This window comes from Chenopodium album, chromosome 4, assembly GCF_948465745.1.
Source record: "Chenopodium album chromosome 4, dcCheAlbu1.1, whole genome shotgun sequence".
Lineage (NCBI taxonomy): Eukaryota > Viridiplantae > Streptophyta > Magnoliopsida > Caryophyllales > Amaranthaceae > Chenopodium > Chenopodium album.
In genome coordinates this window covers 12,568,571-12,639,916 of record NC_137837.1, presented here as the reverse complement: position 1 = coordinate 12,639,916, position 71,346 = coordinate 12,568,571, and the positions used below count along the sequence as shown (strand labels likewise).

Sequence of the window (71,346 nt, the reverse complement as noted above, 5' to 3'; positions counted from 1 at the left end):
TTTAAATTCACAAGGTTCTCGCTTACCTTATTATTTCAGAATATTACAACAGAAGTGCATCAACATATAATTTACAAGCAATGAAAAAAGTTTGAAGTTAAAAGCTAAGCAAACAAAATCCCACAAAAATCCACTCTACTTCACAGTATAACACTTTAAATACAAGCCTTTTATCATTATACGAGCTGCACAACATCAGGAGAATAAACCTGAAAACCAGTGTCACTTCTAGTAGTCCCAAAGTCTGTTTAGTCCATAATCCTTTAATTATATCATACTTGAAATGGATTTTATTACCCGCTACAATTCATCATTCATGATACTGGCAAGAGTCAATTATCAACTCTCAAATTTATACAGTAACTCCTGAATGTTACAGTTAAATAATGATGAACAAGCAAAACATGTAAATCCCTTCTTTCAGCAATCCAATGCTAAGGCTAAACTGTAATGAGATGAAATATCTACATAATATTCCTAGACAACTTATTGGATTCATTTCACTACTACACTCATCTATGCGCTAAGGCTTATTTTCTGCCATCAAAAAAAGAAGAAAATCAAAGTAAAAAAGAAGTTTTTTTATTTTAATTTTATTATTAGAACTCTACAAGTCCACCAAAATGAAGGAAAATTAAATGACTTCAAATTCAATCATTTGAAAAGCCTTTGATAACCATATTACCTGTAAGCCATCACGTATGGTGTCAAGTTCTTCATCTGTCATTCTCTCAAAGAAGAGGATGCCCTGAAAATTTGTGAGAAAGAATGTAAGATGTAAGCTATAGAGGAGACACTAGCATTTCAAAACAAAATGAAAACTCATACATCCTCTTATTCTAGAATAATTGCAAAAGTAAAGACATCTTCAATAGTCATATACCAACTTTAAGGTATACAGCCAAACAAATTTTTGATTAAAAAATGTGATAAAAGAAGTAGTAGGGATAATCTTGAGAGTTTTGTCTATATTCAATGACAAAATTAAAAAGTTCGTAGAGATAAATAGAAGATAGTGGATCATATCAACCAAGACAAACAAAATACTCAAAAGGCATTAGTGTGAAAGCATGATGTTGATGTTGATGTTGAAAATATATATCAGAGGAAAAAAAAAGGGTTATCAAGCTGCTCACAAGGTTAGCAGCACAAACAGAGAAGCCAGTGGTGGTGAGCGCTCAAGGTATGAAGTGAATGGAATGGGGTGAGATTAAGATCAGGGAATGAATTTCCAGAAAATAACATTATGGTCCATAGCTTTTATATGCTTGTCAGGATTTGCATGGTAAAAAGCATATAAGTATATAACAGAGGATAATATGAAAAGTGAACATTAATAGAAGTATTAAAAAGAACAGGATTCAATTATGTGATGTTGTTCGAAGTATGATGAATTTAGAAACTTGGACGTCAATACAACAACAACAAAGCCGTAGTCCCAAAATTTTTTGGGGCCGGCTAACATGAATCGTCATAAGGAATCGTACGATATAGAGAGACTTGAACGTCAATATTGACAAAAAATAAATTACTATCAAAGAACAAACAATTTAAAGATTAAACATTAGGTTATCAGAATAGTAAATTTCAGATGCTTATTGCTTCAGATGAGTGACACAACTTTGAGACTCTGTGACAAGTGTTACATCAAAAATAAAAAATAAGCTACAAATTGGAAAATTACAAGATTTCCATCATGATAAACAATACTCCCTCTGTCCTTTTATTAGAGACCCATTTCTCTTTATTATGTGAGTAATAAATGTTAAAATAGGCCACTAATTTAGGGACGGAGGGAGTACATGACAAATTAACAACAGGGCATGGGAGTATGGGACTCTTGTTCTACAAAATCATACTTGACATAATATGCTCATTCACTTAAATTGACGCCATGATAATTAATCCAAATTCCTAAAGGAGTTTTATTTTGATTTTTAATAACATTACATAGCTTCATAAGTTAGAATATTTACATTGGTCAATCCAGCAGTAACACCCACCCACCCCCCACCCCTCAAAAAAGAAAATAGTTATAAAAAAAAATTAAAAAAAAAAAAGAGCAGTAATATATATTGTGGCCTACCTGCAAATGGTCAAACTCATGTTGGAATACACGAGCAGGAAGGCTGGATAAAGTAACTGTGAATTTTGAACCACTAATATCCTGGGCATTAATCTTGACAGATTCTGGTCTCTGCAACAAAGATCATAGACATAGACCGTTGATAACAGAAAAAACAACCAAAATACTACAGCTGAAAACATGTAAAGACAGATGTATTTCATTCAGTGGTCAATCTGGTTGCTTCACCAAGGAGTCTAGCATTGATGACTTTGCAGTTTGCTCAACCCAACCAGAAAATAAAGAAGAATCAGGATAATGTCATTACTGGATAGGCTAAATAAATACGTGGTACATTACACTTACACTATTACTATAAGAACATACGTTAGTGTAAAAAGAACAAGTAATCGTGCTAGTTTAAGCTCAGGTTAATGGTTATCCTATATTCCTATGGAGATACAAATAGTGCATCAGTAATGTTATATCATTGTTGTGTTCAATGACAGTCAAAAGAACCTCAGTAATAGGGAATTAATCTTAGTTTACAAAATTTCTCTCTTGGTTGAATTGAATTTAATTTCTACTGATCTGCTATATATATATATATACTCCAGAAGGACAAGGGACAAAAACTGTGAACCATGTCTTAAGTGTCTCCCTCATGCAACTTGATCAATAAATAAAAAGAGGAAACAGAATGCATATTGGAGACAAACGAAAATATTCATTGATGGTGAAAACTAAGAAAAAACATGTTTGGCATCAGTTTTAAAATTTATCAAAAGACCAGATGGCTGAAGAGTGAGAACTAGAAGATTCAAGCTAGATGTTCGACAGCCCATCCCTTCCATTTACAATGCCCAACCACCACAATCTTAACCCAGCATAGAAAATGTGTTTTTGAGCAATGGATATGTAATTCCAAGACAATTTATAATGTTAATTCTACAGAACTTGTAGATAACAGCTATCCAGAACTTGTTCAATTTATAATGTTAATTCTACAGAACTAGAGTAGTATGTGGTATGCCAAAGAAGAAACAATATTTACTATCGTAAAACTTTTCACACCACAATAGTTCAAGCCAGCCTAGCATTCCAGCCACAAATAATTAAACTTCATAATACTTCCTTTAATTATTCAACATATATTAAAGGAGCTTGAAAGCGATTAACAACTCTCAACATGACCTCACAGGCAAGTGTAATCAGTTAATTGAACAACATTTGCTACATCTTTCACTGAAAATAATGTAAGTTCCAAATGCATCAACTATCATGTTGCACGAGAGCTTTCATCATCTGGGTAGAAAAAAAGTACCTGTACATCAGCATATAATCCAGGAAAAGATAGACAGCCTTCATTAAAAAGCGTTTTCTTTAGCGAGTACTGGCTCACACTTGGATTTACAAGAACAATTTCTTCTCCCTCACCACGCTCACCAACAGGGTTGAACACCATAAGCTGGACGTTAATGCCTACTTGAGGAGCCGAGAGTCCAATCCCATCAGTTCTGCGGAAAAGGAAGCCAACAAGTATTGTTCACAACCCTGTAAATAAAAGTCATAATCTAGAAAAATCAAACCTAACAGAAATATTTTGTAAGTAATATCACAAGTAAAAATACAGCAAATAGCATTTCTCTATTAGCCATAAAACTATAATTCCAATATTCCATCTATAAAAATATAAATAAAAAAATTTCACCACTTCCCACCCCCACCCCTCAAATGATCCTCCCTTTGATTTAGTATTTTAGTTTAAGATAAGACGTTACAAGGTAAAAAGCCTGTAACAGCTTATACCATCACAAAACGAATCCCCATCTTTCATGTTTTGAGCTTGCAAAAACCTACAGAGGGATATGTGCCCCTAGTCATTGTGAGGCTCCCTATTGAGATTCTACACATTTTTATTGAGTATATTTGCACAAGTCTAACTCTGTAATTATAGATTATAACCCATTATCCTTGAGGTCATCATCCCACCCAACATAACCTTGTGGACTTGTGGTATAGTGGTCTATGGTCATAAGACATAAGTTCGTCATGTCATTTGTTAAGTCGCTCAAAAGAGCAACAGACAACCCAAATATAAGCCATCTCTTCTTGAAATGCACCGATATCCAAAATATAATCCCTAAATCCAAGCAGCAAAAAAAATTAAATTCTTTCCTCCTCACCAAGGTAGCACCAAACCCCAATGCATCAGTTTTGTTTTTCTAAAACAATTCCAAATGAAGCTCCGAGACAAAAGGTATAACCTGCAAATCCTCCAATACTAGGAATACTAATCCTTTATTGCACCAAAAATTCATGAAGACGAAGCAATTATCCATATTGAACACATTTCATATTTGAAAACTCATTCGAAAACTTAGAGGATACCCTTCTTAAGATTGTAGAAAGACCTTTACCTCTACATTATAGATACACATTTCACCTTTGATTTTCACCAATCACACCTGCAATTACAATTATCTTAATTCTAAACTTCTAAATTATACCATCTAAATAGAAATTTACTATAGACTACTTAATATTCATCAAGAGAGTAATTGATATCAAAATTAAACAGGAAGAACAATTAATTCAAACAATTAAGCAAAATAATCAAATTAATATGCCAATTCATCCTGCAATCATATAGACAATATCATAATTTGAGTATTTAACTACCATATAAATACATAACAATTTGTCCCAAAAAAAAAAAAAAAAAAAAAAAAAAAAAAAAAAAAAAACCTTACTTGTACATAACATCAAACATTTCATCAACCAATTTCTTCAAATTATCATCAAACTTATCAATTGGCTTGTTCTTGGCTCTAAGCTTTGGGTCTGGATATTCAACAATTTTCAGTGGTGACTCAAACTGCAAATCAACACCTATATTCAAAACCCACAAAAATTTACAAATAAATAAATTACCCAAAGAAAGGAAGAAACCCCACAAAAATTAACAAATAAATCACCCAAAAAAAGGAAGAAACCCCACAAAAATTAAGAAATAGAAGAATGAATTAAAGTGGGAAAATGAGGCATACTTGAAGCGAAGTCGTTTTGTTTGGTGGGGAAGCTTCTTTTTCCCATGGCAAGAACTTTGGTAGTGTTAGTGCAGTGAAGTGTAAGAGGTGAGTTAGAAGGAAGAAGAAGAGTGAAGGAGGAAGTGGGGAAAGAGAGAAGAGATGAACGAGAGGAGAGATGATGTTGTGTCCATGGAAGTGGATGATGCTGTGGGAGTTTGCTTGAGCAATGCATTTTTTTTATTTTTTTTTTCTGTGCTAACTTTTAAATTTTTAAGTTCACTAGTATGATTTGGCATGGTATTTAAATATGTGATTAGTAAACCACCTATAGAAGGTGGTAGACTGGTAGCAAATCTGGCAATTTCAAAAGTTGAAAGATGTCTCTATCATGTTAAAATGTTACTCCGTACATTGGTAAATGTGAATAACAAAATACTGCCAACTAAGGGTGTGTTTGGTTCAAATAATGGTATGGGTTTGGAATGAAGAATAAAACCAGGATGGTATGGATTTGGAACTTGATACTTGATTCCATTTGTTTGGTTTTGAGTTGGGAATAATATGTTTTTCTTCTAATTTGAAGCAGAAGGTATGGGTATGGCTCATACCCACCTCCGCCCTTGGGTTTCAAAACCCCATACCTCGGTGATTTGAGGTACGGGTTTCAAAATTGAAATTTATAAAAACAAACCATAGGTATGAGTTTCATTCATTTTAAACTCATACCTCATACCTTAGATACTTGAATCAAACACCTAAATTTATTGAACTAGAGCACTATCACCAAAGAAAAAATGAATTCCCTCCTCACACTCTCTTTACCTTTCCCTCTTCTCCACGCCAGATTTTTTAAGAAAGAATTTTTTTCGTCCCACAAAAAATAAACCCAAAATTTCCAACACCAGTCTCTTGTTTACTTTTTACCATACAAAATAATCAAAAACACAAAAACAATAAGAAACCATCAACTTAACATGTGTAAGGAAATTGGAGAAAAAAATTCTCCAAAGAGATTTTGTCTAAAAAAAATTTGGGGAATTTCGTTGGCGGGGTATTATTTCACCAAAAAAAAAAACATCTTGAAGAGATTTTTTTTCTTTGTTGTAAGTGCTCTAACAAAACCAGTAAGGGATAGCAATACCTTACTAATCCCACTTCATCCCAATTTAGCCCTTCCTAAGTCATGTAAGTGATGTAACCATCAGTCCACTACCTTAGCAACCTAGAAGGTCGTCGGTGACCACCATCACCATAATAGCAAGTTAGCAACCAAGAACTACCTCGACAACCATTGTACCGTCTGGCGTGGGAGTTGAAAAATGGATTGGTAATGCAACTAGCACGTTGGGGACACAACTGTAAACTTCACCATTGGTATTCCAAGAGCTACAAGCTAAGAATGTTTTTTCTCGTTCAACTTAACCACCACTAATACAACCCATGCTATGAAACCCACCGATGACCACAAATGAACATAGGCCCAAAATGGTAGGCTTTTGCATGCCCTCCTCTATGGATTTCCTCGACCTCCATTGTTGAAGAATTCAAGCTCCCTTTGGCGATCCACTAATGAGAGAGGTAACGCACAGTTAACGCCTTCCAAGCAAAAAATATGTAAATGACGCTTATCACAAGTAAAGTTTGCAAAAAGACTTGAATGTCCCCTAGAGAAACAAAATTTGTTTCTCAAGTTGTGAAACTTGTATTATCTTGAAACTTGGTTGTTTGGTTCCCCATGTTGAGAAATATTTTGTTTCTCTAGTGGCAATAATTACCTTCAAATGGTAAGTGTTTGTCATTTGCTTGTGCGTTTTCTTTCTCCATTGATTTTCTTGACTCCCATTATTGCAAAATTGAGAACTTCATCAATTTCCTAATATTTTGTGAATTTAGTATAGCTGACAAAGTCAATTTGCCATCTCAAACTGAATTGATGCAATTAAATGACATAAATAGCTCATCTTTTGTAGGTGAAAAGACCAGCTTGCTCCTTTGAGATGCTTCCAATGTTGCTCAAAGTTAAGAAACAATATAAGTTTAAAGAAAAAAAGTGTAAACACCAAAAACCTAGTTGTTATTTCGGATGATATACTACAAGAGGGGGGGTGAATTGTAGTATGTTCCTAGTGCCTACTTTTTGCAGAATATAAAACTGATTGCTGTTAGGAACTTAGACAATGCAAAGCGGATTTTACAAGGAAACCATCCAGGGCCCAACTGGAAGTAAAACCTCGACCCTACCTTAGGGATTTCAAACACAAACCACTTCACTATAATAGGGCAAACACCAAGTTACAACCTATTAGACACAGACCTTTATTTCACAAGTTCCTCACTGGACTTGCTCCTTGATAGGACCCTATCCTACCCAATCTAAGTACCACACTTAGATTCACTCGTACCACCAAAGTACTACACGTACTGCCAAAGTACAAACTACTTGTACCACCTAAGTACAAAACTACTCATACTACCAAAGTACTACCCACTCGGCCTCACACTAGAAGCTCAATCGGCCTCACCTAGAAGCTCACACATTGCACTCTTACAATATAATTATAACGAGAATCCTTACGAAATCTCACACCCCAATACATAAAACACTCAAAACCCTTTTTCCCAATTACAAGCTCTCAAATAATAACTCTAAATACATATCAATGAATAAAGAGATAAAACTAATATGCTGGACACTTCAAGATCTGTCTGGAACTTACTGGACGAACTGTAACTGGAACTTCGACCTGGAGGTTTGACTTAGTTTCGTGGTGAAGGATGAAACCATTAAGCACGACCACTAAGCTTCATCAGCCTCGCCTTTGAATGAATACATATGAGCATATTTATAGTACACCCAAATTATTCTTTTCGTAAAAGATAAGTTTTATTAAAAGATAGAAATAAAATATATTTTCCAAAAATAAGTTTTCCAAAAATATATCTTTTGTTAAGAATATATTCTATCAATAATAATAAGATATATTTACCATAAAATCAGATTTTATTTAGATCATATATTTTCCAAATATACTAATATATCTTTTAACAAAAGATATACTTACCATATCTTTTTACAAAAGATATACTTGCCATATCTTTTTATAAAAGATATACTTACCATATATTTTTACAAAAGATATATTTACCATATCATTCAATAAAAGATATACTTGTCATAAAATTAGATTTTATTTAAAACTTATTTTACTGAAAATATTTTCCAAAAATAACTTATCTTTTTCCAAAAGGGATTTATTAGAAAATAAATATTTTTATTCTGTAAAACCAAATCCCTAAAAGATATGCACGTATTAGGTAAATATTTATATCATTAAATTCGACCCGTGACCTTTAACGACGAGCAGACCTAAGTTCCGATTAGGTTTTGGAACTCTGACAGTCTCTGAGTTCCTGACAAGTCAGTAACTCTAATTTCATTGACTATCATGAGTTCACCTTGGTTCTTTAGACTTGTTCCAGACTGACTTTTATGTCCAACATACTTACATGAATCCTAGAGCGATATACTACGATTTCTTTGTCTTCATGTTGTTTCTTTGAAACTCTTGTTCTGGAATCTTGTAGTATTGATGTATTCTAGTTCTCGGGGTAACGTTAAGTTCCTGTTAGGGAACGTTCTTGTTAGGGAACTCTTCATGTACCTGTTGGGGAACATGGAACTCTTCATGTACCTGTTAGGGAACATGCTCCGGCTCTCGTGGAAAAGCCTGCCAAAGGTTCCTTCTGCAACTCGTTAGAGAATATCTTTTGGTTCCTTCGTGGTTTGGTTCTTGTGGGAGAACCTGCTTTAGGTTCATTCATTCCCTCTTGTTCCTCTTGAAGTCTTCTATGTTCCAACCCATTGACTTCACCTAAGTCAATTCCTGTCTTCACATGAACACTTAAGAGAAACATTAGATTGAAGTTTGTTTGTCATAAACAAACTTCAAGTGAGAGAACTAATTAAACTTAAAGCTTATGTAAATACTCCTACACATATACGACTCACGTATGTATAGAGTACTGACCTCATGAAGCTAACATATGCAGACACCTATTTACATAGTTACCTTCATAGTTCCTTAGCCATCATCATGCTTATCAACCATAACACTCATCATTGTTCTTGTTCTTCTATTGCTTATCATATATTGCTTAAGTTCCTTATATACATACTTGTCATTGCTCAAGTTCCTTGTATCTTGTTCCAAGTATAACTTGTTCTTTCTATGCACAACTTAACAAACACATTAGATAGATAATCATCATTAGTTTACAATCATCAAAACCTAATTACTCAACAATTTCCCCCTTTTTGATGATGACGAACTAATGATGCTTATCACACATTAAAGGATAAATCGTTGTACATTTATTCCCCCTTAGTTCTTCAAGGAAATAACATTTAGAACAAGTTAGGAACATACACAGGAACTTCACATAGTTAGAAACTTAGCAATACACATCCTTATCAATATATATATACTTTCAAAGATCATGTTGTAAGAACTTTAGACTTAACTACTACATACCATAAGCATCATACATATTCTTCCCCCTTTTGTCTTTATCAAAAAGGGTATTGTTCCACAAGTTTGTTTTCCGTAAATTACACACACATAAAGTCATATGTCACACCTACCACCATATAATAAGTAAATATATAATGGTTAAACACTTGTTGTTCCTAAAAGCCTCAAGGTACTCACTTTTCAAATCGGATACTATTTCCACACTAATTTCCAACTCACAATCCAAAGGCCCAACTTCAAAACCCTTAATTGAACTTGACAAATAAGAAGTTAAAAACCAAGTAAAGAACAGAGCTAAAAAGTTAGAAATGGATTGCATAAATAGGCAAATGAAAGCGCAAGCTCAAAGGATATATAAAGAAGCATACGGAACAAAATAAGTAGAAGGAACATGAAGTGGAATTTGTGCTCTTCGTTTAGACCTTTTGAGGTGATAAGATTCACCACATTTGTTCTTCATTTCATACTTTTGAACCTCCTGCTAAACACAACACATATTCATCTTGCTAATTGATAACCAAGTTCCCTTACTTCAACTACCAACTTCTTTGAGAAACATTCTGCTTACTGGAACTTAAACAGATTTCAGCTTCATAGTCAAGTTCCTTCAACGTTTAATGTTGCTCCTTCACTAGCTAGCTTACCAAGTATACGAGTACACGACATCAACATAGTCAATATTCTTCATATTTAGATATCTAGGAAATTAAATATTGGATCACCCTTATTCTTCTTCTTCTTCTTCTTCTTCTTTTTTTTTTTTTAAACATAGGGTGTCATTACAAAGATTTTGCATGCTTTCTTAGAATAACACATTTTAAATCAATGAAGATAATACTTACTCATACACTTGAGTTCCACAACCAGCTTTGAACCATTTTGATTTCTTGGTTCCTACCTTATTCAATTCCCCCTGAGTTCCTTACCATTCTTCTTCCTTTTCAAGTGCTTACATCTTTTCTTTTTCTTCAACTTCCTCCTCAACATGTAATCACCATTCTTCACGTTTCATTGATCCATAAAAATATTATGAACAAACTTAGAGCACATGGGAATTAAGAATAAGAAGTATGGCTACATGAAAAGATAAGGAAATAGGGTCGATAGAATCTTCAAATATATGAAAATATGAAATAAGTATAGCGCAACACGGACACACAACTAAAAGTAGTAGAATAATGTTGCATTCGAAGAAATATGGTGTGGATGCTTGAAAGTTGGCTAAAAGATAGGTTAGTTCCCTCTGAAATTTAAACAAGTGAGGTACAAACGGTCTAGGAACTTACCTGTCTTGTTCCATCAAAGTTTCTTCCATTTTTCCTTTGGCAACTTAGGAACTTCGTGTTTGACAGCACCCATAGTTCTATTATGAGACCTCTAATACTCTTAGGCAAGTGAGTATGTCTTTTACAATATAAGAACTAAGTGTGACACATAAACAATAAGCGCACATTCTTTACTTCAAGTTTAACATGCATAGGAACCCCAACTTGACATAACTTAAGGGAAAAATACTTTATACTCATGTTATGTTTCATCAAGTCTTGTTCCATTAAGCAATATACAAGAATATGACAAGTCAAGACAAAACCATAAGAGAATCCATTCACGAATTCACATATTGCATTCATACCAAAAATATATCAATTCAATTCATCTAATGCCGACATGTGAAAAGGAACTTATATCTTATGTAGTTTATAACCGGTAAAAATATAACTTTTAAAACATTGGTTGACATGATGGCTTACCTTGGAGTTCTTGAAGTGGTTGTTTTGTTCCTTGATGATCTCAAATCTAATATGAACTTCCACTTCTAACTCAAGTTCCATTGTTAATGGTTAATGCTTACAAATATATTTTCTCATCATATAATCATAAAAAACCAATGCACAATGGCTCGTTAGTTGTACCAAAAATATAATCAATGTAAATAAGTACAACTAAAACCTTAGTCCATCTTGAAAACAAAAATTGACAATTTTAAAGCTCAATTTTCAAGAAGGAACTTGGATAGCAATCTATCCTAGAGTATGTTCCACATAGACATCTATAACAGAAAGTTATACAAAAGACATCCATGACATCCATGTGGTACAACTCTAATCCCATATAAACAGCAAGATATAATAATATTCAATTACCTTCAAGTCTAGCTATACGAGCAACAAGTTCCTGAAAAACAATACATACCTCTGTATTGGTTGTTTCCTATAAGAACCAACATGGCCTTGTTCCAATCGCGTGCCTTACTCAATAAGCTTTTTCCAGAACACCCTTTTTAATCTCCGACCCCTTTTAGGTGTTCTTGAATAGGTTCAGCATGTAACAAACACCTTCTCCCTTTTAAGCTCATTGAGTTCTTGTTACACATCTAACCTTCAAGCTCCATCCTCAAATGCTTCAATGTCTTGAGGCTCAACCTTAGTTACATATGCATATAAGACACTGTAGCTCCATAGTTTGTTGAGATTTTGCTGGTCGGAACAAATATTATCTCAACTCTGGAACTTCGTCGGAACTTGCTTTCTTGTATTGAGTTCATTGAACTTTGCTGCATGAGTTGGAACTTAACATCTAAAAGTTCCTCAACATGTGTAGCTAGCCCTTGATGTTATCCTTAGTGACATATTTCTTTACTAGGAACTCAGGTAGTTCTACAAGAACATGTGATTTCATCTTTTATAACCTGCTTGATGGGAACAAACCTGTTAGTCTCAAAATATGTTCACTTATTGCACATTAAACATGATAGTGTAAACTCTTTATGTTTTACTGTTCTAGGCATTTATGGATAAATCGCCTTGGCACTTGTATCATTAAACATCCCTAAGTGGAACATAGGGTACGGTGTCTTGTTAACCAAAGATCTATTGCTTCAGTGTTGATGATGTAGTAAGCGACATTGAAAACTATTCCAAAGAACCTGCAAAGACCATTAGTATATAACTTTGTTCTCTTCATGTCTTTCATGATTCAAAGTTGGAAACTTGTTGTCAATCCTGTGTTCCTACTACAAACATCAAACATGACTGGAACTAGGTTCCATTGTTAGATCCATAACTTCATAAATAATGAACACTTAGCCACATACCCTGTGATAGAAAAGACTTTCAACAAATAGTTCATCATCTCTTCTATTAAGAAAAGTAACCAAGTGTCCATTTGCGTTCATTACTTATAAACAAGACATCTCTTTCAATTAGTCTCTAAATATCACATGATAAACAGATCCATATCACTAAGATCCAATGGATTAGTGTTGCTTACCATCTACCCGATGTTGAAAGAGAATATAACATGTTTTAATTCTCATGCTTCTCAATCTTCACCTGTTTGGAACTTACGTATACATATACCTATTATCGAGTTCCTACTAGGTTTATCAATCATAAAAAGATTAACATGTTTACAGTTTGAAGCATAGAATTATTTCGTAAAACATCTAGAGTTACAAGCATTTAAACACCAAAAAGTGCATCAAAAACTCGACAAGAAAAATGTTCACAATGGTATAGGAACTTGACTTACTAATCACCTGTTATGTAACAATTTTACCTTCTGTGTTAGTCTTATAAGTCAAAGTTCTTCCATTGTAGATTTATAGAAGAAAATATCTTGATTTAACAATCATCATCCCTTTGGAACCTCGCTGTCGAGATACTACGAGTTCCTTCCTACTATGCACCTTCAACTGTTCATGTTCCTATTGATATCAGGTTGGAACATGCCCTTCTAGTCCTTTTGACCATTGTATCTTGGGTAGAGGAACGTGTTGGTTTAATCTCAAATTCTTCAACACCTTGTCAAAGTTCCTCAAATATTCATTCTGAAGATATAACCTGAAAAATCAAAACCCAAGTGAATTCTTTTGTGCTTTCAAAAGGTTAGTAGGTTAGTCAAGAGAGATAGATAAAATCTAAAGCATAAAAGTATTGAAACATAAAGTTCCAGTAAGAATACTCCCTTTTGGATGTCGTTCCATAAACGAAATTATGGATCTCCAACACGTAGTCAAAGATAGTCATCTTAACTCATCATCCTTCATAAGAGTCTGCTACAGGAATTTATGCTTGGTTCCAAAGAACTTTGAACAATAGGAACTAGACCGGAACTTGCATAAGAAGCTCAACAGGAACTTGTACACTAACTCTTATAGCACCTTGATATAGAAGCTTTTTTATTCCTGTATCCTAAATCTATTTTATCAATTCAAGTTCATCAAGTTCCAACTAGTTAAGCACCAAGTTCCTAACGGAACAAACTTTTATGCACCGATTTATCTCAATGGACAAACCTACAAAACAATCATTAACAACCAGCACCAAACTAGAAGAGAAGTTAGTTTGTCATGATATATGCTATAAGCTTTAAAACAACTTCTCTTTTACATCCATTCACAAATACCACCTTGGAAATATGTAATTGAATTTCAACAGGAATCAGTGAAGGATTAAGATATATACCAAAAGAAAATGACCAATATTTACATAGAGAAGTATAGGCGACTTACACACTTTTCCATATTGTCTCTTCACCTACTACAAACCTCTTATAAAGGCTCTCTAGTGAGAGGAACTTGCACATAATTCCTTATATAAAAACAACCAAAGTATCATCATTATTAATAGGTTGTCTCCACTCACATAGCCTGCAAAATCATTCACCTTTTGGCTTTGGTTACCCAATATATATTGGGTACCTTCTTGTTAGTAATAGTCGTCAATAATCCATAATTAAAACAACTACGATTAAGCCAACTATCTTTACTAACAATAAACATCACGTGTCTACATAATAAGTAATCAGAATAATAAGGACACATGATAAGGTCATTCTTTGGCAAATATTCAAAATATACGTTCATTACCTTTCCCAAAGAATTAAGTTTCCATTCAGGGTTAGTCCAGGTTCCGAAACACCAAATATGCACAATTCTATAAAATAAGTTCCTTGAACTATTTCTAGTAAACTGAAAATTAATCAATTTGTAAATCTGAAAAAATATTTTCACACTAGAAATCAGATTTGAGGTTACACAAAATTGATTTTAAAAACATTAATAATAAAATCAACAATTTAACTAAAAATACCGCAAGGAACTCGCACACATAATAACATGCATATAACAAAGAATTCAAAGACGAAACACTTACCTCAAAGATGTTAATCTTTGAATTACTTCTACTTTACAAGCAGATTTTGGTCTTAATGTGGAGTTGGGAACATTCTCGGGCTGAGTTCCAATTGCTGCATTTCTCGTAGATATACATCCTAGCATGGAACTTTCTCCTCGGGGTTACCCGGTTTTATCTAGAGCATTGGCTCTGATACCAATTGTTATTTCGGATGATATACTACAAGAGGGGGGGTGAATTGTAGTATGTTCCTACTTCCTAGTGCCTACTTTTTGCGGAATATAAAACTGATTGCTGTTAGGAACTTAGACAATGCAAAGCGGATTTTACAAGGAAACCATCCAGGGCCCAACTGGAAGTAAAACCTCGACCCTACCTTAGGGATTTCAAACACAAACCAGTTCACTATAATAGGGCAAACACCAAGTTACAACCTATTAGACACAGACCTTTATTTCATAAGTTCCTCACTGGACTTGCTACTTGATAGGACCCTATCCTACCTAATCTAAGTACCACACTTAGATTCACTCGTACCACCAAAGTACTACACGTACTGCCAAAGTACAAACTACTTGTACCACCTAAGTACAAAACTACTCATACTACCAAAGTACTACCCACTCGGCCTCACACTAGAAGCTCAATCGGCCTCACCTAGAAGCTCACACATTGCACTCTTACAATATAATTATAACGAGAATCCTTATGAACTCTCACACCCCAATACATAAAACACTCAAAACCCTTTTTCCCAATTACAAGCTCTCAAATAATAACTCTAAATACATATCAATGAATAAAGAGATAAAACTAATATGCTGGACACTTCAAGATCTGTCTGGAACTTACTGGACGAACTGTAACTGGAACTTCGACCTGGAGGTTTGACTTAGCTTCGTGGTGAAGGATGAAACCATTAAGCACGACCACTAAGCTTCATCAGCCTCACCTTTGAATGAATACATATGAGCATATTTATAGTACATCCAAATTATTCTTTTCGTAAAAGATAAGTTTTATTAAAAGATAGAAATAAAATATATATTCCAAAATAAGTTTTTGAAAAATATATCTTTTGTTAAGAATATATTCTATCAATAATAATAAGATATATTTACCATAAAATCAGATTTTATTTAGATCATATATTTTCCAAATATACTAATATATCTTTTAACAAAAGATATACTTACCATATCTTTTTACAAAAGATATACTTGCCATATCTTTTTATAAAAGATATACTTACCATATCTTTTTACAAAAGATATATTTACCATATTTTTCAATAAAAGATATACTTGCCATAAAATTAGATTTTATTTAAAACTTATTTTACTGAAAATATTTTCCAAAAATAACTTATCTTTTTCCAAAAGGGATTTATTAGAAAATAAATATTTTTATTCTGTAAAACCAAATCCCTAAAAGATATGCACGTATTAGGTAAATATTTATATCATTAAATTCGACCCGCGACCTTTAACGACGAGCAGACCTAAGTTCCGATTAGGTTTTGGAACTCTGACAGTCTCTGAGTTCCTGACAAGTCAGTAACTCTAATTTCATTGACTATCATGAGTTCACCTTGGTTCTTTAGACTTGTTCCAGACTGACTTTTATGTCCAACATACTTACATGAATCCTAGAGCGATATACTACGATTTCTTCGTCTTCATGTTGTTTCTTTGAAACTCTTGTTCTGGAATCTTGTAGTATTGATGTATTCTAGTTCTCGGGGCAACGTTAAGTTCCTGTTAGGGAACTAAGTTCATGTTAGGGAATTCTTCATGTACCTGTTGGGGAACATGGAACTCTTCATGTACCTGTTAGGGATCATGCTCCGGCTCTCGTGGAAAAGCCTGCCAAAGGTTCCTTCTGCATCTCGTTAGAGAATATCTTCTGGTTCCTTCGTGGTTTGGTTCTTGTGGGAGAACCTGCTTTAGGTTCATTCATTCCCTCTTGTTCCTCTTGAAGTCTTCTATGTTCCAACCCATTGACTTCACCTAAGTCAGTTCCTGTCTTCACATGAACACTTAAGAGAAACATTAGATTGAAGTTTGTTTGTCATAAACAAACTTCAAGTGAGAGAACTAATTAAACTTAAAGCTTATGTAAATACTCCTACACATATACGACTCACGTATGTATAGAGTACTGACCTCATGAATCTAACATATGCAGACACCTATTTACATAGTTACCTTCATAGTTCCTTAGCCATCATCATGCTTATCAACCATAACACTCATCATTGTTCTTGTTCTTCTATTGTTTATCATATATTGCTTAAGTTCCTTATATACATACTTGTCATTGCTCAAGTTCCTTGTATCTTGTTCCAAGTATAACTTGTTCTTTCTATGCACAACTTAACAAACACATTAGATAGATAATCATCATTAGTTTACAATCATCAAAACCTAATTACTCAACACTAGTAATTATCTACGTTTGATGTAATCTTGTTATTTTTTTTACGGTATCTCCAACATAACCAACTCATGTTGCTTCCTTGCCACCAATCTCTTCTTGGGTCTAATAGTATATCATGAACACATGAAGTGGGGTGAATAAGACAAGTGTCTCTAGATGTGTCAAAAATCTAGCTACTCAGCTAACCGAACTTGAAAAAAAATTAAATTCAGTTATAAACTTGTTTGGACACAATAATTTAGTATGACTCAAATTAAAAAATTGATTGACTTAAATCAACCTTACCAAGCTTGACCCGAACACTCGAATTGACACATCTGTGTGTCTATACCATTATCCCGATTCGATTACCAATAAGAGTTGGTTAAAGTAGTAAACAACTTGATGTCACTTAAGGGAGGTCTCGAGTTCAAGCTTCACCAAAATGTAGAAACTCTTGTTGGAAGACTCACCTACCATAAGGCAGGTTTGCGACTCGGGTCAAATCCGAATAACGTTAGAGCTAAACTTCACTGTGGGCATACTTTAAAAAAAAAAAAAAATCCTTGTCGGATCATAAGACATAACTATGACATCAACATTGCCTCTCTCCTTAACTCAATCAATCAAAACCTTAATCCCATAAATAGAGTCGGCTACATGAACCAAATTTGATCATTGACAGAATAGGTATCACCTAATAAAATTACCTAAATGCCCCTGAAATGTGGAGTAATGGGTTTACCATTATCAGCTTACAAAGAAAAAAAACCGGATGAATGTAGCCCCCACCTTCTCCTCCTGCTACTCTCTCTCAGTTCTCCATTGAAGTGCACTCAACGTTCTCCATTGAAGCGCCTTCTGATACTTTTAACTCCCATTGAAGCAGCTTCTGAGGTAATTTCTTGTTTCTTTCCTCCCTTAAATTATTTATGAACCGTATTTGATTATTAAATCAAATTTAGTTGCTACTGTATTGCAGAACCCATTAACTAGACCCCTTCTCCCTGGAATCAGGGACGGGACTGATTATTAGTGAAAATTTGTAATGCTTTACTGATTTTTCATGGTATATATACTAATTTCATTATATACTGATTTTTCTGGGTAATTATATGCTGAATGTTGATTGATTGTTGCTGCGAATTGGTAATTTTTGTGTATAAATTATGCCCTAACATAAATTGATAAATGGGTAATTATATGCAAATTGATTGTTGTTGCAAATTGTGTAATAGAACTTGATACTTGTTAATTTAGTGTTTAAATTATTCAATTGTTGCTTGACATTTATTATTTGGGTTCTTGATATGTATAACTAAGTCCTTTTATTTGTGTGTGCGACAATGCTCATAACACTTCGTTAGTTTGTTTCGATGTTTTACACAAAATGGTTCTTTTTTATGTCAATTATGTAGTGGTACATTGAATGAGTCGTCGAATTCTCTTTCTTATTGATACATTATATGCTTTGTAATTTGTTGTACCCATGTCCCCTATTTTAGGATTGCCATTTTGTCGTGTCCGTTTTGTACCCGTGTCCGTGCCTGTATCCGAACTGGTGCATTCTATCATAACACCCATTCTACACCACCCCCGTGCAAAAATGCTAACCACCGTGCACCACCACCAACGAGTCCTCCTCCTTCACCGCTCTCCTCACTTCATTCTCTCTCCTAAACCTCTCCACTCCTTCACTCTCAAATGCCTCTCTTCTTCCTCAACCGCCTCTCAACCCGTCACTCAACCACCCACTACAAACTTACCCACTTCCCAAATCCTCTCAATCCGCCATTCTCTCCTTACCCGCCAACTTACTGCTGTCGAAATCGCTGAGTCTTACTTGACTCGCCTCCGAATCACTGAACCCAAACTCAGGAGCTTCTTGCATATTGCTGATGAAGAGAGTATTTTGAGGCAGGCTGAAGAGGTTGACAGGAAGATTGAGAGGAATGAAGAAGTGGGGTTGTTGGGTGGTGTTTTGGTGGGTGTTAAGGATAATATTTGTACTTCTGATATGCCTTCTACTGCCGGTTCGAAGATTCTAGATGGGTATCGGCCACCTTATGATGCAACGGCCGTGAAGAAGGTAAAAGAGTTGGGTGGAATTGTTGTCGGGAAGACTAATTTGGATGAGTTTGGGATGGGTAGTACCACTGAAGGTTCTGCTTTTCAGGTTTGCATCATATTAATTTTTTATACTTTGTCAAATTTGCATATAAAATTTTACTTTCATCTATATGTTTATTGTATGTTGTATGTAATAAGTTTGACAATGTGCCAACTAGCTCAATTGATTGAAGTCTTGGGGTGGTACATAATACTTGGATTGGGATTGAATCTCGTGTACATCATTGGAGAATAGTGATATGGATTTTAATCTGCATTAGCAAGGGTTTAAGCTCAAACCTCTATGAGTAGTTTTGTGGATCTAAAGTGATGAATTTAATGGGAATTGTGACTAATTGTTAATGATGTGTGCCATTGGTTGATGAAATAATTAAGGAACTGAGGCCATGAATTACGAGGCTGTTTTTATGGTGTGTTTTTTGACATTATCTTTAGCTTTTTGTGAAGTATTGTTGAGGTAAAATGATTGGCGAAAAAGCCATAGTTAGGTTTTAGTAAAGGTAAATTATTCAGTTGTTTATAATATAATGTCAGGCCCTTGAGGGTGTGAGCTTGAGGAATTTGGGTAAAATTTATGACCTTGAACTTTAGAACTGAGTGAATTGCAAAATTTGTGGAAAATACCACATTTTACAAAAAAGTCAAAACAGGAAAATTTTCAGTTTCAGAGGGAGTATAATTCAATAATGTTTTCTAAAGTGCTTCTAATACTTTTTGGTGGAAATGCTTAGTCCTAGTGGACCACATTATGAAGTGATACATTAGTAATTAAGTATGCCGTTTATGATCTAAGGACTTTAGAAATTTTGATTAAATAGATGTTGCATCTAAAATGAATGTTTTGAGCACTAAATATTGTGAAAAAAAAACTTTTCAGTCTTAAAATTTCTCTATGATAATCGGTTGGTTTACTCGGGTCATGCATCTGTTTAGGTGACCACAAATCCTTGGGATGAGTCATGTGTACCAGGTGGATCATCTGGTGGCTCAGCTGCAGCCGTTTCTGCAAGGCAATGTGTGGTGTCTCTGGGAAGTGACACAGGTGGTAGTGTGAGACAGCCCGCATCTTTTTGTGGGGTTGTTGGATTGAAGCCAACATATGGGCGTGTCTCAAGATATGGACTTGTGGCTTATGCATCATCATTGGATGCTATAGGCTGCTTTGGTACATCGGTTGCTGATGCAGGGATTCTTCTTCAAGCAATTTCTGGGCATGATAGATTTGATTCTACAAGTAGCATGCGAGTAAGCATTCATAAATCATTTTTTACTTCGTAAGCAAAGGATCACAGTTCCTCCTACATATTGCTATACAGAAAGCGTGTAGCAAATATGTGGGTTGGATACTCAAATTTGTCTTTTCATGCTCATTAGTTATTGAGATGTAATAATTAAATTCATGTACTTGTGTAAAATGACTGATTGTAGTTTTTACTTGTGCACCGATCTTGCCTGTTCCAATAATATTGTCAATTTGAAACATATTCTAAACAGATCAAATGCCCTGTTTGGTGAACTTTTCAATCTCTCTGTTTTCTGCAGTTGGAATCCAAAAACAGGCTACACTTGTTGCTGTGATTGAGCATAATTTTTAGAAACATGTGTGCTCGATTCATGCTGTAGATTTGTTGCATTCTCAGCTTTGGCATATTGTACTTTCCAGGAAGTTCCAGAATTCATATCAAAATTCACTTCTTCAAATATCCTGGAGTCCAGGCCACTCCAAGGACTCAGAGTTGGTATTATTCGTGAGACTCTTGAAGACGGTGTTGATGCAAATGTGGTGTCTTCAATTCGTGAAGCTGCTTCACATCTGGAAGACCTTGGCTGTTCTGTGACAGAAGTAATTTCCATTCTTTGATACGCCTACTGATTTGTTGATTTGGACTAACTGGCTAAATTGACATAACCTTGTGTTTGTTCTTTTTTGCAGGTGTCACTGCCTTCTTTTTCACTTGGGCTTCCAGCTTACTATGTACTTGCCTCCTCCGAGTCTTCATCCAACTTATCACGTTATGATGGTGTTAGGTGAGCTTGCTATGCGTAATAATATTCACTGTAGGGTGAGGAAAGGGGTTTCTTGATAAAGTTGGTTTGTGATTATCAGATTATTTTAACCAAAGCCATGTGGGTATTTGATGCTTTTACTGCTTTGTTATGAATGAGTGGCACTGTGCTAATGGATTATACCCTTGTAGTGTTTGGAAATTATTCATCCAGAAAAGGTAGTGATACCATTGAATTGCTAGTAAATGGATTTTATCCTCATCTGTAGGTATGGGAATCAGGTAACTGCTGATGAGCTAACAAATTTATATGGAGAATCCCGAGCTAGAGGGTTCGGTCCTGAGGTGTGTTTATTTAGTGATGTTTTAGGTTTTAACTGTTTAGGCTAATGCTCATCTGCTTGTCAAATTGTTTTTGTACAATGTCGGTTACATTTTACAATAACCCCCACATCTTTGTAGGTAAAAAGGAGAATATTAATGGGAACATATGCCCTTTCGGCGGGTTACTATGATGCATATTATAAGCGTGCACAACAGGTATCATTTTTTCTTTTTCTTTTTTTATTTTTTTCTTTTATTTATTTTTTATTATGTAACTGTGTTGCCTGTGACATTATTATGTAGTGTAAAAACTGTAAATGTGTTTTTATGTTTGTTTTGTATGTTCTTTTTCCTTTATTTAATTCTGTTAATTTCTTCAATTTTTTTTTTTCTATCCTTTGCCATGTGTAGGCTTTATGTTGGGCCAAATTTCATGATATCTCTTATTTATGGATTGGGATTTTGTGAACTTAGGCTGGAAGTTGCCTACTTAAGAGCCCACATTTTAAACAAACTCACATTGAAAATTAGAAGCATTTTTTTTTTCTTATAAATAAATAAATAATTTCTTTGTTTCATATTAATCAACATATTCTGACGTTGGGCATTATTCACATAACTTACTTTGAATTCCTTTGTTATTTATACTCCAGCAAAAAAAAAAGTTGCCATGCGTTATGTTGATAGATTTGCTCCAATGTATGTATTCCAAATATAAGCGTTATAAGTTTCTTGTTTGAATTTAAAGACATTAATGTTTGAAATTATGCATTTGCAAGTGTGCCTAAAGGAAATGTATGATGAAGTATATAATAAATTTTTATAAATGTCGTATCCCCATACCTATGTCCAAAATCAGGACACAGGTATTTAATGCCGTGTTCATAATTTCAAAATTATCCATATATTTCAAATTTCGTGTTGAACACTCGGATTTGGACCTGGATCCAATATTCATACCCCTCTTCAGGTAACATAGCCTATATGTATTGATCTTTACCTCTTTATAATCTTATTGGGAAAGGTAAGTATATGATTCCAAAAGGTCTGCTAGCTAAATTGAGCTTTAGCTAGAATTTTCTCAAAAAGAAGCTTGCTTTAGGAATAGTTGTATTTTCTTGGCAGAAGAGGGTTGCCAAGATATCTGATGGGATATCGCCTTGTAGAATATGAAGATAACATTCTTCTCTTTCATTTCTTGTATTTCCTTCATATTACATATTAATTTATGTAGAATTGCCTCCAAATCTGAGGCTTTACAGAAATTAGGAAAAAAAAATGAAAAGTCTCGTCAACCCTTGAGACTGGCAAAAGATCATCAAAAAACACAAATGTGTAATGCTGATCCTTTCAGTTCAGATAATTTTAAATAATTATAAGTTTAGATAAGGTGAGACAAAATCAATTGAACAAAACAAAGCCTCAGCTCTTTGTTATGGTAAACAAGGAAGAACATTAGTCAGCTCCAAATAAGGTGAAGATATGTCATTTGGCCCATGACTCATCATCAAAAGACTTTGAAGTTTGGACTCCCACTATGTTACACATATATGGTAGGGCGGGAGAAGGTCATAAGACTCTAATCATCTCTACTACTCTTGCTGTTTCTCTTGAGGGTAGTTCATATTAAGTGTGTAAGCTATGTCTTTGGGGATATTAGAAATCCATGTATAGGCGAGTGAGTGACGATTCCCATTTGAAATTGTTGCCATAATATCTAAGGGAAGAAGGATTGGAAAAAAAAAAAAAAAAAGGCAAAAACAGAAAGAACCTGAGTTTATCACGTTTCAAGATCTAGGCTGAAACTATACCAGAATACTAGATAAATGGGTGTGGGATGTTTGAAGTGATCATATACAAAATGCAATTTTTGGATTTAAATATCAAGTTCTTTACCACTGCAAGTCTATCATCTGATGTCACACGCTGTGGATGATCTAGTCCCATGAAAATCACTTCTGCCTCTCTTTCAGCTGGACGTTCCTTCTTCCGTTTTTAAAGAAGTCAACTGTGGAAACCTTATTAACAACTTGCCTCATCTGTGTTCTTGCACGCTTTGCAAACTACTCTGCACTAAACAAAATTATCTTGGGACCCACCTGTCGTCCCACAATTAAATAACAAATATGTGCGTCTTTCTTCAGCATCCTTGCTGAAGACGCATTATTTTGCTTCTTGCAAAGACATATTTGATAATTTTTTAATTTAACACATCAAAATATGTGGGTGTGCTATACCTGTTGGCATCTTACAGTTTTACCACAACAGAGTAATAAGAACTTGTTATCTGTAAGCTCTTGCAGCTTTAGCAGTGGAAGCATTTGTGTTTTGTAAGATCAAGTTCTTTATAGAGTCAAGAAGAAATTATTGATTCTGGTAACCTTTCAGGTGAGAACTGTGGTTCGAAAAAGCTTCAAAGCTGCACTGGATGAAAATGACATTCTTATTTCACCTGCTGCACCCTCTGCTGCATATAAAATTGGTATGTCTGACGTTATTCTAAATAGACTTTTGTTTGGTTGGCCTTCCTTTTGATCAAAGTGTTGCTTGTTTCTTTGCCAACATCCATAGGTGAAAAGAAGAATGATCCATTGGCAATGTATGCTGGTGACATAATGACGGTAAGGCTTCTGGCTTAGTCATTTTTCTAACACTGATACTATCGTTTTCTGTTCTTGACTTCTCTGTATTATGTGGGTATTGGGAATCAGTTGCAAGGGTTCAACAATTGCTAATCTGAGTAGGAACAAACTTTTTTGATAATTCATTTACTTGTATCACCAAGCGTGCATTGTCAAGTTTTAATGAAATGCAATGTGTTTATTTATTTTACTTGTCATTTGTCTCAGGTCAATGTGAACTTGGCTGGTTTGCCAGCATTAGTCTTGCCTTGTGGTTTTTCTGAAGGTGGGCCTGCCAGTCTTCCTGTTGGACTACAGATGATAGGTGCTGCATTTGATGAGGTATTGACCTAAATTTTTTTAGCTGAAATATGTGATGAGTTAGCCTCGGTCTGGTGAATTTGGTCCAGCCCAATTACCTTTTCCCCTCTTATGAAATTTAAATGGAAGACATTTTGTGGAAAGCTTTCTCTCTCTCTCTCCAAGTTATAATGGATCGATAATTATTATTTCAGTGAAAGTAAAACTTTATTATTAAGTCAATCTTGTTGATAGAATATACCTGATCCAAGGAATTGCTGTTTCAGCTGTAAATTCTCATTTGTTTGAAAATGTTTGCTACAGGAGAAACTTCTCAGGATTGGACATGTCTTTGAGCAAACACTCAAAGGTCACAGCTTTGTCCCTCCAATTGTATCAGCCGGTTTTGCTTCATAACTTGTAAACTAGCATCTCAACTTCTCAAGAGAGGCGTGATCATTCATGACAGTTTGTCTGCATTTCAAGAAGGTTTTGCAGACAATTCGACTTTTGGAACTCTCAAGACCAAGAGCCTAATTTTTAATAGGATAGAATATAGTAGAAGTGATGAGGAGTTTTGATGCCTTGACGGAGCATTTACATGCAAGCCTTGATTTGCTTGTCCCTGGTGCATATGTTGCTTCTCGTATTGTTGGTGCCTACATAACCCATGTAATTCTTGATCAAATATGAGCCATTGTTAGATGATCTTCATTTTATGCCTGCCTATTATTTGTAATTTGATAATAATGTTGATTGCTCAATAAAATTTTTATTTCTAGTGATTCACTGATTAGTGCCTAATGTATAACTGAGATATAAGTAATGTCACTATTATGGTAAATTGTAAAAAATGAGATGAGTTTGGGCTTTTAGATATGCCATAGCTGATATCTTTATCTTCCCCAAATCATTTTCCCTAAATTCACTAAGGGAAGAGGAGCTTGGATACGTTTTCAATTTCGCAGTTATATTCATACTCCGAATCTCATAACTTTTCTGTGTCACTGTTTTCATCACTTATTACTCAGGTAACAGTTTATACCCTTTTTATTTATTTGATTTTAGTTGTTATTTTTCATTGTTTTGATTTAAGATTTTTGATGATTTTTTTCAATTAAAATTGTTACTCGTTTGTAATTTTGATGTGGTGCTTGTGGAATTTTTGGGTTTTAGTTAATTTGTATTCCCTCAATGTTAAAAAAAAAAATGACAGCCCTAATTCGAGCAAAAGCAAAAAGTACCAGCCAAAAGTTCGAGCCAACATAAGGGGTTTTTGTGCAATGATTCAAGAATCTGATAGGCGTCTCCTACTGCAACAAATTCGAGTAAATTTCAAACCAAAAATCAGAATTCGAGGTTAGTTTTAGCCTTTTAGGGGTATTTGGATTTGCTTATTTTTTGTCCTTTTTAATTGTTTAATTTGTTTACGTTTTAGGGTCTTAATTTTTAAGATTTTAAAATGCAATTTTATTCTAATTGTTTTGTGGAAATGCAATTTTTTTTATACAAATGCTTAAAGTGACCTTTTTTTTTTTTTTTTTTTTTTTTTTCTGGTGTTAAATTAATTACTGAGGCTGTGTCAATTGTCATGAAAGGCTAGTGCCAATTAGCTGTGGTACCTGTTTGTTTAAAGCTTTGCTCCTTTTTTTTCATTTTGTTTGTTAGACTCTGATTTTCTTCTTTTAAGCCATATTCATTAAAAGAGTTGGTGAGGAGTGCTGATATAGCTTTATTGGGGACTAATATGTTGAATTCACTTGGACTAGTATAGACCTGGTTCAATATCTGCCAATATATGTTATCTGATATAGAATTTTTATACTGACCTTCAAACTCCAAGAGTTAAACGATCATGTATTCGTATAACTAAGAGACCTATGACACAAGATATGTCAGTGGAATAATAATAAGAAGAAAGTTTAGGGACTAAAATGAAAGAAAGAGAAGATAAAGAAATCAGAAGATACACATTAATGGACTGTCACTGTATGCTCTGCATTCTGTAAGACATCACAAGTTTCGTTAGGTTCCAGAATTTTGATTGAACAGAAGCAAATGAAAATTGTCATAAAAATGCCTAAGAATAGTTATAAATTTTATCTTCTATTTAGTTGTCTTTGTTCTGTTTCTTGTCATTCTAGTAAACACAGTTTTTATGTTATGTGAATAAGTCTCCATCTTCACCTTTTTATCCCCCTCTAGCGTCTTGGACTCTTGGTTGTTTTCTTGTTAGTAGACTCTGCTCCATGTTCCTGTCGACATTAAAATCTAAAATTTTCCATTATAACAAGCTGACATTTGTACACGAACCATGCATATTAGGTGATACAAGAACTACTAGTAATTAGAGTGGGCATGAACTGTATGCTAAGATAACTCAACAATGATCAATAGCATTTGTAACTTGTGTTTGGTGACTGGTTGACAGAATGAAGCACGTTGTTATAACCTTATTAAAACAAATATCATCGTCATGGCACATGCCAATAAAATGTTAAGCAGAAGGGGTTAAATGCACAACAGAAGCCATCCAAATCTTGACAAAATACACGTCAAATTGCATACTAGTATTATAAGTTGTACATATAATAGCTGTTCATAAAATAGATTCTTTGTATTTGATAAGAATAAGATGAGACATAATGCTCCATCAAGAAAATATTTTCGTTTTTGATGCCTGAAACCCAATCATGCAGATTGGAATCCATAAGATAATAATACACCTGTGCTGAGGATTGAGAATTTAAGCACATTATCTATCATGGAGGAAGAATGACATCTGCTTTCCTTGTCAAATCTTGTAAATTCAATCTGTTCAATTTATACAAGTTAACTAAAAAATTATCGTAGAAAAGCAATTCCTAAGAATATAACCTTAGTACTATGTATTTCAGATACCACTACATATCTAGCAATATATAAAAGGTCCACTCTTCATGTTTAGGTTTGTGTTTGATTTTCAGATTTTGGTTTTTGTAAGTTCTTGGTAAAGCTTTGAATTTAGGGAATTTTCTTGATTTATATATATATGCATTATGAAAAAAAATATTAGCCCAATTTAGATTAGTTGATTCATGAATCATGATTGTGTTTCTGTATCCATATGTTTATACAAAGTATTAATAATGAATGTGATATTTATCTAATTAAAAACCTGAAACGAGTTGGGTTTTCCATTGTTATGCATCAATTTTTTGTTTTTATTAGTTTTGTTTGGTATTATATATTGAGCTATATAATCTCATCACTGTTGCCTACTCCTGTTATTTAATTGGGTTATAAAGCTAAGACTTTTTTGCTGGCTTTTTTTGAGCTCGACAAATGAGCTTGATCCCTCTAGGGCTCTAGGCACCTTCACCTTCCTATTCTCAGAATTCCTTATCTTCTTAGCTTGTGTTTATTTCTCTAAATTTTGCTGATTTAATAATTACTTTTTGTTTGTTGCTGTTATTTTGGTACTTGGTAGGAAAAACTATGAAAGATACAAGTGCTTGGGAGGAAAATCATCTACAAAGAATCAATTGATATTGAGGAGAAAAAGATTAAGAAAAAAGGGTGCTTTGAATGAAGGTACTACTACTGAAACTACTATTAGTGACAAACTGACAATGTTTCAGAATTTAAAGTCTGTTATTTTTCTGAATTTAAAACCATCCACAAGTGGGTTTTTTTTGTATGTATTACTCATGTCTTCTATAATGAACACTAGATGTCTGTTATTCTATGTTTTGTCCTTGAGATGAATATTGCTTCCAAAAACCAAATTTGAAGGTGTCCAAAGGAAGCGGGGGCCCAACCCTACTGCCTCACCATTTCCAATGATTTAGAAACCACTACGTCGCCTCCCATTCTCTTAGGCACACAAACAAACAGCTAAGCTCCCTTTTTTCAATAGATTCATGTGTCTTGGCTTTTGGTCTGACGCACCCTTAAGTAAGGTCTTACCAATCTTAATTAAAGCAGACCATTTGGATAGTTGTGCTTACTTAGTTTAAATTTACCCATAATGCGTTGACAACTCTCAAAAAAGGGACTTCTTTTCTTAGTGTGTCTATGTGTGTGCATGTGTATATGTCTGTGAATGAGAAGGGGTTATAATTTTAAAGTTTGCCGGTAGCCCTAGTATTGCCAGGGTTTCAAAAGGATGATCGTTTTCTGTAAGATTGCATATTAGTGTGATTTCATTGGTATAAGATCATTGTAGGTAGGCTGCTCAGGAAATTTCAGGCTGTAAGAAAACTTTAAAAAGGGTGTTTTCCGGCAATTGCTTTGGTGCTTGCTCTCCCTAGGGTAGAATAGATCAATTACTCATCAACTAGAGTGTTCAATTTCACTTAAAATCTGTTTTATTTATTTATTATTATTTTTTTATTTTACAGTTTTACACCAAGTGTAAGAGGAAACAATCAAACAAATCAACCCTAAATATTATTATCGAAATAAATCTTGGGCTGTCATTTGTTTATCATGGATACTATTATGAGTATTATCTGATTGAAATGGTATGCGTGTATAATATTTTCTTATGAAACATACACTAAAATGTTTCCCAAGGGTTAAACATCACTATTTTACGCAATATGTAACTGCTAATAAAGCCGCTGCTGCAGGGTGTTACAGAGAGTGACATGAGCAGGGATGACAATATGATTTTTCAAAATTCTATCTTTAAAGAAGCTAAATTCTTTACTTGGGTGGTTTGCAAGTCCACTGTTCTTAGGCTTCAAGGTTTGGAATCTAAGAAAATAGGATTGATCAGACTTGTTTATTACTTGTAGTTTATTACCCTCTTCTCCTAGCATACTGTGCTCTTGCATGGGTGAAGCTCTTTCCTCTGCTGCTAAGACTGCTGAAGCTCATAATATTGCTGAAGTCTGCTGTTGTGTTGTCAATTGTAAATTTTTTGGATGAAATTGTATTACAAGAATTATGGCTTCTATTTATTTTTGTGTTGAATAGTGTTTGTATCGATAAAAGTAAAAACAATTACGTAGTATTTAAAGTTGTCATTTTGGAAAAAAAATCGTTTTTTATTATATATTACAAAATTATGGTTAAAAACATACTACATACTAAAAAATAGTGTATGTTATTGTTATTAAGAAAAAAAGTTCTAAATTACATCCCCTTTTAACTCTAGAAATTATGGCGGCATTACATGTCTTACATGTGAAATGAAAAGGATCAAGTTTGGTAACATGCATCCAATATCCAATATGTTCATACAATCGATTGTATGTACCGTGGCAGGTTGGGCAAGGGTGAGAAAAACCAGATTTATGACATTATCACCTTAACATTGGCTAACAGAGTAACAGTAAATTGGTCATTTTTTATAAAAGGTGAAGGTTAATTTTGTCATTCTCCCTTCTTCCTCCTCCTTCAATCTCTACATCACCCTTCATCTTCTTTATCTCCTTCACTTTCATCTTCTTTCACCCCCTCCAACCTTCAACTTCTTCTAACGTCACCATTTCCAACATCGATGTCGACACCTTCATGTTATTCATTTCCATCGACACTGATCTCAATTTCTAACAGCTTCGTCGAGCTGCAGAATTAAATGAACTCTAAGAAAAAACGGAGAAATAAAGGGCATGATAATTTACCTCAAAGGGTAAGCGAGTTTGATAGCAAGCTAAAATGTTACGACTAACGAGTATGAAGCAACTTTAATTGTAAGGTACACTTGTACAATTGTACCCAAAAATAAAAATGTAAGAGTACGAAGCATCTTGAATTGTAAATTGTACACTCGTACTTAAAAGTTGTACAATTTCATGTGATTATTGAATTAGGGTAATTCAATTTAACAAAACTTATGCCTTAATTTTGATTTTTGATATTCAATTTAAAGCTTAAGTGATAGGAACAATCAACGTCCACTACCAAGTGTCCAAGTACCCCACAAACTTACCCTACCACCGCCCACAACATATGAACACTGCTTACTCTTATAAACTCCGGATATTGCGATCAGGTCTTTCTGGCTCTTTCCTTTCTTCTTTCCCGCCATTGTTGCTGCTTCTCTTTTCACTCAAAAACTCTCATTTTTCATGGATTCTGAGACTAATCCTCCTAAATCTGTCAAAACCAGGTTCCTCCTTTCTTTTTCTCTCTTTCTTCCCCCACTTTTTTGTATTTACTCAGATTTTTGTAAGAATTATCAATTTTGCCCTTGTAAAATTTTGAGAAATTTATTTAGTTTTTGACATTATTGTGGTGATTTGTGAAATGGGTTTTTTGTTTCAGTTATAAAGATTCCATCTTTAGGAGAATTAGGACTGTAATAATTTGCAAAGACTTATTGAAATGAGTGTACTTTTCTGGGTGTGTTGAAAAAGTGAAAATGTTTTGTGGTAAATATTAATGAGGAATTTATACATGCTAAATTTTTGCTTGGTTGAAAATTTGTCTCTCATTGTGAAATTGCATGTGTTTTTTATCATCAAATTTGCGAATTTTTGGTACTTATATTTAGTGTACAGTAATACATTAAAAATCCCTGAAAAAAAGGGTGGATGTTATTTTCATTTAAATGCTGTACTTTGTACGTGCATTTTATGTAACATAATTGGTATGCCATATATCTTTCAAAGGCCAAAGGGTCTTTATGTGTTTGATTTTTCCTAATTTTGGTTGTGTTTAATGAGTTGTTTTAGCCCATTAGGAACATTGGTAATAGGGATTGCTGTAATATCCTTATACTTCGTATGTAATTGGTAATAGGCTTCTAAGTTTTAAGCTTCAAGATTTTGTGATAAATGTTTATTAAGGAATTTTAGATTATGAGTTTAGATTAATCTCAGTTGATGAAGCTAGATGTATTTATGTTAGCTCAAGGGAAGGCCGGCGCAATAGGATGAAATGAGGTTTTTTGGGTGAGGTGATAGAGTTACTTAGGTCTATAGTTGAGGTGGAAGAAGCGGATTTAGGGTTGTATTCTACTTGTTTGTTAATCTTAGTGGAAGACGATTCCATGTGATGGTTTGGGGCTACGAAGGGCTTGATTGAAGGTGACCTCTTTGGATCTCATTTTCTTTTCACTATGTTTATTGGTTCTTGAGTAGTTCTCCTGGTAGGCGTGGTGTGGTGCGGAGTTGCAATGATCTGAAATGCCTCTTTAGTATCTTAATATTCCATTTTCACGCAACTTAACCAACTCCAAGTTAGGACATTCTAAACATGGCAAAATTCCATTAAAGGTCATCATTATCCAACACGTTCAGTTGGAACTTGAATTTCATCACATAAGTTGTGGGAGCCTGGGAGGAGAATTCCTTATACAGTTTACTCAAATGTGGGATGCATAGTATCATTATTAGCTTGGCATGTTTCAATTTACAGAGTCATATCGGCAGGTGGCTATGTGCATTGTAAAGAGTGAAAAATGCTAGTATCTTAAGGGAGGAAAAGGGGGATGATCAATGATGATTTGTTAAAATACAGTTTTGCTCAGTTGTGGTCACCCCGTAGATTATATTTTACGGGTCAGGCCTTGGTCAACTTGTCTATCTGGAATTCAGGTGCTTAGTTTGGCTTGCTAAAAGTTGGGGAAGATTGAGGGTTGTTGATTTAGTGCTGAATTAAAACTTTTATTTTTCCAAAAGAAAATTCTCGTCCTTCCTCCAAAATTTTCTTTGCTGATCTGCTAAATCTCCTGACATTGCTTTGGCTAATATGTGTGATCTGTTGCTCTTTTCTCTAAATACAGGCATAAATGCTCAGCTTGCTATAAGCAATATAATAAAAAAGAGCATCTTGTGGAGCACATGAAGGTCTCATACCACTCGGTGCACCAACCTAAATGTGGAGTATGTAAGAAACACTGCAGATCATTTGAATCTCTCAGGGAGCATTCAAAAGGTGAGTGACTGACAGGGAATTTTTAAATTAGTTCCCTTGAATTCTGTTAAGTTGGTTTTTTAGCATTTTCTTTGACCAACCCTTCAGGTTTGTTGGCAAAAGACAACTGCAGTAGAATCTTTCATGAACTGGGATGTGGTCTTTGCATGAAAATATTTGACAGCTGCATTTTGTTAAGTGAGCATAAATGGACTTGTCAGCTACCTCCACCTACTCGCCTTGTAAGTTAATCTTTGATTACAAGTTCTTTTTAATAATTTCCATAGTATGAGTTTTGTGTAATCCATTTCTGTAATATACTAGTTTGTTCAATGACTTCAGGGTACCATATCATTGCCTTCTATGGAACTGAAGAACTCGATTTCTGACAGAAGCAATGGTCTCCCAAAGATTCATGAAGCAGTTGCGATGGACTGTGAAATGGTTGGAGGTGGTAGTGATGGAACTCTTAATTTATGTGGTAGGGTTTGCCTTATTGATGAGAACGAGGATATAATATTTCATGCTTATGTAAAACCTCAAATGCCTGTTACTGATTACAGGTAGACTCTTACCTTAGGTTTGATCATGTTTGTACATATTTATTTTGACCGGACTATTCCTTGCACAATGCTGCAGATCTGATTTGACTGGCTTAAGTGAAGAACATCTAAGAGATGCAATGCCTTTGAAAGAAGTGCAGGAAAAGATTCTGGAAATCCTATATAATGGCGAGTCCATAGGAATAGTGAGAGTTGATGGTGGAAAGGCCAAGCTTCTTGTGGGTCACTCTCTGGAGCATGATTTGGATTGTTTGAATATGACTTATCCAGACCACCTGATCAGGTAGCTCTGTTTTCTCTGAAATGTCAACTTTTGTGCTGGTGATCACTTCATAGAACATTGTACTTGCTTAATGATGCTGTCACTTCTGGAGTTCTTTAATAATTATTGGCTAATACCTGCGATGGTGGCCTTAGCCTCTTAGGAATTATGTTTTTTTTTTTTTATGTCTACAATAACATGGAAACGTACGTTTTCTTGTCAGTCTCAAATTATATTTGCATCCTATATGACAACTCACGAGGTACCTTCGCATTATAAAAATTGCCCCATGTGCACCTTACAAGGCTCTGATTATTATGAGTGAAGTTCTGTTGGGATCGGATACTCGGATGTATGAATTAATACCCCCTCAATTTTAATGAGAGTGGATTCGTGTATATTCAGGACGTTGTGCAAAAAATTGCATGTTACAATGCTATGAAGCCCATGATTGCTCTCTACCAAATAGGGGAAGTATAATTATTATGTTTGGCCATTTTCTTGCTGCTTTCACCTTAAGTGGTTCATTTACCTGTGTAATTGTGTAAATGAAAGAACCCTAGAAAACTCAATTGCTAGCTTTTTCTCCAACTTGGAAAGTTGAAAGTTAGACTCTGACTGTTATATGCCATAATCAGCTGTGAAGTATTGCTGTTTTGGCCTTTAGCCTTTCCATACCTCTGTCCTTAATGCATGCAATTACGGGTTGATAAATATAGGGATATTAAGACTTAAATATTGTGAGAAAATACATTTTCTTTGATATGGGGAGTTGGACCACCTTTTAAGGCCCTACAGTTTGTCAAGTAGCACCTTAATTCTATACTTTTCGGCATAATAGTCAAATTTCCGGCAAGTTGACCTTTCCCCTCTTTTTTTTTTTATTATGTGTGGCTAATTTCCTTCCCTTACCTTAGTTCTTCATAAACATATCATATTGTTAATGTCCCCTCTGCCCAATGGCTGGAGAAAATAGTGCAACCTTTCCAATTTCCATGGTTTCAATCTCAAATCATCCTGTAGTCACCAATAATCTTCATAAAAGTTTATTTTTATATATTGATGGAAGATTGACTGAAAATGTGCACATCTGATATGGAGTTCGGTGATTTTAGCATTATTTTTCCTTTTGGTAGTTTAGATGTGATCTGACTTTGTATGTGGGTGCTTGCTGAATTCTCTTTGAAAGGTCTTATTTGTTCCATCTACCTTAAAAACTAGGTCTTCATCTGGGCTTAAGTCTATTTGAGGTCCTATTCTGAAAATTTCCGCAATGATCCATAGTTCGCATACTTCATAACAAATTTTATGTCCTAGATTTTCTCTATAGCTTCCTTCATTTCCTTGTAGTTAATGACAGCTACAGAATGAGAGGAATTTCGCTGTTCCATGCATTTAGGTCTTTTGTCATCAGAAAAACATGTCCTCAATCTCCGGTATCATCTCATGCTTCAAGGCCCAAGATGAGGCTGATATGTATACAATTCCATGTGTCATGTCTGTCATAAATAAATTTGTAGATTGATGGTTTGGTGAAATGTGATACGTCTGAGATCAAGTAAACTAATAGAGCAATGAAAACGTAATATTTCATGCGTGTGGTCATTGCTTTTTCTATATCTAGCATTTAATTCTTATTGCGGTGTACTGCTATGGTGTGAGGCTCTGTTGTAAAGATCCCATCTTTTTTCTTCCTGGTTTATTATTGAATAGGCAGCCCACAGAACAATGTGCTTCAATAGATAGGCTCTGAATTTCGGTTTATGATCTTATTTCATCTGGTTCTTATCTTAAATTCCTTCTGCCTAGTTTTGAAAGGCTTTCTGATTTCATAATATTGCAGGGATACGGCCAAATATCAGCCGCTGATGAAAACAAATTTGGTCAGCCACTCACTCAAATATCTGACAAAAATGTACCTTGGGTATGTTCACCTCTTTACAGTTTACACTTGCGTGCGCCTTGTAACTATCGCTGCCCATATATGTAATGTTGAATCTGCTAAAACCTTTCAATTCTGCTGTCAAATTTCCAGTTCATTACAACTCAATGGTTTCTCAGATGTGTTACTGTCAAGTGTAGGGCATGTGTGTGTGTCAGAGAGAGAGGGTCGAGTAAACCTTCAAAAAGAATTGGCAGACATTAACCATTTACCATTCTTTGTTCTAAATTTGATTCTTCACTGTGTAAATGCAGTTATGATATTCAGATGGGAATACACGATCCTTACGAAGACTGTGTCTCTGTAATGAGGCTGTACAAGAGAATGCGTGACCAAGATCATCTCAAAGATTTCGTGGGATCATGCTTACCCAGTCAGGTTACTGAATTTATTACCAATGAGTTTGATTGTTGCAAAATGAAAGATCTTGAGAAGCTGACACCTGATGAACTTCTCGAGATGTCAAGGTCAAAGTATCGTTGTTGGTGTTTGGACACAGTCCCGAAGGTACGGCTATAAATAAGTCCCTAGTTGATGCCACTCAACTTGAGAGCACAGCAAAGAGTCTGAAGAGTTGAAAAGTTGTGAATAGTGAATACTAGTGAAAGGTTTTGTTACCGTGGTCTGTTCATAGTATCGGTTGAAACTTGAAACCATAGGGTTCGGCTTCCATTATCAAATTAGAGGAATTCACCCCCTTTTGGAATTAAGTCTTTGGTACAGTTAGAAATAGAATCATCTGAATTCTAGGGTATGTAATTTTGGGAGCACAAACTCTGTATTTTCGCTCCTAAAATCCGAGCAATGTGGATCAGTGGATGTAGTTAAACTCCAGGGAAGTTATTTTGACTTGGGTTTTCTGGCCATCCGGTCACCATACCTCTAGTACCCTATATGAGAGACTGGCCTTTAAACAGAATCATCTATGTTTTTTTTTTTTTTTTTTTTTTTTTATGTTCCAGAGTTTTGTAGATGACCATAACCATGTTAAAATTTCACTCACAAATGTTGCTTAAACTAAAGTCTAATTCAAGTTTTTTGTGCTTTGTTGCTTAAACTAAAGTCTCAGGAGTTTAATGCCAAAAAAACACCTACAGGATACACATACCGTCACTCACAGACCAGATTAAGCTCTTAGATCTTATTGAAACTTAATTAAACTTATCTAAACTTATTAAACCTGAAACTTATAATATTTATTGTAAGGTGAAGATAACACACCCTTATATTTGTTTTCATATATAGTATTGGCATTAAAAGTTTGTCAAAGTGATATGCGTCAATACATTTTAAGTTTACATGAAAACACTAATTAAGGGCTTGATAAATAAATGAAATTTATTAATAAAACAAATTTAGAGGTAGCTAATACTTGTAAAGCTTTGATAATGGTGTTTCTTCCGATAAAATGTCAATTTTAGTGATTGTAAGAAGATTATACGGATGAGTTTATGATGGTGAATAATTTAATTTGTTGCATATTTTGACGAGAATAATTAGTAGTTGGAAAAATTTTAATTAGAATATTTAACTGCTTTATAGGCAACAAGATATTACGGAGTACAAAGTATTTTATTGAATGAATATTTTGATTTATTTAGATACTCAAAGATTACGGGCATAGGATAAATCATTTGCCTTGGCAATGACTTTTTTTGTAGAGGTGTCAATCGGGTTAACGGTTCGGTTTTCGGTTCGGTTTATAAGTTTTCGGTTTGTAACGGGTCGGTTTATAACGGGTTTAAATAATTAACGGGCCGGTTCAGTTCGGTTTTAAATAAAATCGGGGCAGTTCAGTTTGGGTTTTTTAAACTACGGTTTCTATTCGGGTCCGGTTCTAATCAGATCGGTTTGTAATCGGTTCGGGTCATAATTGGTTCGGGTTGAACTCAACAGTTTGAAAACGGATTTTTTCAGTTTTAAGCGGGTTTTGGGTCAAAACAGATCAGGTCCTAATCGGTTCGGGTTTAACTTGATCAGTTTGAAAACGGGGTTTTCCAGTTTAGTACGGTTTTCGGGTCAAAACAGATCGGGTCCTAATCGAGTCGGATTATAATCGGTTCGGGTCATAATTGGTTCCAGTTCAACTCAGTCGATTTAAAAAGGAGTTTAGGTTCAAAACAAATTGGGTTAAATCCTAACTCACAAAGTCACAATTAATTAATAAGGGTCATAAAACAAGTTGGGTTGATTGAATAGTGTGTTAAACAAATCAAGTGAGTTAGGATATAATTGAGCAGGTTATGAAGAATTGGGTAAAATCCTAACTCACAAAGTCACAATTAATTAATAAGGGTCACAAAACAAGCTGGGTTGATTGAATAGTGAGTTAAACAAATCAAGTGAATTAGGATACAATTGAGCAGGTTATAAAAAATTGGGTTTATTATGTCATATTGTACGTATAACAAGTTATGACTCATACATTTATACTCATACACGAATTCAAATCAAATGACTTAGGTTACGACTCATACACGAATTCAAATCAGATCAAATTAAAATCGAGTTATGAGTTAAACAAGTTAGGTTGAATAGGTAACGAAAATTAGAACAAGTTGAAATTTGGTTCTAGTCATAAATATGCTCGGTTAATTTACTTATGGAGATATAAATTGATCGGTCATAATCGGTCACAGGTAGTAAACAGTTCGGTCATAACCGGTTACAGGTTGTAAACGGTTCGGTCGTAATCGGTTACGGGTTGTAAACGGTTCGGTCATAACCGGTTACGGGTTATAAACGGTTCAGGTTAATCGGGGTTTTGTCGGATTTTAACAGTTTCGGTTTACACTAGGTCGGGTTACTATCGGGTTCGGCAATACTCGGTTCGGGTTGTTCTCGGTTTCGGGTTGCATCGGTTTGCTTGAAAACGGGTATGGTTTCTTAACAGTTTTTAAACATTTGGATCGGTTCAGTTTCAGGTTTTAAAAAATCGGGTCGGGTCAGTTTACGGTTATAACATAACGGGTTGTTAACGGTTCGGTTCCTTTTCAGAACAGTTCGGAGTCACCAGTTCGGGTCGGTTTTTGACAGCTCTACTTTTTTGCCTGCAATATCAGCGCCCAAAAACTAATATTTCGTATATTTAAGGTTATCTATAAATATATATTAATATTGGTAATCTGGAACGGGTGAATTTGCTATATACTAGATGTAAGCCCGTGCGATGCACGGTTCTAATAAATTATTTTATTAATTTAAAATTTTGTATATTTATGAAGATCATTCATTAAATATATAGATAAAATTTCTAATATCATAAGATAATTTTTTAATCTAATTTTAACGCAATTATTAATCTAATTTTTCATTGGACAAAATAATACCTTTTTCTTATATGGCGCGCCAAATGCTCCCGAAAAATGCCTACTTTATTTATATACTACCTCCGTTAATTGTTTTGTGCAACTTTGAGTGAGTTCACGGTTGCCAATGCAAAAAATGGAGGGCATTGATTAAGGTGTAGTTAGATGGAATTAATTAAATTTGGAGGAGAGAGAAAAAATGGTCCCCCCATGTGCTTTAGTAGGAAAATCTGATTCCCTTGGTAGGAAATCAGATTCCCTCTCTTTTTTTGTCAAAATTTCAAACATTTTGAAATTTTGGGAGGGTTTTAAATTCCCTCCACCTTTTAAAAAAAAACAAGCATTCAATTCTTTAGATCAACATAAATAGAGCATCAATCAGAGCATTTAAGAGACTTATAAAAGGAAGCCCCCATTGTCATCCAAGCTTTGATATTTCAAAGCATTAAATACAGCCATCATCAATTTTTAAACATTACAACCAAATGTTTATCCCAAAAGTTAGACCCTAAATTCAGAAATTAGCCCCCCATTAACCCAAAAAATTACAGCATAGGGCACATTAGTACTGCACAGAGGAATCCACCATAATCAAGAGTGCTGCTGCTCGTTCTCTATGTACACAAAAGTGTAGGGCAGCTTCATCTTGCCAAAAAACTTCATCTGCCACCCCTACAACATCTTCAACAACCTGAAAAGGGAAGGGACCAAAAAAAAAATGGCAGATTTCGATGAATCTCAGCAGTTTGATATCGATGAATTACTGACAGAGGAACTCATGGCAGAAATTTATTTTGAAGAGGAAGAACAAATTCAAGATGAAGACATAGAGTTCTATGATTCTGACAATGAAAACATGCAACATGAAGAACAGTCTACAGAAGGGACTCAGGAAACAAATGAGCAAGGTCAGCAAGAGACCATACATCAAGATCAAGATCAACAACAAGGACAGAATCATGCAGCAACTACAAGCAACAGAAAACAACTCACCATGTATCAGAGAAGAGAGATTGTTGATGCAATGTTGGTGAAGATGCAAGATGGAACTTTGCCAAGAGGATACAAAATGCAACTTTCCACACAATTCAGAGTGCATAAATCAACAATCACAAGAATATTCACAGACATAAAACAACAAATGGCAGAAGGGAATATGATTGATGTCAGGACAAAAAAGTATGGCAAAACAGGTCCAAAGCCAAGGGAATTCACAGATGAATTCTTACAATCAGTTCCTCTGTATTTAAGGCAGACAGAGAGGTCATATGCAGCAGCACTCAACATTTCACATGTGACTTTGCACTACTTGAAGAAAAAGGGCAGGTTGAGAACACACACAGCAAGTTGCAAACCAGCACTCACAGCAGATCACAAGATAGCTAGAATGAAGTGGGTTTTAAGTCATATAAACCCTGTGGAAGGAAATCAGGACCCCAGTTTTGAAGACATGAGTTATGCCATTCACATAGATGAGAAATGGTTCTACTTGAACCCTGACAAAAGGAGGTTTTACCTCCTACCAAGTGAAGAGGATCCATACATGGCACAACAGTCAAGAAGATTCAAGTTAAAGGCAATGTTCATGGCCATTATTGGTAAGCCATTGTATGGCATAAATGGTGAACTACTACATGATGGAAAGTATGGGATATTCCCATTCAAAGTCCAAGACAGAGCAAAGAATCAAGCAAGAACAGAGCAGCAGGAACAATGGTGACAAGGGCCCTTCAGAATGTAAACAGGGAGGTCATAAGGGATATGTTACTCAACAAAGTAATTTCAGCAATCAAGGAAAAATGGCCTGAAAGTCTGCCCAAGAATGTTGTCATACAATGGGACAATGCAAGACCACATCAAATACCAAGAGATGAGGAGTTTGTAGCAGCAACAACACCCAATGGGTTTAATATTCAATTTGTGTTCCAACCAGCTCAATCCCCTGATCTAAATGTGTTGGATTTAGGTCTTTTTAGGTCTATCCAGTCCTTACAATATCAATCTTTCCCTAAAAATGTTGATGAGCTAGTTGAGAAGGTGATTGAGTCATACAACACATTCAAGCCAGAAGTCAATAAGTACATATGGGTCACTCTACAGAGATGCATGATCAAAATACTCAAGGCAAAAGGAGGGAATAGATACAAAATTCCACACATGAACAAAAAAAAAACTTGAAAATCTAGGTATTCTGCCAAATCAAGTGTTTGTTCACGCACAAAGAGATAGTGCTAGAGGTTGTAGAGTACTTGAACACATACAGTGTTCAGACCAGCACTAGAAGAGACTCATGCAACAGCACAGGAAATGGAGGTGGATGCAGATTAGACAAGGGTACTCATCAAATCAGGACAACAACATATACTGCCACACATAACCATCAGAAGTTTGTATGTTTTTTTTTTTTTTATTATTGTTTTGCAATCTAAATGAATAGGTGGTTAGGTGTATTTTGTGTGTTAGAGTGTCATATACCACTAAGACAGTGATGTGAAAGTACAAGTACTCATGTAATAGGCTTTTTGTAGCCACATTTTGAATGGAATGAAAATGGTTATAATGTGAAGTCAAAAAAATCATCAGAAGTTCATAAGTTTGATGAATACAACAACTCAAACAAGGTTACCTCAACATCACTCACAAAATTGTGAATGATGGAGCTACATACTTGTTCAAATTGAAATTCAATGGAGTCCCTTCATCATTTGGATTACACAATAACAACATACTCATAATAAGAAAGGGACTCCACACTGAGCACTACAAAGACAACAATGAGGGACTCAAATATTGGGTGTTCTCTTCCACAAAAGGTCATTGAGAACATTCTATGCAACAAACAAGCTAAAATAGCCTCATCATTCATCAACCATATTCCCTTATAGGCCAACACTACTTCTAACATGGTGTTCAACAAAAAAAAAAAAAAAAAAAAAAAAAAAAAAAAAAAAAAAAACACACACACACACATAAGAGGCAGCATTCTGTCCATAACCCATCAGACACCAACAATCAATAATCAACCAGAAACCACAACAACAATAAATCCAACAATTACACATCAAATTAGCCAACAATACTCCAACAAGAATTATTCAGTCACCCATCAACACCCACAACCAGATCCAAGGCCAAAAATAACCATATTCAACAAATAATCCACACTCCATCAACAAACAACAAACAGCAACATTTAACACCATAAATCAATCATTAAATTGGGACTTCAACAACCACAATATAACCAGCACACAATCAAACAGATCCATCAATAAATAGGGACTCAAATAAATTAAAGAAAAAATTAGAGTTAGGAATCGTTACGAGAGCAGTCACTCAGAGGGTTGAACCCTAGGGTTCCTCCGCCTCACGAAGCATTGCACAACAGGGACAGAGGAAGAGGCAGCCTCAGGTTTCTTGGATGGTGGTTCCTCATCACCCTCCTCATCAGAAGACAAAACGATGTACTCGTTGTCAGGGAGCCCACGCATCCTACGCAAAGCCACACGCGCCGCCTTCCTCGAAGAACGCACCTTTGGTGGTGGCCGTTCCCTCTTAGATCTGGGCTTAGTTGCGGCCACAACACTCCCCTCTGCACTCTCAGCCACCAGATCTAGAGGAGCCTCAGAGAAATCAAGAGATTTCCGACGGGACTCACCCTGTCCTTCCTCCCTCTTCTTCCTTTCTTCCTCATCTATGCTTTTAAGGACTTGACCCAGAGCTCTGTAGGTATATAAGGTACAGTAGGGACCCGTTTCACTTGACTCATAGAACTCACGAGGGAAGGAAGATCCTGTCTCGAAGCAATGGATGAGATGGAGGATCAGATTCTCCTCTCCTTTGTCGTTGGTTGCCATGTGCGCATCCTTCAAAGGATCCAAGTTGGGCATCTTTTAGGAGGGAGTAGTGTTTCAGAAAGATCGAAAGAGAGAGGAAGTGGGAAATCGAAGAAAAGAGGAGAGAGGAAGTGCAGATCTGGAGAGAGGAAGAAGTGGGAAATCGAAGAACACAAGAGAGAGAAATTAAACCCCAGATGATGAACTAGGGTTCATCTGGAGAAATCTCCAGAAGAAATAGAGAAGCTCAACAATCATCATTAATTGAAGGTGGTTTGGAATGTGAGTAAATGAGAGAGTTGGGGGGAATTGGGGGTAATAAATTAATTTGTGGTTGGTGCACCCAAAAGAACATTTAGTATATTTAAAAGAACATGGGTAAAAAATGAACATGTTTTTATTTTCTTGCAACTGCAAATCCATCACTCTCTTCTCCTGCAATTTCTCACTCCTCTTTCCCTTCCTATCACTCTCTTTCTTGCTGCCAATTTTTACTCTCCTTTACACCATCGTTTTCATTTAAGAATTTCAATGAATTTGGGTAAAAATCATTTCCAAAGTACTCATTTTCTCTCTCCATAACTTTTCTCTCTATCTTTTTCTATTTTTCAAAAAAATTTCAAAATAGCAAAATTGTTCATCTTCAAAGTGAAACCCAAGAAAAAAATTGAACTTATTTCAACAATTCAACCTTCAAACTTAAACAAATGGTGGATTCAAGTAAAATGTAAGTATAAATTTTGTACATGCAAATTGTTTTTCTTCAATAATTTTAAAGTTAAAGTGTTTAATTTTGTGAATTTGGGATTTTTTTTTAAAAAAAAAAAATAATTAAATCTATAAAGTACAAGTTGTTCAAAAAAGAACAATTAGAGGAGAAAGAAGAATAGTAATGAATTGAAGCCAACTGGAAGATAACCAAGCAAGGTTAATTTTTCAAACACTAGCTTGTTCTTTTTCAAACACTAACATGTTCTTTTTATTCCATGTTCTTTAAAATATGCCTAATGTTCTTTTCGGAGGTCATGTTCTTTGTCAAACACAAACATGTTCTTTTGTTGAACACTATTATGCATGTTCTTTTTCAAATACTAGCATGTTCTTTTTCAAACATTGGCTTGTTCTTTTTCAAACACTAACATGTTCTTTTTATTCCATGTTCTTTAAAATATGCCTAATGTTCTTTTCGGAGGTCATGTTCTTTGTCAAACACAAACATGTTCTTGTGTTGAACACTATTATGCATGTTCTTTTTCAAATACTAGCATGTTCTTTTTCAAACACTCGTATGTTCTTTTTTTTTTTTTTTTTTTTTTTTCTCATGTTCTTTAAAATAAGCCTAATGTTCTTTCCGGGTGCAGCATGGTGCACCCGGGTGCACTATACTATTTTCAGTAATAAATGGAGGGAGTTATTAGATTTAAGTGATCTGATTAGATTAGGTGAATATGATTAGATTAGAGTAAGGGCAAAGATTAAAAAAAAAAAGTGAGTTAAGTAAGGGTAAAAAGGTCATTCCACAACTTTTTCCTTACTAAAAATAGGAATAAAACTGAAAGTTGCACATAATAAAAAACATCTAGAAATGGCAAAAGTTGCACATAACATTTAACGGAGGTAGTATATTAGATTAGTTTGATACAGTACTATATAAAGAGGTTTTAAATCATTATAAACCCCGACCAGCCTCATTAAGGATCCAACATCGAACAATCGTATAAAACCCGATCCATTAATTTATTGGACAGATCTGACCCATATGGGCAGGTTAGGGCTTTTATTAATGGGGCTCCAACCCATTGAATTGCTCTGAAAATAAGGGAAAAAGAAAACATATGAACATAGCCCTGCCTAGTGCCTCATCGTCTCTCTGAGTTCTCCATTGAAGCACACTACTCAACATTGCAAGAAGATGAAGCTAAAGAAAATTCCTGGGTAAATTCTGTTTTCCCAATTATGAACACACATATTTTCTACGTAAAATAGACCTGTACATGATTTTGTTGTGGTGTGATTGGTAGAATTGACAGAAAGCTTGAAACGATTGATGATTATGATGATGATGTCATGGCTTTGGAAGGTGCTACTCGTAACAGTAGACGACGTGCCTTTACTCTTTCTAGCAAACTCTCCCTGATTGTTCCTGCCAAGGGAAACAGGCTCAAGGTATATCGTTAACTTTTCACCACGGCCAATTGTTTCGTGTACCCTAAGGTTTATAAAATGCACCCGTGTAAGATTTTTTTAAAAAATGCCCCAAATATCCCTATACTCATAACAAATGTTAAGTTTATTAGATTGAGACCCCTAAGCATCAAATTCAATTATTACAAAGTAATCAAGTAAACTAAATTTATAAATAAAGTTTAGGATTTTGAATGATCAATGAATTTCAGATTTTGATGTAATTTATGCTTTTAGGCAGTTCTAGTGCATATATAAGGAAGTCAGTGTGTGGGCATGATTTTGATTTAATAAGTCAATGATACATGCATTTGTTAGATAATTAGGTATACGGTGCATTTGGTTTAATAAGTCAATGATATGTGCATTTGTTAGATAATTAGGTACACCTTGCATTTTTCTAACATCAAAGGTACACGAAACAATTTCCCTAAACTTTTTATGTGTCGAAGTTTTAAAGCATTATGCCTTGTCTGCTCAGAGCGATGGAAATTTTGATTAGTTGAGAAGAAGTCCTGATTGTTGATCATGATCCATTGCCACCTTCAATGCCAGGTATAGCCAGTAGGATGAGGGATGTCAATTTGTTGACAGTAAACGCTTTTCTGGTCATTACATATACTGTCATACTTGATACCTTTGATCTAATCACACTCTATCTCAGTGATCCTATTCATTATGGTCTATTGTCCATCAATTGCAAGTTTTCCTAGTATTTTCTTTGCTTTTAATAAGGTCAGAAGATCCACCACCCCTTTCTCCCTCCGCCCCACGAGGAAATTCGAATTTGTTTGTAGTATAATCAGACTGCTTATGTACTGTCAATGAAAAACATTATAAGTCTGGCAAGTTTGTATTAACTGTTATTTTCTCGCAACTTTTTGAAAGGAAAGAGCTGAGCTAGGAGAAAGGAGATGGAAACACCAACTTCAGGTTCTGGATAGAGCCGGAATCAAGTCAAAAGATAATGATGCTGCTGAACTTGATAATGAGCCAGAGCGTTTGGGTGACAAAACTGATGCTGGAGATAGTGATGAATCAGAAGACTTCTACAATTTAGTTAAAAAACAAAAAGAAGCCAAGAATAAATTGAAGGCAGAGAAGTATTCAAGGTGAGTTACTGAACTACTTTCACATCATGTACTTTTCGTATCGGCATCAATGCATCATTTCATGGCATGTTTCTCACAATAATTTGTCTTTTAGAATCCCACAAGATCAATATGAACTAGAGATCACTGCTGATGGAAAGCGTCGCATTTCCAAGCAGGTAAACTACTAGCTCACTCTCTCCTGTAAAAAGTATGGCAAATTGCATAAGTTCCTATGGGTTGTCTTGATACTTATTCTTTATATATATATTTGTTAGATGGAGAAAAATAGAGGGCTTACTCGTGATCGAAAGAAGCAGAAAAAGAATCCAAGAAATAAGTACAAGGTACTTGATTAGAACTATTGTTTTGTTTTTCAATGTTAACTATGTTAAGCTCATCTGTGATTGCTTGGTTCCATTTCTCTGATGTGCTCTTTTTAAATGTATGCAGCAACAGCATGAAAAAGCGGTTAATAGGCGCAAGGGGCAGGTGCGTGAAGTTAAGCGACCGAAGCTTAGTTATGAAGGGGAACTTACTGGCATCAATCCTAGCATTAGTCGAAGCAGGAGGCTGGGATGAAGTTCTGTTATTCGTCTGGGTGATGGATTAAGTCAAAATTCTGGATTATTTGTGTAGCAGCCTTCTCTCTGATTGAAACAAATAATTAACTGTATGAAATCCATTTTCGTAAATAATAAAATCAAATGTTATTTTATATTTTATTGTTCACTTGAAGATGTCATTTATAATTTCAAAAATTGTATCAAAATCTCTGCTTAATGGCTCGAGTATTAAGGTTTAGAACGATAAGTGGCTGCCAGGAAATGCAATCCCATTGCCTAATCCTAATGCCGTTTATAACCCAAATCTAACTGTTGCAGAGCTCATTGAGCAGAACTGTGGGGTGTGGGGTGTGGGATGTGAGTGTAATCAGAGAATGTTTTCAACCTGCTATTTGCCAGACTAGTTTACAACTGCCATTGTCTTTGAGCTTACCTTCTGATGAGATGTTTTGGTGGCCGACAAAGAATGGGATATATATTGTAAAATCAGGTTATTGGCTAGGAGTGTTGGGGCAACACCAGGTAGAAAGCATTGAGAATGCTGATCTGTGGATTGGAGGTGGAGTCTATTAATCATGTCCTATTCGAATGTGATGCTGCTAGAAGGGTGTGTGGCAATAGCGAGTATGGTGACACAATTGCTGCATCCCCGTCTGGTTCTTTCACCCCAAAACTCCTTTGGTTCGCAAACAAATTGAATGTAAAGGAAGTTAGTAGCATCATGTGTTTGGCTTGGGCTATTTGGTTCTGCCGCGACAAAATGTGTCTTTGAGCAAGCTGTACCTGATCCTGTTTTCGCAGCCATGGGATTCAAGAAGATGGTGGATGACTACTGCCTCTATGCTAAACAGGTCTTCTCTCCAACGTCAAGGCCAGCTGCTGGACTGATCAAGATTAATGTTGATGCTCACATAATGGAAGGGAGATATGCTAGTCTTGGTGTGGCTGTTCGTGATGTGAATGGTACTTTGGTGATTGCTGCTGTTAAAAGGATGAACTTTCTCTGGGATGTGCTCACTGCTGAAGCTGCAGCAACCAGGTTTGGTTTACAAAGAGCTAGCAGATTTGGATACAGCAAGACCTGGATTGAGGTAGATGATATTAATGTTATGAAGGCTGCTGATTCACTTCAGGAGCGTTGAGCTCTATCTTTCTGATATATGATGATTTAAGTCGTTTATTTGAGAATCAAAGACAAGAGATTTGATGTTTTTTTTTATTTGTCCTCATGTTAAACGGGACGGGAATACAATAGCTCGCCTAACTGATAAGTGGGATACAAGAGGAAATGATAAATTACTCCGTAGTTTGTATGGATTCGTTTCTCTAAGACCACTCTCATTTATGGGGAAAAATAAAAAAATGACATTATCTCTCTACCCACTTTCTCACTGCTCTTTTTCATTTTTTCTCACGGGCATTTTACTTTTAGAACTTCTCACACATTCATGGGCTAAAATAAAACCTAATACCACTCTCTCTCCTACTATTTCTCTCTCCTACCCACACACTCACCGCTATTTGTTTTAATTTTCAAGCTTTGTTTTTTTTAATGCCCATGAATGTGGTACTAAAATACTCAATTTTTTCCACATAATTCTCCTCATGGGCAAAAATATGCCCATGAGTGAGAGTGCTCTAAAGTGTCTTAATTTTGGTGGATTATGAATTTATGATTTGCAATAATAAGCCATTCTCATCTGTTTTCAAAAAAAAAAAAAAAAAAAGTGCATTTAAATTATGTGAAAAATAAAACCAGACAAACATGAATAATAACAATATTTTAATCAATCTTACTTGGCTGATAAATTTCCTCAACCTTAGTAACAAAATAACTAGCGTGAGTAACTTGGATTTTTGGCAAACCGCACCAAACTGTTATAATGCGGTTTGGGTTGATCCGATTTGACATGTAATACACCTTGATTTGAATTGGTAAAATATCTACTCCCCCCGTCCTCTTTTGATAGTCCTTTATGGGCATTTTTCACGGGAATTAATAAACACAAATAAGAATAGTTAAAGTACATTGAAAAAGTAAATTGACGTTGGGTATGCAAAAAAGTAGAGAGAGAAAGTAATAAAAGTACATGGAAAAACAAAATTTACACAAGTAACTATCAAAAGGGGACGGAGGGAGTATCATATTTTGGTTTTGGATTAAGCCCCAAACCAAACCGCATGCACCCCTACTAGTCCTCTCGCTTCCAAATTAATCAAACCTTCAATTCTGGTTCAAAATTCAATTTTCCAATCAAAAACATAACAGCATAATGATAAATTGATAATACTCAATTCTTGAATATTAAACTGAAAAAAGACCTCCATTTGAGGTTCTGAACCCAGCAACCATGGAAGCAAGAGGGCTTCAACTAACCCACCCATTTTCCTCACCCCATCAAATTAAACGCTTTGCTACTCCACCCACTTTCATTAATCTCTCTCCTCTTTTTAACCAACAATTTTCTGCTTCTGGTCAGTAATTTACTCCTGCTAATTCTACTTCTTTTTTTCTTTTTTTTTTTTTTTTAATCCCAATTTCTATTGATAATTGTTCTTCATTTTCCCAATTTAAACAGGAATTTTGAGGTGGACTAAGAGCAAAGAGGACCAAGATTTGCAAGAATTACCCACAGGTTTATCTCCAGAATTTTATGATGATGTATGTTCTTTTTAAATTTATTTTTTCATTGATTTTTTTATTATTTATAATTATCTTTATTTGCTTCTGGGTTTTAATTAATTTGTTTATCTGGGTGTTAATTATTTTGTTTCATTTTGTTTTTGCTGCCAAAATTGTATTCATTTTGCTGAAGATTAGTTTGAATTAGCAAACAATATTTTGTAAGTGGGCAGGATAATCTAACCCAGGAAATGTATTTTTGGGGGGCATAGAATGGTAAGTATAACTTTGGTTACTGTGTAAACACTTAATTTGGAGTAAGCATAAGTTCTGCTGGAGCCTGGAGGTTGCTCAATAATACTTTAGACAGTTATGGATAGATGAGAATTGACATGTTTGATTATTTGTGTCATGTAAACTATCTAGTTGCAAGTTTGTAACGCGAGTGTGATTGAGAAAATAAAGATGGCAATGCAGAAAAAGTTGTCTTCAGAATTCAGAACCCTGTACTTTTGTGCTCTTAAGTTGCATAAGAACAACTGCAAATGTCTAAATTCTATTTCAATATTTTATACGGTGAAAGTCAGCATCGAAATTGTAACAACTAACAAGAATATGAAATGTTATGGTTGTAGTACAATTGTTCTTCTGTGATGTCGTAACTCTTGAGAGTTGAGACAGACATTTATTTCAATTTTCAGCACTGCTGCACTTGTTTGTTTTGAAAATGTTGTAAGATGTATTTTAGATATGCAACTATGCAAGTTTTTCCTTACAACTACTTATCTAATATGGAATTATAAGGCTAGTTGTGAACAAAGACTGGCTAAGATTGTAGTTATTTAATATATATATATTTTTTCTGAATAAGCTGACATTGTCTTATAACAGGATTGGCAGGCAGAACAGCGTGAAAAGACCAGAGAACTCAATCGGAAACGCCTAGAAGAGGACCTAGAGGAGGAAAAGAAGGTCCAAGAGTACCGTGAAATTGGTGCACGTCTGAAAGGTTTTCCAGATGAAGATGTTAGGAAAGCAAGAAAATTGGTATCGAGCTTCATTAGGGCTGAAGAAGAAGTAGAACAGGTAACACATCAATTTGATTTCAGAAGCTCTATGTTTCCATGCAGAATTCATCATGAGCCTATCTCTTAGCTTGAACAGAATCAACCTATAGAATCAGTATGTCAAAGCTGTTTGCTACCTGCATGTTATTATGGGTGAGCTAAAACCGTTTGTTTCCACATACCAATTTTTCTGGAGTTGCTTCCGGGAGTAAACATGTCTTGAACCTGCAAAATTGAATCACCCTACAGCTGTACTGATCTTCAAGGATCAAAATCTATAAGTTTTGGAGCATTTTTAATGTGTTTCTGTTTTGTAGAAAATTGAAGAAGCTGCAGAGAGAGGGGAGCTTGACGAACTTGTTCTAATGGTCATCTGGAATCGACTTGATCTTGCTAGAAGAGATGTATGTTTTTTATATGCCTTCTTTCATATTGGAATAGAACTGGTGTTCGTCTGCATTTAAGTTCTTGGTTGCTTATGTTGGTTATATTAGCGTTCTGTAGTTAAGTCTACTTTACAGAGCAACTTGCTTCCGTCCTCTTGTTTCGGTGTTCATGTTATGTTCTCTCCAATCACATATTTGACATATATTTTGCGTAATTTTAAGGAAGATGCTGTATGTTTATCACAGAAAGGAGAATTTAATGGTATAATGACATTGTTCGTTTCAAAATTACTGCAAGACAGTCGATTCCCACAACACTGCAATCTTGGAAAGGATAAATATTAACTTATTAAGTGTTAGTAATTGAACAAACTAAAAATTTAATGAAACAATTACTCAAAAGAAAAAGAAAAGAAAAAAAAAAAAAAAAGATAAATAACTCAGGAAATTTATTCAACCATTAATTTTACCTGCACTTCAAAGAAATCAATCACATGGAGAATCAAATTTTCTGCTGAGATTTTGTTGTCAATCTTGCTTATGTCTTGGCCTCTGTATCTCCTCTGGTTTTTTTTATCTTGCTGAGATCTATTCACATCTTTGTACAGGATGAGAAAGATGCAATCAGAAGTTTGGATCTCCTGTACAGAAGGGTTGAGGTATGTATGCTTTGTCCTTGTTATATTTGTAAGAAACCCTTATGATTGATCTAAGACATATAGCAGTCATTTTTGTAATATCCAGATGCAGTTTACAAACACATGGAAGTGATGGAACTATGGAAGTATTGCAACTTGGTGAAAAAGTGCACAAAATTTTATCATCTAATTGCAGTTAAACCCATTTCATGAGTTAATCGAAGGACTCCGGAGAACAGCTCCTGACTCTGTTGTCAATTTCCTTGTTTGCTTTTAAAATGAACGTCAACATAGAACAAAAAAATATAAAGAAAGCAGTCATCTTTTAGATTATAGAATTAAGTGTGATATAAGATCATTACCGTACGCATTTCAGTCCATATTTGCTGTTGTTACCCACAGTGCTCTTTAAATTTAGAAAAATTTAAGCAGAAATGTAGAGCTCACACTGTAGAAGGGACATCAGTATAACATTGACAAGTTGAAACTTAAAGAGTCCTTAGGGGCCTTCAAATGTGTAACTAATCTAGAAGGGCTGAAAAATTGCAACATAATTTTACTAAAATAAATTAGTATTTGTAATATTTATGTTCTTCCCACCCTGTCTTCCTTATTCCACACCTTTTAGTATACACAACCTTAATTTTTGAAAAAGGGAGTATTTCTCATGTGTATTAAATGAGACCCTTTGTTATCCATGCCAAGATTATTTGATTATTGCATATCTTAATTAAAATTTAGACTGAGATATTGAAACGAGAGGCTTCGGCTGGCATGAGACTGCTCAACGACCTTATGAATATGCATGATGGGTTTGATGATGAAGGCTGGCTAAAGGAATGCAAGAAGCTTATGATTGAGACATTCCCGCGGGAGGATCCTTTCAGCATCATTGTTCCTGCAGGATTCGACTTAGATAAGGTACAATTAACTGCAAATTCCCTTCTACCATTTTGTGTGATTACAATGCCCAATTTTTTTTTTTTTAAGTTGTTGGGGAGAGGGGGAACAGAGAGAGAGAGAGAGAGAGAGAGGGGGGGGGGGGGTAAAGCTAGTGAGCATTGGCTGCTCAAGTCAACTGTAGTTGTATTTTGCATGCATTCTGATTTCTGGCTGATAGCTTGTCCTTTTTTTCTTCCAACTTAGACTATGATGTTTATCTTCTAGCTGCTTTCCATTTAGTGGCTATACCATTAATCATTCAATTGTTCAATCTTGGCGCACTTAAATTTCCCTTTGAAATTTACTTCTGATATACCTAGTAATCGAGCTTACTAGTCTTAAATTTGTTGTTTAACATCAAAGGAACAGCATGAGTTTTACCTCATCAGCCTATGAATGTAGTGCTTAAAATCTATTGTTTCCATTGATTAAGGTGAAAAAAAGTTGCAAATTCCATCATTGTTATCAAAGTGAAATTTAGGTCAGATTTACAGTCATGTTTTACTGATTGTTCACCTCATGAATTGGTTGGTGAGAGTGAACTGTCAGCTTATTGCTGCTAAAAAATGGACTCTTTTTGTTTTAATCTCTGTTCATCAGTTGTGGTAATTGTTAATATCTGCAGCCAATTCTGATAAACTAATTGGCTAATCCAGCATCAAGGTCCATTACATCCTCCATTGGAGACCGACGAGGTTCTTCTGAGGGTTGATTTCGTGAGAGAAGTTGATGCATTACTGCAAGAGGTGAGAGCTGAACAGCAGGAACTACAGACAACGCAAGGCCTTGACCCAGACTCTGTTGCAGCTCGGTTAAAATACCAAGAGAAACAACAAGCTATTCGCCAAGTTGAATTGCTTCTGGATCTTGCCATCAACTTGCAATGGTAATGGCCTCTCTGAAGGGCAGAAAGCGTATTGCAGTTACATGACATGGCTCGATACGACAAAAAATGTTGTGCGCCATACTCTTGGTATAAAGTGTAGTACTGTGCTTGACAGTTTCCACAATATGTTGCGCGCCATACACTTGGTAGAACTGGCTGAAGTCCGTATGGGGAAGAAAGAAAAATCATTCTTACACGACTATAGTGAGATGTAGCTACAACTATGCAACTGATTCTTCTGTCTGCTAAGTTATGCATGAATTTGTAAATCAGACGATATCTAGCTAGAATATTTTGAGAAAAAATTTGCCCCACGTAATATTGCAATGAAATTTTTTTCCCAGTGTAAGCTGCTTTGAAAAGTTTTTTAGAAAAATGTATACCATCCACATAGGCTCCAGTAGTTCAGGTGGGATAGACTAAGAAATAAAAACCAGTCAATGTAATTTGGGAGTAGCGATTAATTGTATACTGCGTATTACTTAGTATAATTTATCCGTTCTTATTTAGTTGCGTTTTGAATTTCCCCACTGTTATATACTTAAATACACTAGTTTATGATTTATAAACCAAACTTGTACCCAAATCCGACCCGTTGTCATCCCTATGTCTAGTAGAATTGTCAATTATTTTGGAATGTAAGGAGTATAAAGTTACATATACTCCATTACTTTGCATAAAATAACGTGGTCAAATGTACTTTAATACTTTATTGAAAATACATAAATTGGGTAAAAAGTTGGATAATGTTAGTTATTATAAAACGAATGCCCTAATGAAGAAATTATTGTACATTTGTATACCCCTTTATATTTTTTGGACAAGTAATACACTTTAATTTTGCAACTTTCTTATTTTAGTGGGTAACTATGAGTTATGACTTATGAGTCTTACACTTACTTCGCATGAATTGTGACCCTATTATTCCTAGTACCACTAATTGTCTAATATACTCTCAACAAATAAAACTGTACAATTTTAATGGCATGGCACATTAAATGTAACTTCATTATAAAACAAAGCAGAAAAATAAAAACAAAGCAGTACAGCAGCTAGCACAATCACAAACAGCACTCCAACTGCATTATTTCAGAACTCTACGATTTATTACAAATCAATAAAACTGAACAATTTGGTATTAATTATTTGAATTATTTCAATACAAATTCTATAATAATAATATGGAACCCTAATTTAATCTAACCAAATCCAGTCCTAGTTTCTCATAAATACTTTTCGCATCTTCTCTTATTGCAAAGACTCAGAGTCACTAACATAATCATTACTCTCAACTTTTTCGGAAGTGATGAGTTGGTGTTTCTTGATGATTAGCGCATTTGGAGGAGTCGAACGACGGGCACTTACACGTCCAAACAGTTTCTTCAAATACGATAAATATGAAGACGATATAGGTGACGTTGGTGATGATGATTCAGCATCCGATTTTAAGTCGTGACGTCGATATTGTTACTGCCTACCGATGAACAAATTAGGGTTGCCATAGAAATCAATAATTTTTTTAGATGATGTCAACGGTTTTTTTTTTTGTTGGGTTGTAATGTTAGAAAGTTTTAATGTGAAAATTAAAGGTTGGTTTAATTTATATAAGAGGATATGAGGTTGTTATTATGTTAGTAATTCTAATCCTACAAAGATTTGGTTTGCTTCTATTTTATTATATTGGTTGTAGAACTTTCCTAATTCACATAAGCTTATAGATACCTCTTCATCAATAACCGACTATCAAATATAATAAAAGTATACAAAAACTTTTGGTTCCTTTAAAAAAAAAAAAGTAATATGATAACATTTATGCATTGTGGTGATTGATTTTTAAGAAGTCTATTTTTATGCAAAAACTTTTGCATGCCCCCGGTTTACAATATTTTATTGTACATCGAACATTTTACGAAAAGTGACCCTTTTTTCTTACAAAAGTGACCATTTTTACTTGTAAAAGTGACCCTTTTTTCACAAAAGTGACTCTTTTTTTCGCAAAAGTGACTTTTTTTCACAAAAATGACCATTTTTCACAAAAGTTACCCTTTTTATTCACAAAAGTGACCTTTTTTATTCACAAAAGTGACCCTTTTTCACAAAAAAAAATTAGCTACAAATGCAAAACAGAGTATCAAAATCAACAAAAATAAACACAAAATTAACAATAGTCATAAAAAAAATAGTACAATCACTTAAACAAATCGAAATAATAAAGATCAACATCACATAACAACAAAATCAATAAAAAAAAAATGTACATGCATTTAGATCAACTTCATCAGAAATTGGATTAGTGAAGATCGGGAGCTCGTAGTAATTGAATTGAGATGATTGATAAGCATTTTCTGCTGACGTGATTAGCATTATGGGCAATTGAGTAAACAAACGTCGTTTGATGATGAAAATGTTCTTGAAAGATTTAAAAAACTTAGTTTTGGAGGTAATAACCATTCGAGGCTTGCAAATAAAGGATATTATGCACTAGCATTCTAGGATAAAGAAGGAAGAAAGCAAATTAAGAGTGAGAAAGCTTAGCTTGAATCTCTGGAAGACGGAAAGGAAGAGAGGAGAGAGAAAAGTAATGTTATAATTGTGGGTGAATTTTTTTTTTGCTTGAATGAGAAGGGAAAACTTTCTTCTTTCATAGTGCCATATAATAAATAGTGTACACCGGGTTTTTTTAAACATTTGTGATTTTTATGAGAGTGAAAGATATCTCAAGTGGTTAGAGCTCCCTTCCCGATTCCAGGAGATCATGGGATCGATTCTCACTCCTGTCTTTGTGGCTCTCTAAACACCAAAAAAAAAAATTCCATTTTTATTTTTGTAAATAGAGTAAGTTTAATTATATGTAAAAAAACGTTGCATAATATTTTTTTTTGACACATACATAATTTTCTTACATATATACTTTGGATATACTTTCTTTACCAAAAAATAAAAATAAAAATAAAAAAATAAATAAAAATATTACCACTCAAAAAATAACTATATTATTATATAGTACAAAACTTATCTTTAAAAGATAATCTATTCAATGATGAATATTTTCGCATATTAATGATCAAACTCATACGTTGACATATATGCCTAGTAATGTAGTGTCAATTATTTTGGAACGGAGAGAGTATTGTATATTTATGGTTAAAAGCTAATATTTCATATACTCAGATACAAAAATTGGGTAAAAAGTCCAATAATGTTAAACGAATACCCTAATGAAGAAATTAATTGTGCCTATGCACTCCCATTTTTTTTTTATTTTGGACAAGTACTTTACTTTTGCAACTCTAATTTTATTGCACTTTCTTTGACCTCCAAACAAACCACTGAGGAGGGTATTTATGAATTTGAATCACCACTCAAAAAAAATAAATAAAAATATTACCACTCAAAAAATAACTATATTATTATATAGTACAAAACTTATCTTTAAAAGATAATCTATTCAATGATGAATATTTTCGCATATTAATGATCAAACTCATATGTTGACATATATGCCTAGTAATGTAGTGTCAATTATTTTGGAACGGAGAGAGTATTGTATATTTATGGTTAAAAGCTAATATTTCATATACTCAGATACAAAAATTGGGTAAAAAGTCCAATAATGTTAAACGAATACCCTAATGAAGAAATTAATTGTGCCTATGCACTCCCATTTTTTTTTTTTATTTTGGACAAGTACTTTACTTTTGCAACTCTAATTTTATTGCACTTTCTTTGACCTCCAAACAAACCACTGAGGAGGGTATTTATGAATTTGAATCACGAATCTTAAGCTTACTTCCTACGAGTATTAGACTATTCTCCCAACAATTAAGACTGTACATTTAATGGCAATATAATTGCAACTACATTATAGTACTATATATGCATCTCCAATACATTACTAGCTTAAAAAAAAAAAAAAAAAAATCTTGACATTTAACCAGAATTTTTTTATCTTAAAAAGTGGCTAAAATAATTTAACTTACACTACTACAAAATTGCTCAAATAAGAGAACTACTAATTAAGGGTTGGGTCTTTGCTTCAAGAGATCCAATATTACTAATCTTTGATCGAAATTGGTATAATTATTAAAGTATAGATTACAATACGTTAATACTCGAAAATTATACGTTGAAAGTATTTTGACAAGTACCCACTGTAGGGTTTTAGGTACTCTAAGCGGAATTTCATGAATCTCATTCATACGCACCTAAACAAGATCTCATGCATATACAAATAAAGGATCACATAATAGTTTAGAATTAACCTTTGATGCGTGAATTCCCAAGCTTTCTTCTACCTTCTTGCGGAGATTAGAGCCCCAGTTGTTGCTCCTCTAATATTGGTCCACAAGTATAGATCGAACCTCCACCAATGCTAGTTGGACGGGAGAGATTAATCTCCTCTTCTATGGAGAGTTTCTAACCGGTTGTAGAGAGAGAGGAAGAGAAAAATATTACGTTGTTTCTTTTTGAGAGATGAACGTCTGTTCTTATTTTTCCCCAAGCCCTTTATTATATATAATCATATTATCTAATTAGGGCAAGACTTATTCCTATCTTACTCCTTATGGCCAGTCTTTCACTAAGCCCAACTTTTGGACTCGGTATTCATGTTCGACCTAGCACTGTAACGTGTGACCTCATAGGATCCATTTAGTTGGCATTGGTTTAACCCAATGATCAATATTGGTCTCTAGCAAGACGTAAAGACGACCCAACTAAACGAACTTATTATCTCCATAATACGATCCATATTATATTAGTAATTGCACGAGAGTCGAGGACACATTTTCTTCAATCTCCCACTTGTCTGAGACAAACGTGCAATCTTCAAATTCCTTAAGTCTCTTAGTGTCCAATTTGATAGTATGATTACATCTCTATGTCATCCATACTAGCGTTCAAATTATTTCTTGAAATCCGAGTTTGAATTGCCAAACAAATGATTATCTAGTAATCCATTTGAGCACGGCCATGCATTTCCAATCCTTACTCTTCAAGAGGCCAAGACACCCATCCTATCTAACATAGGAGGACCTATTTAATCTTGTGGCAACCAAAACTCCCACTCAACTTTTAGCGCAACCCGAGTGTAGCCTTTATAGTCCCCTTTTACAGCATGACGTTTGACAACATCAAGGTTACACTAATAATTGAATTGAGTAGTGTTCCACTCATGTCTAAGGAATCCACTAATATAATTTGCGAAGTTTTTCAAAACTTCTAAGTAGGTCAGTTCAATCTGTATCAACCATACAAATCCATATAATTGACTGAACATCTCTATGTTCCCATAGCCCATGAAACTGCGCTATCAATCAATCTTATATGCTAATCCTTTTTAATAAGTCGTTTATGTCCAGTTTAACGACTTGGATTAGGAACTTAAATATTCCATGAATTCAGTTCACTTATGGGGTTTCATTCATCAAATCACGCATTTGACAAACCCATTGAAATTCATAAAATATATTGGACATTTTATTTAATACTAAACCAGGATTAAATAAGTATGAAACTTTGTTTCACATTGATAAACATAGGGAGAACACAATTATATTGATAGTTTTGTAACTGTGTCCAATACACAATCAAAGCCATCTAATATGTTCAATTTCTATTGAACCTAATATGACTTTCATATTTAGGCTTCTGAAATAGTTTAGTTAACAAATTTTGAGACATTCTCATCCATATGAACTTTGTGACCTTTTCTTTTATGATAGTTTATCTCCATATACTTAGACGTTGCCTTTTGTTCTTCTCCAAGTACTTCAGGAAACTCTTAATTCTATAATTTCCAATATCACATATCAGAATTCGATTGAAAATTGCATACATGCATCTAATGAGTATAATGCGTAGCCTTTATGACGAATCCTTTGCTAATGCACAAGGAATGTCACTCATTCGCTAAATCTCATCAGTCTTTGCTTTGCACTGAGTCTTGATAATCAATGTGCTATGCAACATGGGAGTGAAACCTCCTTTGGAGTTTTCATGCTTGAACGTAGAGAGAACCTCATCTATATAAGTTTCTCAATAAAGTTCAATCCTCTTTCAAGACCAATCTCAATAAATCTTGATTCCCAAGATGTACTCATTTAAACCTTCAAGGTCTTTCATACAATAACAATTCATTAGCCATTACTTGACCTATTCAAGTATGGAAACATCGTATCTTGTAAGAAGTATGTCATCTACATACAAAACCAAGAAGACTACACAGCTCCCACTAAACTTCTTGTATGTACAAGCTTCTTCATTTATAAGACTATCAACCAATTTGATTAACTTAGTAAATCGAAGATTTTGCTCCTTGATGCTTATCTCAATCCACTAATGGACTTATGAAACTTACATGCCTTTCTAGGACTTCCTGGTTCTTCAAAACGTTAATGTGTGTATCACATACACATTCCCTTTCATGAACAATTTCAGGAAAGTGTTTTGAACTCCATCAACCATATCACATAGAGTTGAAATCACTAGAAGAGTCTGAATAGATATAAGCAATATTAGCAGCGAAAGATTTCACCATAGTCAATACTATGAATTCGTTAAATCCTTTAGTGACTAATCAATGCTTGGAAAACATTTTTCCTTCCTTGTCTACTCTTTGCATTCAATGATTCTCTTCCAATTCATGCCAATCAACCAAGTGTCTCACACTCAATTTTTTCAGACATGGAAACCATTTCAGATTTTCATTGTACTAAGCTATTTTGTGACTCGTCAAATCTTACATTCAAAAATCAATATTTTAGAATTTCTTAACCGTCGAACTTATTTCTCTGGCTTAGATTTACTAGACTTTGTGGGTTTATGCGCAACAAGTGAAAACTTATTTTCAATGAAGAACAACATAAGAAGGGTATACATGGAATGTGGCCCTTGACACATGGTTACGTATCCCATTACATTAATGAGACCACGTGTTGTTGTTTTTAACATGGTGTGAATCATGCTCATTTGTTGGTTCTCTCGAACACCTTCGAGACTTATACTCCCACTTGCCTTATCTCGAACACCTTCGAGACTTATACTCCCACTTGCCTTATGAAAAAGGGTCTCTTAGCATAGGGTATGTTGCTCTTCTCGACCTTTTCGAGAATTACTCCCACTTGCCTTTTAGAAATGACACCTCTTTTAAAAAAGGCACCAATTTAGAGCAACAAACAATTTGTCCTCAAAATATTTTGTGGTTGTAGTACCCTTATACTAAGCTTTAGAATTCAACATTGCATTAAACAGTTTAATACAAGTTTCTTATTCTTAAATTTGTAGAAAAACAAAATAAGAACTTCTCTTATCTATATCTTATATGATGTCTTATCTACATCGTGATTTGACGCAGTTTTAATTAGTGTAAAAGCCTCATTTTAAAAGTGTATCCTTAGAACTATTGTTTGGAAGATAGGTACAGCTCATCATGAATTATGCTATATCTTATATAGTTTAATTCGTCCATTTGAAAAACATTTTCTCTTAGTGGAGTAGGTTGTAAACTAATTTTACAATCCTTGGGATGATCATCAAGTTTTGGCTCAAATGCTCATCACTACGATCACATCGTAAATGATTTTGAATTCTTGCCAAGTTAACAATTTGACTCAAAAGTAAACTGTTACGATCATATCGCAATGTTTGCCAAGTCTCTTTTATTCTTCTTTTGAACTCCTTATTGAACTTCTTCAATATCTTCAAATTCATGCTTCATGTAAGCATGTGTGATCATATTCAAATGAAGTATCCATGTTCATCTCTAGCCTGTGATCCTTAGGTTTCTTAATTACATCGTTATGTATTCAACCATGGGATCACGTCACCTTTTCTCCAAAAGATAAACTTTTCAATCATCAAACTACAATAAGATTTGCATGCATCAATGGATTCATAATCTTATGATGTTAGAAGTCCATCCCCTCGGAGCTTCCGTATGCAATTCTATTCGTATTTTGATCAAATTGACATTTCTAGAAGTGATTCATACATAGAAATGGTTCATCTATATCTAACATATAGAACTCTTTAACTTATTTAGCATTTCAAAACATCCCTTGATTCAATTAAGCACAAAATAACATTTGTTCGATGCTTTGAATCTTTGACATTCAGTGGTAACTGCAATGGAATGATGTTTTGATCATAGCAAGAATATAATATATTTAAAATTTGTTTTTTTTTTATTTTTTTTTATTTTAGTAAAAAAGAATTTAACGTGGGTAAAAAGAATTATCGAGTAACCAAACAAGTTTTTGATGACCGTGTAGCATAGGTGTTAAATTGGATGCTAAGATTAGATAAATAAATATCAAACGGTCTAGATTTAATCTCTTAGCATAGTCGTCCATAGTCGTCTGTAGTCGACGACTACGCTAGAATTTTTATACATGACATGGCTTGAAACGACAAAAAATGTAGTGTAGTACTGTGCTTGACAGTTTCCACATAATGTTGTGCGCCATAGTCTTGGTAGAACTGGCTGAAATCTTATGGGGGGAAGAAAGAAAAATCGTTCTTACACGACTATAGTGAGATGTAGCTACAACTGTGCAATTGATTCTTCTGTCTGCTAAGTTATGCAAGAATTTGTAAATCAGATGATAATTAGCTAGAATGAATATTTTGAGGAAAATTTGCCCCACGTAAACTTGCAATGAAATTTTTTTCCCAGTGTAAGCTACTTTGAAAAGTTTCTTTGTAGAATGTCCACATCGACTCCAGTAGTTCGGGTGGGATAGACTAAGAAATAAAAACCAGTCAATGTAATTGGGAGTAGCGATTAATTATATATTACGGAGTATTTAGTATAATTCATCCATTCTTATTTAGTTGATGCGTTTTAAAATTTTCTAGTGTTACGGAGTATATACTTAAATACACTCGTTTATGATTTATACGAATTATACCCCAGACATAGACTCGGATTTGACCTGTAGGCTGTAGCCATCCCTAGTTGGCATTTATGCCTAGTAGAATTGTCAATTATTTTGAAACACAAGGAGTATAGAGTTACGTGATATTCCATTACTTCATACTCATATTATTTATTTTTAAAATATATTTAAACTAATGTGGTCAAATGTACAATAATGAAAACAATCCCTTTTGCATGCCTCCGGTTTACAATAATTTTATAGTACATCGAACATTTTGCGAAAAATGACTTTTTTTCGTACAAAAGTGATTTTTTTTTTCCACAAAAGTGACCCTTTTTTATTCACAAAAGTGACCCTTTTTTATTCACAAAAGTGACCTTTTTTTCTACAACAATGACCCTTTTTTTCACAAAAGTGACCCCTTTTATTCACAAAAGTGACCTTTTTTCACAGAAGTAATTAAACTACATGTTCAAAACAGAGTATCAAAATAAAAAAATACCTGAAAATTTCCTAAATTCTGAAATTAATTTCGCCTTTCCTCGTAATTCTACTTCATCAACACCCAAAAATCGTTGAATGTACTAGAATCACCGCCGGCGAAACCCTCGAATTTCCAAGGCAAACACTGATTTGTTGCCTAAAATACTAACTTTTTCCCAAAATTGAAGGTTTTAATCGATAATTTCATGTAATCTGAGTGACAAATTAGATGAACTGGAGATGAAATGAACAAAAGAAGATGAACTGAGAAATTCAAATAGTGAATTGAGAAAATGAAAATCACCAAAAGAAGATGAGAAGTAGAGGAGAGAGAAAAAGATGATCGAAGAAGAAAGAGAAGCTCTTGAATAAGAGTAGAGAAAAAATAAAAATTTAGTTTTTGGGCCACCAACTCTTTCTTCGATTTTCACTAAAATGAGTGAAAATCGGATTTAATTAAAAGTTACATAAATTGGATAAAAAGTACATTTGTATACCCCTTTATTTTTGTTGGACAAATAGTTTACTTTAATTTTGCAACTTTCTTATTTTATTGGAAATTTTGCGAACAACTACCACAAAAGTTCCAACTTTTACGAAAAAATAGTTACCTCCTAAAATTCCACCTAAATTGACGCATGAATACTTAATTTAATTGCTAGTCTAAGAGGTCTCAATTTTTGGGGGAATTCCGCAAAAGCATTTTGAAGGAAAATGATGAGCTGATTGATATGATGAATTAGACATGGTTGAAAGCAATTAATTGCTACAAATACATAAGCAAAGAATGAGTAATGAACCCTAGATGGGATTATAGAGAACAATTGCCCCAAATCCCCCATTTTTATAATACCCCAATTTTAATTTTTTAACCAAGAACCCTAATTTCAAGATTCATTGTAATAATTGTGTCAATTACAATGGGAAATTAGACATACATTAACTAGAATTGAGTTTGCCAAACGAATTTCCTTTTTTCCTCTCGCTGAATTGATTGAAATCAACATATTAGGGTTTTGATTTTGTTTTACTCAAGCTAAAAGGGGGAATTGAAATATAACAGTTATAAATAGAGGAGAGAGAAAGAAATTTAGGAGGGAAATACTATTTCATGGGTCCCACTACCGGAGATTCTTGCCGGAAAGTTAGACAAGGTAGTGCTACTCCAACTTTTTTTGTTTTTGTGGTAGTTTTTTTTTTTTTTAAAAAAAAGCTTTAAATGGTAGTTGTTCTCAAAACTCGTTATTTAAGTGGTAGTTCTTCGCAAAATTTCCTCATAATTAAATGTATTATATTCATAATAATATTTTATATGTTCATATATAATTTCAAATATTCATAATGTAAATATGTGTTGTTCATGAAATATTTATTAATTCTATTTATGCATATGTTGTCTTTCTTAAATGTTTATGTTCATATTTTTTTACGTATATTTTCACCATTTAAATGCTAATTTTCACTTTAAGAAAACCAAAGCTTACGTTCATATTTTAAAATGTTATGTTCACTTTATGAAATGCATAAGTTCATATTTTTTATACCTATGTTCAATTTCTGAAAAACTAATTTTCATATTTAATGGAACCTATGCATATGTTCATATTTTGTATGATTATATTCATTGATAAAAATAAATGCAGAAAATCAGATAAAATCCAATTCATTAGAATTAAGAAAATCATATACAACCTCCATTAACATTTAGTTGCAACTTTGGAATATTTTATATCTCTCAAATTACCCCAAAGTTGCAACTAAATGTTAACGGAGGTAGTATAACCTAATCAGTCGAAGTTAATCACAAAGTCACCATGTAAGAAATCGAAAATCACTCATTTTTATGCCTATGTTCACTTTTTGAAAAGCTAATGTTCATATTTTTTATGTCTATGTTCACTTTATGAAAAGCTAATGTTCATATTGTGTTGTTATTACACCTATTTTTAGGTGCATGAGTGTGCACCTAAGAATATGCGCATTCGGCCCACTCACCCCCCACCACCTTCCCCTCGTGTGACTCGTAGTCAACACGGGATTTTTTAACCAAACCCCAAAAACCGCCAAGTTAATATGATCATCCCTTCACATAAATCACCGCTCCCTAAGACATAAAAATGCTCTTAATGACCCTAACTGGAATACGGCGATGCAAGATGAATTTGATGCTCTTATTAAAACAGGGACTTGGGATTTGGTACCTAGACCTACGGGGGTGAACATTGTTAATTGTATGTGGTTATTTAAGCACAAGTACAAGTCTAATGGTCACCTTGAAAGGCATGAAGCTCGTCTTGTTTGTGATAGCAGGTCGCAAGAAGTTGGTGTAGATTGTGATGAGACTTTCAGTCCGGTAGTTAAAACCGACCACTACTATTCGCACGGATCTTAGCTTAGCTTTGGCTAACAAGTGGTCGACTCATCAATTAGATGTCAAAAATGCCTTCTTATATGGTGACTTGCAAGAAACAGTTTATATGCATCAAACTCCGGGTTTTGTTGATCGAAAGGTACCCACCTATGTTTGTCAACTTCGTAAAGCTCTATATGGGTTGAAGCAAGCTCCTCGAGCTTGATACCAACGCTTTGCGAATTTTCTAGTCAGATTGGGGTTTGTCATTGCTAAAAGTGACACCTCTCTTTTTACTTTTTGACAAGGTGATGATGTAATACCCCGTATTTTTATGTATTTTTATAAAGTATTTAAGTATTAATAAAATGTATTGTCAAGGGCTTAATTAAATATTTTAAAGGGTTAAAGTATTTTAAATATAAAGTTTTATAAAAGTAAAATAAGTTTTGGGCCAAACGTTTATTAATTATTGGGCAATGTAAATTATTCCTACATACTCTTATTGGAATAACCCATTCCAAAACCCATAACTTAAGCCCTATCCCATAACTCAAGCCCACATTTTTATAAGCCCAAACTTTACCCTACACCTTTTATTCTATAAATACCCCATGATCGAATCCCCAAAAATTTCCCACACAAAAAGGTTAGTCTTATTTCTTCTCTCCTTTATTTTATTAATTTGTGTAATTATAATTATTGATTTATGGGTTTTGATTTTATTGTTTGAAATTAATTTAACTAGTATCAAATTGTATTTTGATGATTGAACTTTATAATTTTCAGATTTTGTAAATTTTATAACCTAGGGTTTTTAATTAGTGAAAATCATGATTTTAGGGTTTTTATGAATAATTGATCTAGGGCTTTTATAGTAATGATGTTTTGAAATTTTGGTGATTATAACTACTTATTAGTTTAACTTAATTCCAGATTTATTTTGAACACGCAAATTCATGTTTTAATAATTAGATTTCCGTTCGTTAATATTAATCTCGTTTTAATCCCGATCAGGTTCTAAACTCCTCCGATTTTGATAAAAAAAAAGTAGTGTTTTTCGAGTGGAAACAACGTTTTAAGAAAGACGCACTACCTTTGGTAGTGAGCACTACCCTCTCGTGGCCAAATTCAGCCTCTAAATACGATTTTCGAGCAGTTTTTGATTTTTAACGAAGTTTTTTTTTTTTTTATGCTTTAAATTTTATCTTTGAGTTTAAAAGGGGTAAGAGATAATTTAATGTTTCTATGGATAATTTAAGTATAAAGATGTATTTTGATGAAGTTTTAAAGGATTTTTGATTAGTTTAAAATGTTGGAATTTTATTTAAAGTAGTATAATTGTGATTTTTAATAAAAGGGTGTGATTATCCATTAAAAAGGAGTTTAATTAGGGGTTTTTAAATAATTTTCAGATTATTATAAGTTATTTAAAGTGATTTTAAGTTGCTGGAAATTGTGTATACAAGGGTAATTAATATAGTATTATTGTCCCTTTATGTAGGAGACTTGGTTCGAGAATTGTTGTAGAGTACTCGATTATTTTAAGAGCTTATTTGAGGTACGTACGCGTACTTAGAATATCTTGATGATGTAGAATCATGTTAGGTTGGATTTTAATCAATTACAAGTAGTATCATGCTAAGGTTTATGTATGGAATTGTGAATTTATGGTGTTTGTGATTGAATTGTGAAGCATGAATTATTTGTGATGGTTATGGATTGGAAAATTACATTTTGGGCATGTTGTGTTTGAACCACATTTTTATTTATGGCATGTTAGAAGGCATGATTAATTAAACTACATGTTTAATTATGTTTGGAATATTGAAAAAGGAATTTTATTATGGTTCATATAATTTTTATTGATGCTTTAAGCATGAGGAAGGAGCTATATAAGTGTCTATGTACACAAGGAATAAATTGTATGTCGGTGCCTTTGTGCACTTAAGGTGTTTTTAACATCGATCCGAGGGATAGGATTTTTGGTGCATTATGCGTTTAAGGTGTCTTTGACACTGAGGTAGAATTAAAAAGGGTTCAACAATAAATAATATGTGGTCACTAATTATTCAAGAATTAAATTGGTATGTTTGTTTGATTGTATAATTATTGTTGATTGACTTATTATGCTTTGAGAGTCATCACCAAGTCTAATAATATGTAAATAACGTAAAGTGAAAGAGATTACGCACCAAAACTCTTGGAACGTATATACCTTGAGTATGAACATATGGGGGGAGTTATGTGACTTTATATTTGATCATAACTTCTAATGGAGTACAGGACGCTGTATATTCCTTTTTATTATTATTATGCGCTGGAATTCTGCCACCTATGTGTGGCACAGGTTTGTTGCTGGCACGGTTAACTCCCGTGCCAGTTAACCTCAAATTTATTTGGGGGAGGTTAATAGGTGGAAACCCGTTCGATGCGTAATCAATGCAAAATGAATTAATTAGTGTCTAGTCATTGTGTCTCGTTGATTGGTGTGTGTGCTTGTGAACAGGTGCAATGAGGTAAGTGTGTGTTGATAGGTGAAAGCATGTTAGTGTGTTTAATTACGCTTATGTACTCAGCTTTGCTGATTGTGTGTGTTTGTGTGTTTTGTCTATGTCTTTATCTTGGCCCTATGATGACCCATTTTTAATGGAGAGTAGTGGAGACAAGTAGAGATAAGCTTTTCAGGTATTGAGGCATATTCATGATGGGGCACGAGTGAAGAGCGAATCATGCTAGTTTATATTAGTTACAATGTGTTTCTGCTTTAATTATTTATGCTAGTATTTATATGTGGAACTAATATCAAGTTTGGATTTGGTTTGGTTTTTAATAAGGGCCTTTAATGGTTCCAAGTTGTAGGTTGATTTTCATTTTACTTCGCTCATTTTGGTTTTAACTTTACTTTTGTTTGGTTAGCTTTTCAAGTTGGTTTGTTTTGGAAAGGTTTTTAAAATTAGTCTTCTGCTGTGTATCTTTGATATTTGCCTTAACCGTTTTCACGGTGGCGGTAATGTCTTAGATATTCCTATTTAAAGTTTTATACAGGGCAAAACAGGTATTTTAAAATAAAGGAATTTCTAGGGTGTTACAGATGATATGGCATATTTGCTTCTTTATATTGATGATATTGTATTAGCTACCTCTTCTGACAGGTTGCGTGAGGGAATCATATCTCAGTTGAAAATTGAATTTCCTATGACTGATTTGGGCCCTTTAAGTTATTATTTAGGGATTGCGGTGACCCGTCCTCCCTCCTATTTGCTGCTTTCACCTTATTTTGAAAACTGAATTTCCTATGACTGATTTGGGCCCTCTAAGTTGAAAACTGAATTTCCTATGACTGAATTGAGGAAAAAAGGAAAAAAGAATCGAGACTCTGAGTATATAAAATGAAAAAATAGCCATTAGGTGGGCCCAATTGACGGAAAATTGGTCGGACTCATGCAATGGTTGGTGAATTCTAACTTAATTTTTTATGGGGTGGTTATTTTGAAAATTCGAAAAAAGAGGAGGTTATTTCAAAACAGGGTGATCTGAGGGGTGGTTATTTCAAAAAAATCCTAATTGTCATGTCAAAAAAAAATCGTTATAATTTGTGTTGGTGATATTATAGATTTTACAGTAGTAGAGTTGTCAATTTGTAGGTAGGTCTTTAAAATTTGAGGTCTGACCTCCCAGTACACAAGAGTTCAAGACATTATTTTGTGAATTAATGAGGTTTGTCTACACTTTATTTTGTGATGGATTCAAAGAATTTGGTTGATTATTAAAAACTCCACCTTAAGTGCCCCATAAGATAAACCCAACTCTCCCATGGTTGGAACAAAAAAGGTGATAGCCTAAATTCAAATAAAAAGTAATCGTTTATTCCGGTTACTACATATTGTCAATTACTCGTATTAACATTTGGGGAAATGATTTTGGCACATCAAAATGAGTTTAGCTAAAGAACTACACGTAAAACTGAAGAAGCTAAAGATTTATGCAATATTCTTTCTAACACCCTTCAAAAGAACATCCCGAGCTCCTAAAATCGATCTCCAAGTATAATTAGCATCCGGGCTAACTGTTGCCTCCAAAAGAGTTTTGTGAGGAAAATATATACCTTTGAGCACCTTATCCACAAGTGATTCTTCATTGGAGAGAATGCGCCGCATTTGCTTTGCAAGAAGAGCCCTATTGAAAAATTTCATATTTCGAAAACCAAGGCCTCCTTGATTTTTTGAAGTATACATTTTATCCCAAGAGACCCAACAAATATTCTTTTCTTCACCTTTTTGACCCCAAAAAAATTGACGGCACAATTTTTCCACCACATTTAGAATGCTATCCGGGATCAAAAAACATTGCATAGAATAAGTCGGGATTGCTTGCGCAATGGATTTAATCAAAATCTCTTTCCCGGCTCGAGATAAGTACTTCTCTTTCCACCCTTTTAGTTTCTTCCAAATCCGATCCTGAATATTCTGGAAAACCTGTTTCTTAGAACTACCAATGTAGGTTGGCAAACCAAAATATTTTTCATGTCCTTCGACCGCCGTAAAAGATAACTTCATCTGAAGCATGTGTTTCCGATCTTGATCAATGTTTCGGCTAAAAGACACTTCTGATTTATCCATATTCAGTTTCTGACCCGAAGCCACTTCATAAGTAAAAAGAATTCCGAGCACATTCTCCACTTCCTCTTCCGTAGCTCTCACAAAAAGAAGGTTATCATCTGCAAAAAATAGATGAGAAATTGGCTTCACATATCTACCAATTTTCACCCCATGAATATGATTCCTGCGCTCCGCATCACGAATCAGAGCAGATAAGCCCTCGGCACATATAATAAACAGAAAAGGAGATATGGGGTCACCTTGCCTGAGACCACGACTAGGCTTAAACTTCCTCGAAGGTTGACCATTAACAAGAACATCAAAAGATGTCGTACAAACACAACTCATAATCAACCTTACAAAAGCCTCCGACATCCTTAATTTCAACATCATTTTTTCAAGAAAAGTCCACTCCACTCTGTCATAAGCTTTACTCATATCGAGCTTAAGACCAAGATAGCCTTTTTTCCCTTTTTTTTTTCTTTCTGAGGCAGTGGAAACATTCATAAGCCACCAATACATTATCCGTGATCAAGCGTCCTGGAACAAATCCACTCTGTGACTCATGAATAATATAGGGAAGCACCAATTTCAACATGTTTACTAGCACCTTTGTGACAATTTTATACAATACATTACACACACTAATAGGTCTATAATCAACAGGAGACTCACACTTTTTTTTTCCGGAATCAATACAATGCGAGTCTGATTAATCGAACCAACATCCCCACCATTATTTAAAATATCAAGCACTTTCCTAATCACATCAATCCCAACTATATCCCAAAGTTTTTGAAAAAATATACCATACATACCATCTGGCCCTGGGGCCTTAGTAGGGTGCATCTAGAAAAGCGCAACTCGGACCTCCGCTGCAGTGAATGGGGCTGCCAAGCTTATGTAATGTCTCTCCTCAATGACATGATCAACTTTCACCAAAACAGGCTCTGGCTCAATGCTACTATTTCTAGCGAACAAATTTTCAAAATAGGAGACAAAAATTTCAGAAATTGCTCCTCATCATTATACAAATTTCCGGCAGCATCTTTTATGAGAGAAATATTATTTCTCATTTCACGTTGTTTGGCCTTTTGATGGAAGAAAGAAGTATTTTTGTCACCGTGCTTTAGCCACTCCTGTCTGCTACGTTGCTTCCAGTACATCTCCTCCCTCCTCTCAAGCTCATCCATACGGTCATCTAACGCCCTCATTTGCGCAATTACCTCCTCCGATTGGGTCTCACCCATCAATTGTTTCATTTGCGCCTTACAAGCATTAATCTCCATCACAAAGTCACCAAATTTCTCTCTACTCCAAGCACTTAGCCTCGTAGAAGTAAAGGCTATTTTCGAACAAAGATCCCCTCCACGCTCCCAAGCATCCGAAACAATCTCGGCACAATTCTCATCACGGAGCCACATTTCCTCAAAGCGATACAATTTTCTTTTTTTCCTCTTTTTTTTCTTCGGAACAACTTCTTTTATACACAATAGAATAGGCAAATGGTCAGACCTCCTCTTCGTAAGATGAGTTACAAAAGACGCCATGAAGGCCTCTCTCCACGCTTGATTTGCAAGGAATCTATCCAAACGCTCTTGAATATTTTTTGAACCTCCTTGATTATTAGTCCATGTGAACTCATGTCCAATAAAACCAAGGTCCTCAAGCTGACACCCATCCACGGCATTACGAAGAATCTCCGCTTTCTCAAAACTAAAATCTCTTCCACCCATTTTTTCATGTGAATGGAGCATTAAATTGAGGTCTCCCCTAACCAGCCACGGCTTATCATTCGGGTCCCTAAGACTCTAAAAAAGTAGCCCCGTTTTATGCTTATTCTCTTCTTCAGGATGACCATATATGCCCTTGAATCTCCATTCCTCTTGCTCAGCCGCCCCCACCAACACATCAATATGATTCATTGAATAAGAGTTCACCAACACATCAATACTACTCTGCCAAAGGAGAGCTAGGCCACCACTCCTCCTCCTTCCTTCTCCATCACATTTAACAACAAAACACGAATAAAATTTTATTTTTTATTTAATTTTTTCCATCTCAAAAGCCTTCAATCTCGTCTCCGAAAGGAACACAACTTGGGGACGCTCAAGAAAAACAATGCGTTTTAACGCATTAACTGTAGCGGTGCTCCCCAATCCTCTACAGTTCCAAGAAAGAATATAACTCATTTGTCATCGAGAGCCTAAGTAGTGGGGCTCGCCACTTTTTCATCATTCAAATAAAGCATTCTCTTCTTGGTACCTCCCCTCTCATCCTCCTCAATCATCACCTTGTTGTTACTAATTTCCTCCTCCCTGACTC

At 34.5% G+C, this 71,346-nt stretch overlaps 7 protein-coding genes across 8 annotated transcripts in view; 5 read left to right on the top strand and 2 right to left on the bottom strand.

Annotated features, from left to right (window-relative positions):
- The window catches only part of LOC145628927 (peptide deformylase 1B, chloroplastic/mitochondrial-like), a 6,123-nt gene extending 766 nt beyond the window's left edge, over nt 1-5,357 (bottom strand). Inside the window, exons 1-5 of one of the 2 annotated variants that reach the window (XM_081681359.1) lie at nt 5,116-5,357; nt 4,819-4,957; nt 3,390-3,582; nt 2,087-2,197; nt 686-748 (exon numbers count right to left, since the gene is read on the bottom strand). In XM_081681359.1, the coding sequence (XP_081537485.1) occupies nt 686-748; nt 2,087-2,197; nt 3,390-3,582; nt 4,819-4,957; nt 5,116-5,329 (720 nt within the window). In that variant the 5' untranslated portion in view covers nt 5,330-5,357. The remainder of the gene's footprint in view (nt 1-685; nt 749-2,086; nt 2,198-3,389; nt 3,583-4,818; nt 4,958-5,115) is intronic. The other variant, XM_081681361.1, reaches the window with a different exon arrangement.
- A 12,568-nt stretch (nt 5,358-17,925) lies between these two features.
- LOC145628926 (glutamyl-tRNA(Gln) amidotransferase subunit A, chloroplastic/mitochondrial-like) lies at nt 17,926-25,351 on the top strand. Its single transcript, XM_081681358.1, has 11 exons — nt 17,926-18,082; nt 18,691-19,361; nt 20,249-20,560; nt 20,979-21,158; nt 21,249-21,343; nt 21,591-21,666; nt 21,784-21,861; nt 24,034-24,127; nt 24,217-24,266; nt 24,495-24,608; nt 24,891-25,351. Exons 2-11 carry the CDS (start codon nt 18,792-18,794, stop codon nt 24,981-24,983), a joined length of 1,662 nt encoding a protein of 553 aa, XP_081537484.1. The 5' UTR covers nt 17,926-18,082; nt 18,691-18,791; the 3' UTR covers nt 24,984-25,351.
- A 5,142-nt stretch (nt 25,352-30,493) lies between these two features.
- Nucleotides 30,494-36,120, top strand: LOC145626710 (RNA exonuclease 4-like). Its single transcript, XM_081679173.1, has 7 exons — nt 30,494-30,666; nt 32,284-32,435; nt 32,523-32,656; nt 32,757-32,977; nt 33,054-33,260; nt 35,083-35,163; nt 35,436-36,120. Exons 1-7 carry the CDS (start codon nt 30,626-30,628, stop codon nt 35,698-35,700), a joined length of 1,101 nt encoding a protein of 366 aa, XP_081535299.1. The 5' UTR covers nt 30,494-30,625; the 3' UTR covers nt 35,701-36,120.
- A 3,087-nt stretch (nt 36,121-39,207) lies between these two features.
- Nucleotides 39,208-40,209, top strand: LOC145627672 (uncharacterized). The gene has a single exon (XM_081680030.1). The coding sequence runs from the start codon at nt 39,208-39,210 to the stop codon at nt 40,207-40,209; it is 1,002 nt and encodes a 333-aa protein (XP_081536156.1).
- Nucleotides 40,210-44,131: 3,922 nt separating this feature from the next.
- On the top strand, nt 44,132-46,313 carry LOC145626709 (protein THALLO-like). Its single transcript, XM_081679172.1, has 6 exons — nt 44,132-44,260; nt 44,347-44,491; nt 45,398-45,621; nt 45,716-45,779; nt 45,879-45,947; nt 46,054-46,313. The coding sequence occupies exons 1-6, from the start codon at nt 44,238-44,240 to the stop codon at nt 46,180-46,182; spliced, it is 654 nt and encodes a 217-aa protein (XP_081535298.1). The 5' UTR covers nt 44,132-44,237; the 3' UTR covers nt 46,183-46,313.
- Nucleotides 46,314-48,337: 2,024 nt separating this feature from the next.
- On the top strand, nt 48,338-53,217 carry LOC145626708 (protein PALE CRESS, chloroplastic-like). Its single transcript, XM_081679171.1, has 7 exons — nt 48,338-48,641; nt 48,746-48,828; nt 49,681-49,875; nt 50,174-50,260; nt 50,851-50,901; nt 51,622-51,801; nt 52,479-53,217. The coding sequence occupies exons 1-7, from the start codon at nt 48,518-48,520 to the stop codon at nt 52,710-52,712; spliced, it is 954 nt and encodes a 317-aa protein (XP_081535297.1). The 5' UTR covers nt 48,338-48,517; the 3' UTR covers nt 52,713-53,217.
- Nucleotides 53,218-69,870: 16,653 nt separating this feature from the next.
- On the bottom strand, nt 69,871-70,757 carry LOC145627671 (uncharacterized). Its single transcript, XM_081680029.1, has 2 exons — nt 70,054-70,757; nt 69,871-69,991 (listed from the first exon to the last, which is right to left on the bottom strand). The coding sequence occupies exons 1-2, from the start codon at nt 70,755-70,757 to the stop codon at nt 69,871-69,873; spliced, it is 825 nt and encodes a 274-aa protein (XP_081536155.1).
- Between the last annotated feature and the right edge of the window lie 589 nt (nt 70,758-71,346).

What these genes read in the sequence shown, in the direction of transcription:
- LOC145628926 (XM_081681358.1), top strand. Translation starts at nt 18,792, where the DNA reads ATGCTAACCACCGTGCACCACCACCAACGAGTCCTCCTCCTTCACCGC. An exon ending in CTGAAGGTTCTGCTTTTCAG is followed by an intron (nt 19,362 to 20,248) that starts GTTTGCATCATA and finishes GCATCTGTTTAG; the next exon opens with GTGACCACAAATCCTTGGGA. An exon ending in ATTCTACAAGTAGCATGCGA is followed by an intron (nt 20,561 to 20,978) that starts GTAAGCATTCAT and finishes TGTACTTTCCAG; the next exon opens with GAAGTTCCAGAATTCATATC.
- LOC145626710 (XM_081679173.1), top strand. Translation starts at nt 30,626, where the DNA reads ATGGATTCTGAGACTAATCCTCCTAAATCTGTCAAAACCAG. An exon ending in TCTCAGGGAGCATTCAAAAG is followed by an intron (nt 32,436 to 32,522) that starts GTGAGTGACTGA and finishes CCAACCCTTCAG; the next exon opens with GTTTGTTGGCAAAAGACAAC. An exon ending in ATGCCTGTTACTGATTACAG is followed by an intron (nt 32,978 to 33,053) that starts GTAGACTCTTAC and finishes ACAATGCTGCAG; the next exon opens with ATCTGATTTGACTGGCTTAA.
- LOC145627672 (XM_081680030.1), top strand. Translation starts at nt 39,208, where the DNA reads ATGGCAGATTTCGATGAATCTCAGCAGTTTGATATCGATGAATTACTG.
- LOC145626709 (XM_081679172.1), top strand. Translation starts at nt 44,238, where the DNA reads ATGAAGCTAAAGAAAATTCCTGG. An exon ending in AAGCTAAAGAAAATTCCTGG is followed by an intron (nt 44,261 to 44,346) that starts GTAAATTCTGTT and finishes TGTGATTGGTAG; the next exon opens with AATTGACAGAAAGCTTGAAA. An exon ending in AAGGCAGAGAAGTATTCAAG is followed by an intron (nt 45,622 to 45,715) that starts GTGAGTTACTGA and finishes TTTGTCTTTTAG; the next exon opens with AATCCCACAAGATCAATATG.
- LOC145626708 (XM_081679171.1), top strand. Translation starts at nt 48,518, where the DNA reads ATGGAAGCAAGAGGGCTTCAACTAACCCACCCATTTTCCTCACCCCAT. An exon ending in CCAACAATTTTCTGCTTCTG is followed by an intron (nt 48,642 to 48,745) that starts GTCAGTAATTTA and finishes CAATTTAAACAG; the next exon opens with GAATTTTGAGGTGGACTAAG. An exon ending in TTGATCTTGCTAGAAGAGAT is followed by an intron (nt 50,261 to 50,850) that starts GTATGTTTTTTA and finishes ATCTTTGTACAG; the next exon opens with GATGAGAAAGATGCAATCAG.
- LOC145627671 (XM_081680029.1), bottom strand. Translation starts at nt 70,757, where the DNA reads ATGGGTGGAAGAGATTTTAGTTTTGAGAAAGCGGAGATTCTTCGTAAT. An exon ending in AAAGATGCTGCCGGAAATTT is followed by an intron (nt 69,992 to 70,053) that starts GTATAATGATGA and finishes TTTGTTCGCTAG; the next exon opens with AAATAGTAGCATTGAGCCAG.